Source organism: Papaver somniferum, unplaced genomic scaffold, assembly GCF_003573695.1.
Source record: "Papaver somniferum cultivar HN1 unplaced genomic scaffold, ASM357369v1 unplaced-scaffold_118, whole genome shotgun sequence".
NCBI lineage: Eukaryota > Viridiplantae > Streptophyta > Magnoliopsida > Ranunculales > Papaveraceae > Papaver > Papaver somniferum.
In genome coordinates, this window is record NW_020620825.1 from 1,107,478 (window position 1) to 1,179,566 (window position 72,089).

Sequence of the window (72,089 nt, forward strand, 5' to 3'; positions counted from 1 at the left end):
AGCAAATACATTATATGAAAGCAACTACATTATATTGAAATATACTACATTGTATCAAAGCATACTACATAGTCGTTAAATTATAAAACTCGTTAATTAACGTCTTTATTCAAGGGCCAGGTGGTGGAGCATCTAGGAGGCAGAAGGGGTTGAATCTGTAGACCTCTCTAAGAATTGGAAACAAGGTTCGAAAGCGAAAGGTCTACCATTAGATACTTGCCATATCGCTAGGGTTCTTTGGTCCACTTCATAAGTCGGTTCACTGTTCAATCAATTGCCGGAACTGAGTGATTTGCTGATTACTTATTTGAAAACGATGTAACAATATTGGAGCGTCACGCATAAATGGGTTCCCCGTTCTACGGCAAACGCTGCAAAAATTCTATCCCAAAAACAGACAACCGACATGGCTTGAGCACTATTGACATTTTCTCTTGTTTGAAAAACATAAACTCTTCAAATGGTTAAATCCTCTTCTGGAGTAAACTTAACACCATGAACTCTGGAGGTAGTTTTAGATGATTTTTGAGGGAGATTAGAGGCGTATAAGGTGTAAATTTGAAAATAAGAAGAGTTAAAATTATAGGGGAAAAATAACTCGTTGGATAGATAAATATTTAGCCATTCAACTATAACCGTTGGGCGGTCAAAAATGCGTCACACAGCTTTATTTGGAACGCCAACCGTTGAAGCGAAGACGCATGGTTGAAGTTCAGTCACGCCACTTTAGGTTAAGCGTGCGGCTCTTGGTCGATGGCAATGGACAAACCAAATAACTTTACCCATTTGTCTATCTATTTTTCAGGCAAATCTAAGATTTGGCATTTCCATGGAATAGCCCTTATCAAATCTTTTATTCAGTCGGCTTGGGGAAAAGGTATGTAGGACCTTTAGGTCAAAGCAACGGTTTAAACTTTCAATTGTGGTCTTAATGAGTCAATTCCTGTGTGATAAATCTAAATCCCCCTTCTTAATTTTTTTCTCTCTTCATCCAGCTGACGCTTCAACTAAGCTCTCTAGGATAAACTGTTTGCAGTATGAATGATGGTCTAACCCACCAGTCTGGCTAGTTTGTAAGGAACTCTAAACTGGCGCCAATCTTTCCGCTGGTGTAAGTCCAAAAAAGAAAAAAAAAAAGGATTTCTGACCACAGCAGATTATTTGCAAATGCGATTTTCCGCAGCGGACTAAATAGGCCCTAAGAAAAATGTTCGACATCAAACAAGCAAAACATAAACAAAGGAGAAAGAAGACGTCTGTAAGGACGATACTTGTGCTATTGATTTGAACTTGGTTCTTCTTTTTTCTTCATCATTTCAAGGTACATATATAGCATAATAAGGGTAGGTAAATGTGTCACACAATGGGACATCAAAATAGTCATCCATAGTGGAAAGGAAAAACCTGAAATTGCTGGATCAGGTGGACAAAAATACTACTTGATTCATAATGATCTCAACAGTACACAGATAGCTCACCTGAAAGGAATAAAACCGAAAACATATGCCAAGTGTAACAGAATAAAAAAGAAAAGCTGAGTTATCGATGAGTTAAAATTCCCCATCTCTTGTGGGGGATGAACCCTTCGAAGGAGTCCTCCCACTTTGTATGAGCAAATCGTAATTAATGGATGCCAATTGCGACAAATTCTGTTACAAGCAGAACCTCTTAATCAGCATCAAGTTGAAGATGCGTGAGACTTCCAGATGTACTTAGAATTCTTATTGAGAAAGTGAAGAAAAAACCATACCTTGAAAGAAAAATTCATCATGGAAAGATCTAAAGGAGGAGATTCAAAGTCGTTCAGTTCGCCACAATCACCGATCTGAGCAACATGACAATCCAATAAGATGCGGGGGAAATATAATACATGAGATGAAGTAAAATAAAACGTATTAAAATTTTCATTCAAGAATAATGTAGGAAAGCAACGCGAGCAGGAAGAATGTTGCATTTACAGGTTAGTTGTTTGATGTGTATGTATGTGGATACCTCATGTTCACAGTCTGAGCAAGAACCAGTTGAATCAGAGCCAGTATCACTACAGTGCTGATCTTCAGGTACTCCATGTGAAATTTCAGAATACCTTGATGTGAAATAGCTTGTATCATCTGCACTATCAGGGCTTGGCACAAACGCAGCCTACGACCAACAAAAGTGGTTAGTGAATGTAACCAAATTTGGAGGAAGGGCATATTATTAAGGAAGCCACATACATACGCGCAGATGCGAACAGTCTGAAAAATATATTTAACTAACTAGGGCTCCCACGTATATGCAATACGTGAAAAGCCCTGTCATGCCTACCTTTTGTAAGGCAAGGGTGTCCCAGTTGATTCCCTTGAAGAAGGAATGTGCTTTTACCTGTAAAAAAAGAAAAGAAAAAAGAAAAGAAATTCAGAGCATTCATAAATTCACAATTGTATTTTCTTGCTTAAATCTAGGCTGCTCAGCGTTCCAAAGTAAATTAACAGCAGCTATTTGTTGACAGCTAGTATGAGAGAGCTTGTTTGGGTAAGTACCTCTGATGCTCCGTTGGCCCCAAGGCGCTGATCCGGGTCATGAATAAGAAAGCTACACCATAAGTATACTCAAAGGTCAGACATCTACCAGCCTACTTTAAAATATCATAAACAAAATTCCGCAGTTTCCACATGCAATGAAATGCCCTCAGTCGACAAAAAATGTCCACCAACAAAAGAGTAAGAGACCAATTTGACTTTGCAAATTCTAATCCTAGCCTAAGCTGCGGTGTCAAAATCATGACAGAGAGTCCTATACTGGATCATTATTCAAAACTTTCAAGGACCATGCTGAGTATGAAATGCAAGACTTGTGTTAGAGTGGTTACACGAATTACAAGGAAGGATAAAAGGCACTATTAGGTCTGCAGTAATAACGGCCACCTACTTGCCAAAAATAAAAATATAAATAAAATAAGGACCACCAGTACATTAGCTGATCAGCCCAACATTTTAAAATTACCAGACCAAATTGTTGGGCATATTCAGTCGACATATATTAGAAAATTAAACTGAGATACTAGGCTTCATGAGTTTAGTCCCAACTCCCAAGCAGGATAGAACAGAAATAGAAAGTAGTGCAAACAAGTACCAACCTCTCAATCAAGTCTCGGGCTTCAAAAGTCATATCAGTAGGAACGGACGGCCATGGTATTTTTTGATTCAGAATGTTGGCGAAGATACTCTGAGCAAATAATAAAATAACGTAATAGTTAATGGAAAATGGCCCAGTGCCTAGTTCAATAAAACCTTTTTGTGGAAGATTAAGGAAAGGCTAGCATATTGACTGAAACCTAAACGAGGATTTAAAGGAAAACCATGTTACAAAACATATAAAGGACAATAGACCAAATAGATAGATAGCGTAACAGCTTTTGATGCTACACGTGATATTAATTGATAGTCCCTCCATCCCTAAATAGATGATCTAGTTTAAGTTTGCGCAATTCTTAAGGCAAAGAGGAGAGGGGAGTACTTTAACGTATTTTTTACAGTTATACCCTTATGTTTATGGATAATAACTAGTAAAACTTAGAAATGATTTATATCTTAAACTATACCACGGGGACAAAATATAAAATCAAATAGGTCATCTATTTAGGGACGGAGGGAGTATAAGATAAATAATCTTGTTTATATGATTGCCCATAACTATCTAATTAATCTTGAGCAATAGAGCAACATCTGCTAGATACATTGGTTACTGTTTCTAAAGACTTAGACATGAGCCATTAGTTTATCAAGTGAACAAACATAGCGTGATATTGGTTAAACATGCTTGTTTGCAGCCTGAGGAAGTGCCTACTTGGTGCACCAAATGCAGGATACTATTCCTTCAAAGTAACCCACATGCATGTAGCTAATATTGTACCTCAACATGCAATATCTGTCAAAAGCAGCATGTATACCGTAGGCAATAGAACATAGAGAGTAGAAATATCAATGTCAGCAAGCACCAATGAAACTTCAGGAATACCTGAGGACATTCAGCATTGAAAGGTGGTGTTCCTGTCATAAGCTCAAAAAGGATTACTCCCACCGACCACCAATCAGCTGCATAACCTGCAATAATGTCCATGGGGGTAACTTAATTATAGTGTACAAGAAATAGAGCCTTCATAAAGAAAAATTTACAAAACATTAGTAAATACAAAATATATAGGAAAGTGGATTTTGCCCTAACCATGCTGCGTTCCAAGAAGAATCTCAGGTGCCAAATAATCAGGTGTGCCAACAGCTGATCGTTTAGTTATCTCCTCTGTTTGTGCAGTATGCTCAAAAGAATTATGCAAGTCTTCAGTATCTATCGGGGAAGTTTCATCTGTCTCAGATCCAGACAAGTCAACAGTGCTATTTATAAGCCCAATTTTTGACAGTCCAAAATCTGTAAGCTGGTATGTGAAATTCATTGTTACAACCAATGACGAAAAGGTAGGATAAAGTAGCTCTGCAAGATGTCGGGCATTTCCTTAATGTCCAAGTGTCACACCGTACCTTTGTGTGTCCATCATGCGCGATTAATATGTTGTCTGGTTTTAAATCACGATGAACTATTCCCATGGAGTGAAGATATTCTAAAGCAAGTACCTAGAACAAGATATAACCTTCATAAGATATGGCAGACAAAAAAGAAGAAGATACTATTCAAAATGGGAAATGTTGCAAGCTCACCAATTCAGCAATATATGTTCGAGCTATATCTTCTTCCAAGCAACCCACTTTTCTAAGCAAGGAGTACAGGTCACCTCCATTCAAATATTCCATAACCAAATAGAGATTATCTCTGCATGTGAATGAATAAAAGAACCGTACCTACAGTAGCAATCATTCTAGATGAATATTTGTTTCAAGAATGATTTTTAAATACAACTGAATGTGCTTTACACCGAAAGACATAAAACAAATGGGAGGTCAACATGAACAGGATGAATAAAAGGAAAAACAAAAGGATAGACAGATAGATTGGCAATTCCATCTCATCCATTCCTTCTGCATTTGAGGAGTAAATGGACGATTCTATACCACAAGTACTAGCTTCAAAATAGTAATATTTTCAGCAATTAAATTGTGCATGAGAAATGGAACGAAACCTGAACATAATCATACCACAAATGGGTTCCTGACTGTGATTAATATGTTACGCTCTGCTAGTATACGCTCAATATCATTTTTCCTTATCATATCCAATTTTTTGAGCACCTGCATTAGGAATCAATTTGTTATCTCAAATGCAAGACATTTTTGCAAAAGCACCATCTTAAAGCTAAAAAGAGGTTATGCGACAAACAAAGACCTAGCCCAAAGCTACTGACACTGGAATGAGAAAGAAGAGAAAGCATAATTTCAGCTAATTATAATTACTACTATTAATTATACATATTCTATTACTAAATTACTAATAATTCGAGGAGAGAAACTCAAAAACTGAGTTGACATGTTACATATACCAGGTCTGGGAAGTCGATCTGTTGTTTGGTATCAATAGGGAGATGTCAAAACCTATCCGTGGCAATGTTACAGAGCTCAAGAGAAACAACAGAACCAACACCCTAAAATGAAAGAGTGCAGACCTTTATCGCAAATAGATCTCCTGTTGTTCGCTTGCGTGCAAGGAAGACTTTCCCATAGGCGCCCCTGCTAATAGGTTTGATCATTTCAAAGTCATCAATGCTAGTTCGCTCTTTATGTGTGCCATGTGAAGGAGTTGACATTGTACTACTTTGTGAAGTACTATCCCCCAAGCATCCACTGCCATTAAATTTGCTTACATCTGTAGGACTTCTGTCATCCATCACCTCACAAGCAAGAGCATATTTTTCCCTGTAGACGTTTTTACAGGATATAATGGTAAGAATGTGCGACTGCCTTAAAAAACAAACTTCGCAACAATCTAAAGGTACCTTAGGAGGTTCTCTATACGGCTTCCAAATGTATCTATTACCAGAGCTCTGACCTTGCTCTCCTGTAAAATATCCTGCAAGTCGTGCATACATTCAACTAGATAGTCAGGGGACCCTTCTTTCATAAGATCTGTGCTTGCTATGCAATTAGCAATGTCAACCAGCTCACTCATCTGCAGAAGTAAATTCAAGTTATTAGACAAGACAGTCCTCACTGGAATGCTATACTCGAAGTGTTAGGTAAAATAGCCACCTCACCTGGTGTAAATCTTCTGGCTCAGATGTGTTATTATACTCTAACCAGAACAACTCAAAATGGCTTGTTCTTGGTGTATTTGTTGACGAAGCCGAAGTCTGGCTCCCAGTAGAAGAGGTTGCACCACACTGACTGAGCTTCACAGCCAAATGGCTTTTCAAATTACTCAAACCGCCATGGTGTGAATCATCTATACAAGCTGTGTCCATCTCATGAATATCTTCGAACATACCTTCTACTCCTTTATGGTGCCACTCGGTTATCCTAGGGGACTGGACTTCAGACCCAGTCATAGAGTTTGCAGTTCGTGATTTTGAAGTATCTGGGCTTTCATAGGATACATTAAAACCAAGGGTGCAGGACTCTACAATCTGATCCAATATCTCTGTAAGTTTGGCTAGGCGCTCATCCACATCCAAGGAGTTTAAGTTACATTTCTCCGCATAAGCACATATATAAGAGTGAGATTCCAAGTGCGTCGTTGGAACAATTTCCTCACATATCCTACATATTACTGAATCAGATCCATCAATAATCCTATCTTTTCCATTAAGTGAATCACCACTGGATTTTTTAAGCAGCTTTTTAGGTAAACCTCCATCAACTTGGTGATACTGAACAATATCCTCCCTATAAGAGGAGAAATGCCTGGTTGTAGTAGAGCTACCAGTTTGCGAATGAAACTCTGTGATACAAGTTTCACCTAATCGGCTCTCAACCTGAGAACTACGGGACAATGGCTTCTCTGTTGAGAAAACGGAATCGTTACTCGGAGTTCTAATCTTTCTGTTAACTTGGTCGGGCTTGCATGGGAGAGAATATGCTGTACTCAATCCCTGTTTGGCATTATCCTTCTGAGGTCCCCATTTCATTTCAACAGCAGGAATGCTTTCTAGGCATTGCCTAAATTTAAAAAGAGAATTTTCATTAATCGGCTCAGCATTCTCAAATTGCAACAGCCTGGTGCAGCGAGTCAAGATAAAGAGCATATGAGTAAACAACTGTTTCAGCAAACCTCCTTGACACTGCTGCCTTTTCTCAGCCAGATCATGCACAATTCTCTCACACTTCGTACGGAACTCTGTGGAGGTCATTCCTATGCATTGTTGGGCTAGAATCAAAAGGTCCTCCGCCGCTTTTTGCCCATCCGGAGACGAGGATCCCTTCTTCGTAAGAATCTCTTCAACATTGCCTGCAAAATTAGTCAGCTCGGTATCCACCACAACTTTAGCGGCATCGAACCTTGAATGAAGCGAACCCAAAAGCTCCTATATATAAAAATACAAAAGCCTTAATGAGGATTAGAACAAAAAACATGCTCCAAATAATATTAGCTAATAACAGTTTAAGTTAACGACACTTCAGCAATGACTTAATGCATGGAGAGTCCACTACAGTCAAAACACCTGAATACAGTATATGGAGTTGAAAAACAAAACTGTACTTTTAAGTCATTGTAGCTGTGTGCACGTGGATGGACAGGTCTTATACCACCCTTTGGTCCTAATTCATGAGAAAAACTTTTTAAACCTATTGGGATTCTTGTGCCCAACTGCTCTGTTGATGATTCCTTTCCAGCTGGATGTTTAGCTACATCAGCACCTTCCTTATTGAGCATTTTAATTTCCGACTCTCCAACCTGTCAGATAGGAAATACACATTTGATTCAACTTTGAAACACGAAAAAACTAACGTAAGCTTTTCAATAGAAGTGGTTTAACTCATTAGACCAGTATTGTGAATAAAACATCACCTCAGTTTTGACTGAAATATTATTATTAGGTACTTGATAATAACCCTTAGAGAGATACGATGTGAACCATCGAGCGAAGTTCTTCCCTTTGTGATGACCTACAAAAATACATAGGAAAAGTCAGAATTGCTTTTGATTTGATATCACTGAATTTATTAACCTCCTTTTATGTATACCGACGTAATGTTTTCTGGGTCCTGGGCAATTTTTTTGCATATAAGGTTTCATCAACTGCAAGTTCATGAATACAAACATATTACCTATTCTTTCTACACCTTATGAGCATATAAGTTTCTGTTTTCACAAAAATGCAGCAATATATTACTGCCTACATGTGTGTAGGCACATATGTTTGTCTCATGCAACCGCCTGATTTCCCCTTGGGCAATCCTATGTGTACGTACATATGTTTGTCTCATCACTAAAAAAACATGTAAATTTTTACAACAGACAACCAACAAGAAATTATATTTACACACCTATGTGTAGCCTTCAATAACATTTATGAGGGGGAAGAGAAAGAGAGAGAGAGGAACCTAAATGCCAAATTGTTAGAATAATCTGAAGACTTCTGTAACATGGTTTACTAACAAAAGGGTGTACCGTCTATAAAACGTTGAACCCGATTCATTTATGATTATCATAATACCAAATTACCCATCCACAAGTAATCAATGAACTTCCTAAACCTAATCCATACTTCAAAAATATTAAACTCATCTAGGAGTAGATGCTTTTTTGGTAGAGTGGTAAAGCCCCTGATTCATCTACCGGTGCCCAAAACTCGTCAGCATAATTCCTAGTGACTGCTTAAAAAGCAAAACTCGTCTAGGCTCTCTGCATCATATATATTTCATAGACAAACAAATTTCATTCTTTAAACTCTTCTATTGGCCCTAAACACTGATTAAAATAAAAAAATTAGTTCAGAAAACAAACCTTCTTTATTTCCGTATTGACCAGTTTTATGCTTGGCAACAGCAACAGGTGGAGGAGGAGGGGGCGGAGGTCGAAAAAATCCAATTCCACTCGATCTAGGAGAACCACCTTCATTATTATTATGATTATTATTCATAAAATTTAATAATCGATCAGTAGATTTACGGGTAGTTTTGATTCGATTAAGTCCAGATGGAATTCCAGCTTCGCTAGATGATAATTTACTATTTCCATTACCATCCCCAATAGTAATATTATGATGTCGACCATATTCTGCCATTAAATTAAAACCTTATCTTTTCCAAATCTAAAACCCTAGATGGCTAAATTTATTGTTCTCTTTCCTTCTTTTCTATTGCAACAACAGCTCAAACGAATTTTATCCATTGAAAAACGTAAAACCTCAGAAAAACAAACAAGTTTCATAACTGACGATTATGAGATCAGAGAAGATATTTTGATGAAAATTTTGTTAGCGAAGGTAAAGGGATAATTATGTGAGAAAACAGAAGGAAGAAAATAGTAAGCGAAGAAAGGCGGGAAACGGAAATGAGGAGTTAAGGTGAAAAAAACCTGAACAAATAAGAAAATGGGGAAGTTGTTCTTAATTTGAATGGGAAGAGAAAGGTAGATTCCTGTTCAATAATTTATCTTTGATGTCACTTTACAAATCAAAACGACTAATAACTAACGTTGACGAAGCACGTGACATGGGTCGACTGATGCCTCATGTGCCGTACGTCCAATCCATCTCTCTTTTCCATTTTATGTTGTTTTCTCGTGACTCAGTAAATGGCTATGAGATTTAACTAGGATTTCATTTTAGATAATAACAAAATTGTGGCGGAATCCTGGCGATATCTCTTCACTTCGCTAAAGAGTGAATCATATCTTGTGCACCCTTAAGCTAAGAGATGGGGTATGGAAATTCAGTTTCTGTTTGAAAAGTTGCTTTTGGGAAACTTAGTTTCTGTTTAGTAATTGGTATTTGTTTCACCTAATTTTGTTACATTCCTCTTACACCCAATCGCAATCATCCAACACTTTCGACGGCTCTATTTTCTCCATCGTGGGATATCAATGGATATTTTCCCAAAAAATCTAGATTGTTCCTATATGTTAGGAAACTCTAATTTTCAATACCATCTTGTCCCAATCAATTGAATTTAATTGATTTCTTATCAAATTCACATATTTAAATTCGATTCAATATGATTTATAATTTTGTTCAACAAAAATAAATTAATCTTACTGCTGCATACATTTACGTGGTTGAGATAAATTTATTAGTGCTTAACAAAAGACATCTTTTTTTGTAAACGTATTCATGAAGTTTTCGTTGATCGGAAGGGGAATGCTTATGCAAGGGATGATGGTGCCTTAAGAAAAATGAAAGCAATCAAAAAAAGATGCTGAGAGAATTCGTGTCAGTTCTTAGCAATATATCGGCAAACTAAAAGCAGTGCTTCACACGAAGCTTTGATAAGTTTTACAAATATATTAAGTTTTTACGACTAATGATAATAGTAATTAACTTATTACTTTGTAAACACTGTTTCAGACACGATATGGTCGAGAGAAATTTCAAAATCAAACACGGCAACCATTCAAGTATGATGCTTGTTATGAAATGTCGAGAGAGAAAGTCTCTGGATTTGATTATCAACTCACTGTCGCACAAAATAATGTCATGTTTGACAACCATCATAACTTTTGTACCAGTCCAAAATGGGATAAAAGTACTACCTAACTGAGAGACTCATTGGAATTGCAAGTATCAAGTGAGATTCATAGGGACTAAAAGCCAAAAAGGAAGTTAGGTTGAAGAAGGATAGCAAGCAAGGTATGCCCAGGACAGGTGATGGGGGGAGTGCTTCAATTCAGATGGAAGAATCAAAGATCTATCAACATAGTGCAAATATTTAGAATATGTTAAAGAATCACAATCAATGAAGGAAGCAACGAAAGTGTAACAAGAATCCCAACTCGGCACGATTCATTTGTCTAACCAACAACAAAGTAATCAATAAAAGAAGGTACGACAATAATGTTTGGATCTTAGTAACTTAACCTCTTACGATCGAAAATCTTATCGATGAAAGCAAAAGGATATTTTGAAGAAGATAGATATAATCAGCATTGAAGATTCAAAATATAATGAAGTAGTCCAACTCTAATTGTTAAATTTTTAATTTCCAGTGTAGTTTTAAATTAAGATATTTTATTATTTCAACTCCGTATAATTGTTATCTCCATTAAAGTGTCGTTTTAAATTTTTTTTTGTGAACTTAATGTATTTGTTATTTGAAGTAATGAAAGGTTTTAATTTCGAGTAACCAACAACTATATTATTTTGAATTAATATCAGCAACTAGATTTTTTGAATTATCACCAATGCATACTTTTTATGCTATTAATTTTAAAAATTGAGCCGCTACAGTTTATCCATATAAAGATTATATATTCCTCATCAACGAAACACAAAACCAATCTTACTTATATATATTTCTTCCTTTTCAAAATCTAACCATGCATCCTTCGAGCCCACCATACACGCTTAAGGAAGATACTGATTTGATATGTGTCTTTACAGAGTTATGAGGACTCGTGAAACAACCTTAGTGGAAACCGGCAATCGTTTTTGGTCATATTTCTGGAGAATCTTCGTGTTGCATTTCAACGGTGACGATAATAGAAGGATTTATCTGAGTCTACGAGGACGAGCATACACCACCGGAAACAATTACCAGATATTTAAAGGGTGCCTAAATGTTAGAGCGTAGCTCGGTTGAACTCACCAAGCGTTGGTATGTCAAATTTGGTTTTCATATTTTAGTATCAAAACTAATCTAGAGTCACTTGATTAAATAATAGAGTCAACTTCGTTTATGTTAAACTAGAAAGTATAGGAATGTTAATCCATACAAGTATTACTCCGAAGACCTGAAGAATGTGAAGAAGTAATGAACTACGACGACGACATTATCCTTCCACTTGAGTCTAGTAATATTGACTTGAACTGTTTCATTCCTAACATATCTTTCAAGTAGCGCTATATTGAAAACATAACTGCAAAGTTGTATATACTTTACATATTTTTTATTATTCTAGTGATGTGACATGATCATAGTATTAAGGAATTAGACTACGAAGTATAACGCTTATCTTTTGAACTTCGTAGATATGACATCGACATAATCTTGTATATATTGTTATGATTATGTGAAGATTTCATCCTAGGAAACAACGTTTTACATTTGTTTAAAGGAAGTACATTCATTAACTTGTTTTGTGAATCAAAAGGGAAATCAATAGGATTATTGGTCCGGCTATTCATTGCAAATCTTTGGATGACCAATATGTGTGAGTTAGTAGAGCCGATCTTAACTCAAGTTATGTATCTTGGTATAACTAATCACAATGCCTAGACTTATGATTTGGTATGACTGGTTTTGATAATTTGTGTAACCGATCCTAAGTAATCACCATGTGATGGTATGATCGATCCTTGTAATTGGTGTGACCGATCCTAGTAATTGGTATGACCGATCATGAGTGTTGTGTGACCGATCCGTGTAATTGGTGTAACCGGTCCTGGTAAGTGGTGTGACCGATCACAATTAATACCATGTGTAGATGGAACCGATCCTTGTAACTAGTGTAACCTGTAACACACCGAATTTTGGGCCTGGGTCCCATGTCCGAAAACCCGAAGTGCTACTTCGATACCATAGACGAAGCCCGGCTACTAAGCCCAAGCTCATTAAATAATTTATCCGGGCTTAGTTAATTTATGTTCAGTTCAGAAATTCTGTTGCAGCGGATACATAAAAATTCTTTTCGGAACATCTAACCGTTAATGTGACGTGATTTTTAATTTACATGAACCCTAAAGAAATATACTTTATCAGAAAAATTAATTTCACCGTTAAAAGTTCCAGATTAAATCTAAAATAATTACGTTTTTAAGAAAGATTCATAAAACAGAAACTGACTCCAGGTCACTCAAATAATTTTACCGAGTCCAATGCGAATCCATAAATTATTATGATTATATATTCTGAATCCTAACTTATCGCCTTTCCAGTAATAAAATTTCTAGGATTTTTAGTTTATCTTAAATACATTTTGACCATAGTCAAACGAGTAGTTGACCAGTACTGCAGAAACGCACAACAGTGACGATTCGTTTTAGAAAAATCATATCAATTCACTCACAACTTCAAATTTTCTTTGGTCGATCATTATGAAAAGATAAAAGAACCATCTTTGAGTTTTCAGTAGACTCTAAAGGCTAAAACATGACAAAGAATATTTTAAAAAAATAGACAATTTCAGTAAAATTGAATCTGACAGAAAACGTCTGATCCTTGTACAGTGAAAACAATTGATTTAAAAATACTTCTGGAACTCAGAAAATTATGAAATTTTTATATGTACATATTGAGAGATTTTTACATGTAACATAAAAAAATGAGACAAAAAAGTATTATATAATAATTATGATAGACAGTCAAACTGACATGATCCAGAAATTTCCATTATTCAATCAAGGCTACGTATAAGAACAATATTAAATTAAGAAAAAAAAATGATAGCCAGGTATCCTATCTTTATTCCCTTTGCTTTGTGTATGTCCACTTCGTACTATTTCCATTCCCGTCAATTTTTAAATAAAATCAATAAGTTACCAAAATACCCTCTTAAGCAAAATGACCTTTTTACCCTCACAAGTAAAATGACACAAATACCCTTTGGCATTCAGACGGATTGTTACAACCTCACACGCTTCAAGAAATTTAGCCCCTAAATTCAAGTACGTTAGTAACAAAAAAAATTCAAGTTAAAAAGAAAAACACCCAACTGATTTTCTCGAAACACAATTAATGTTGTTTGCGCAACAACTAGCTCCGAGAGGATCTAATTGCTGCTCTGATACCAAACTGTAACACCCCGAATTTTGGGCCTGGGTCCCATGTCCGAAAACCCGAAGTGCTACTTCGATACCATAGACGAAGCCCGGCTACTAAGCCCAAGCTCATTAAATAATTTATCCGGGCTTAGTTAATTTATGTTCAGTTCAGAAATTCTGTTGCAGCGGATACATAAAAATTCTTTTCGGAACATCTAACCGTTAATGTGACGTGATTTTTAATTTATTTGTAATGACCCGTCCCTCCACCGATACTGTCCCCACTTAGCCACTGCGGTTATCCGGCAGTGTGGGGTTTTCAACGGGCATCGCTGCGGTAATCCAGCAGTAACTTCCCGGATGGTCACCCATCCCCGGATTGCTCCCGCCCGAGCACGCTTAACTGCAGAGTTTTCTGCCAACTCTGGAGCCAATTGTGCTGAAAAGGCCTCGGTGTTAGGGAAGGACAAATCATTACTTATATTCCATTCGGCCAACCACTGCCGAATATCGGGGTATTACAATACCACCACCTTAAATTGGAGCCGTCCTCGGCTCCAGAATATATTCGCAAGCTCAGATCTCTGACGTTCCCTACCCCTCATGAGAAGCACCTGGAACAACCCCGTCCAGCGTGCTTCCCACCCTCGGCAGGTGAACCGTCGTCGGCTCTGATACCATTTGTAATGACCCGTCCCTCCACCGATACTGTCCCCACTTAGCCACTGCGGTCATCCAGCAGTGTGGGATTTTCAACGGGCATCGCTGCGGTAATCCAGCAGTAACTTCCCGGATGGTCACCCATCCCCGGATTGCTCCCGCCCGAGCACGCTTAACTGCAGAGTTTTCTGCCAACTCTGGAGCCAATTGTGCTGAAAAGGCCTCGGTGTTAGGGAAGGACAAATCATTACTTATATTCCATTCGGCCAACCACTGCCGAATATCGGGGTATTAAAATACCACCACCTTAAATTGGAGCCGTCCTCGGCTCCAGAATATATTCGCAAGCTCAGATCTCCGACGTTCCCTACCCCTCATGAGAAGCACCTGGAACAACCCCGTCCAGCGTGCTTTCCCACCCTCGGCAGGTGAACCGTCGTCGGCTCTGATACCATTTGTAATGACCCGTCCCTCCACCGATACTGTCCCCACTTAGCCACTGCGGTCATCCAGCAGTGTGGGATTTTCAACGGGCATCGCTGCGGTAATCCAGCAGTAACTTCCCGGATGGTCACCCATCCCTGGATTGCTCCCGCCCGAGCACGCTTAACTGCAGAGTTTTCTGCCAACTCTGGAGCCAATTGTGCTGAAAAGGCCTCGGTGTTAGGGAAGGACAAATCATTACTTATATTCCATTCGGCCAACCACTGCCGAATATCGGGGTATTACATAACCGATCATAATGACTGGTGTCACCGATCACAAGTGTTTCCATATTTAGGTATAACCGATCCTAGTGATTGGTAGAACCGATTGAACCCGTGTATGTGATTTGGTATTTGATCAATCACATAGTAGTCTTGGAAAACAGGCGACCCAATTCAAAACTTGTTTGGAAGTGTGGTATAACCGATTACATGAATGCAAATCCGTGTAAATATGAAATAAGGATTTGCAGTGGAAAGATGTCAACATACTTTGAAAAGATATCCCTTAGTACTCAAGGTGATCCTGTGCCGAAATAAATTAAAAAGTCTTTTATTTAAGGTTTTTGGTTTTATGGGCTTTAATTACCAGCAATTAATGCATATCTCTAGAGAATGAACATTAGTAACGTGCATTTACTAATTGGAGATTTTATATTGAGAGATTTCGGAAATATTGGACAAGCATTTATCGGAATTAGGAAAACCGAATTTTTCCATTCATTGCATATCTTGAGAATATTTTCGGTTTTGGAAATTCCTTGGTGTCGAAACATCCTTGGTCTACAAATACCTAAGTTTGCATTTCTATCAAACTATCCTAAGAGTCAGGCAAACTTCGTTTCTTGTTGTTTCTAGTGGAGCCGTCTATTCGGAGAGGAAAGTTTCCTAATTAGGTGAAATCTCTTACTTTTACGACCACTCGTTCAAATAATTATGTGGGATCAAAAATCTCTACGAGTACCGTTGGTGGGAAACTAGATAATTTCAGTGTTATTAGTTTTCGATTGATTTGATTGACTAACGGTTGTTGAAACTTTGATTGCACCTAGTTTGTTTATGTTTGAGAATCTTCTCTTCTGATATAAGATTCACTCAAACTAGATCAGAGTATCGACGGGATATTTAGAATTGTTGTTAGATCTAAACACATCTTGTGATAATCCATTGTTAACAGACTCCGTTCTGTGCGTGATTGATCATAAGAGATTCAAGTGGTGTTGTGCAGGTTATTGAAGAGAAAATTTGAAGACGAAGAAGATTCCTTATTATTTTCGTATCTTATGAATTGTGTGCACAAACCTTGGTCGGATGGGATCCAACTAGAATCAGTTTATCTTTGTTAGATCTGATTGATTAGTTGCGAACGTTGATTTAGATTGATCTAAACCAACATTGAGTTCAAAGTAAATCACTCAAAGTAAATCCAATCAGTTTATATTTATCTTTGAGATTTATATTGATTGAGTGTGGATCTATACTTGACTATTTCGGTAGTTAAAGTTAGATTGATCTAACCAGACAAAGGAGTTTATTAGATTAAACATAAGAGCCTTTGTCAACGACTCATCTAAATCTTGTAGCAAGATTGATTAGAGAGGTTAGCAAACATATTCTTCTTTTGTTGTTTGGAATACGATCCAAAGGACTTGTTATTCACGTGTGTGACTCCAGAAGTCGAGGACGCAGGGATACCGAGGGAACTAAGTAGCTAGGGATAGTCTGCTTAGTCTCAACTGTACGAAGTTGGTATTAGATTTTGTATAGCGGCTTAATTCTGATAGTATTCAAAACTGGACTAGGTCCCGAGTTTTTTTTTGCATTTGCGGTTTCCTCGTTAACAAAATCTTTCTATGTCTTTTACTTTGATTTCCGCATTATAATTGTTTATTACAATAAAGTAAAATACACATATAAGTTAACTTCGCATTACTTGATAGTGATCCATAGAGTTTAGTTTTTACCAAAACTATTACAAGTAACACACTTTGTTATAATATTTTCTCGATCTTGTATCCATAGTAAATTACACAAGTTATCTTGTTGTTGTATTGTCTCGATCTAATATCCATAGACGATCACACAAAGTGTGAATACCGAAGTTGTTGTATTGTCTCGACTTTGTCCATAGACGATCACACTTGGTAAGAGGACTTATAAGTTGATAAATAAAATACTGTGGTGTATTTGGGTACCCTCGTCTTTTCAATTGGTATCAGAGCAGGAAAACATGAAAAAGATCTAACAATCTGTGATTGGTGCGATCCAACCTATAAGAAATGAATTCGAGTTCTCATGAATTGGTTTCGGTTAACGTACCGCCAAGATTTGACGGAACAAACTATCTGTGGTGGAAATCTGGTATGAGATATTTTATTCAATCACATGATTTTTATACTTGGCTATGACCACAGTATTAACGAATTAGACTATGAAGTATAATGCTTATCTTTTGAACTTCGTAGATATGACATCGATATAATCTTGTCTATATTGTCATGATTATGTGAATGGTTTATGGTAAAGATTTCACCATAGGAAACAATGTTTTACATTTGTTTAAAGGAAGTACATTCATGAAATTGTTTCGTGAATCGAAAGTGAAATCAATAGGATTATTGGTCCGGCTATTCATTGCAAATCTTTGGATGACCAATATGTGTGAGTTAGTAGAACCGCTCTTAACTCAGGTTATGTATCTTGGTATAACTAATCACAATGCCTAGATTTATGATTTGGCATGAATGGTTTTGATAATTGGTGTAACCGATCCTAAGTAATCACCATGTGATGGTATGATCGATCTGTGTAATTGGTGTGACCGATCCTAGTAATTGGTGTGAACGATCATAAGTGTTGTGTGACCGATCCTTGTAATTGGTGTAACCGGTCCTGGTAACTGGTGTGACCGATCACAAGTAATACCATGTGTCGATATAACCGATCCTTGTAACTGGTGTAACCGATCCTAGTGATTGGTGTGACCGACCACAAGTGTTTCAATATTTAGGTATAACCGATCCTAGTGATTAGTAGAAACGATTGATCCCATGTATGTGATTTTGTATTTGATCAATCACATAGTAGTCTTGGAAAACAGGCGAATTAATTTTAAAATTGTTTGGAAGTATGGTATAACCAATTCCAAGAATGCAAATCCATGTAAATATGAAATAAGGATTTGCAGTGAAAAGATGTCAACATATTTTGAACACGAAGAGTAACTATTATCATTTATTGCTCAAAGATATTCCTTAGTACTCAAGGTGATCTTGTGCCGAAATAAATTAAGAATCTTTTAATTAAGGTTTTTGGTTTTATATTCTTTAATTACCAGAAATTAATGCATATCTCTAGAGAATAAAATTAGTAATGTACATTTACTAATTGGAGATTTTCTATTGAGAAATTTCGGAAATATTGGACAAGCATTTATTGAAATTAGTCTCAACTATACGAAGTTGATATTAGATTTTGTATAGAGGACTAATTATGAGAGTATTCAAAACTGGACTAGGTCCCGGGGTTTTTCTGCATTTGTTGTTTCCTCGTTAACAAAATCTTGTTGTGTCTTCTACTTTGATTTCCGCATATAATTGTTTATAATAATAAAGTAAAATACACATATACGTTAACTCCGATTACTTGATAGTGATCCTATAAAGTTAAGTTATTACCGAACCTATTATCAAGTAACACACTTTGTTGTAGTATTGCCTCGATCTTGTATTCATATTCAATCACACAAGTTATCTTGTTGTTGTATTTTCTCGATCTCGTATCCATAGACAATCACACGAAGTGTGAACTGAGTTATTGTATTGTCTCGACTTTGTCCATAGACTATCGCATTCAGTAGAGGATTTATAGGTTGATAAATAAAAGATTGTGGTGTATTTGGGTACCCTCGTATTTTCACTAGATAATCACAATAATGACGGAGACGCAGTGATGAGTAAATTTATCCAACTAGTAGGGTATCCGTTCATCCATTTGGAAGCAAATGAAATGTTTGGAACTGAAATCCCTGCCGTGAGCACGTTTCAATATTTTCTATATTAAAGTGTTTAAGACTTTTATGTCGTGGTTTAATGTACTGTTGTTAGTTTTATTAACTAAAAATTGAAATTACAACTGCACATTGTACTTATGTGTTTTCAAAACTCTTTTTTTAATCAAAATTATCAATGGGTTATTTTTCAGCAACACCCTCATTAAGTAGTATAATGCCCTGCGCTAACATCATAGCATCCTGATATATTTCTCGGCGTGAATGGGTTGAATCTTTGCATCACCTTAATGATATTGAAATGAGGTTCATAACGGAAATATGATCCTTTCCATCTTCGCGATTCTTGGAGAGAAGTGACCATACAACTGCAACTACTGTATAATGAGATTGTGAGAAGTGACCATACAACTGCAACTACTGTACAATTAGACTGAAATAAGCAACAAAAATATCATAATTATAAACCATATGTCCATCAAATTAAAACACATTCACTGTCAAAGCCAGAGAAACTGAAAAGGAACTAAAACCCATTCAAACTTGTACATGTAGCATTGAACAGGTTTTAAAGTGTAATGACCATAATGAAAACTATCGTTCGTCTCCATCTCCTTCCTCATCTTCATATTCATCCTCATATTCATCTTTATCTTCATCATCTTCATATTCTTCTTTTACGTATGCATCTTCAAAAACATGTTCACCTGCATACTCCTAATCAGCTGGAATCTGACATAGTATTCTTCATAATAATCAAATGCACCATCTTCATTTTTCCAGGAAAAACTTCTTCATCTAAGTATGTATCATCATATTCTCCATTTGATGATGCTTGTACCGCGTATTTCATATCCGGACTATCAAAATTGTACGAATCTTAATGCTTGTGCTTGGCCTCCTCTTCGAGATAAACAAGATCAATTCTTAGTTGGAGGTGCATTTCAAAGTTTTTCAGACTTAACATAAAAACACTACGATCATCTATAGGCCCTGGAATCGGAACATGAACAATTGTACACAAATCTCTATCCCGATGTTCATGCTCAATAATCATCTTGCGTGAAATCAGACAACATTTATTATTAATTAGGTTTAAGTCAGATTGTTGCCAAATACTTACAGGGTGTACTAATCTTAGTACAAATTGAACACTAATTAAGAAAAAGAAGTAACTCTGATTCAAAGAACCAGCCTCAGGGTTTTATTTATCAAAAATGTTCATACTCTTACAGACGCACAAACGACCAATTAAATACACTATTGGATCTAGAACAACCAATACACGAGAGACATGTGGGAGAAGACGGCTAACCAACTAGATAACAGAATCTTCAGCTAGCTATTGAGAACTAACGGTTAACAATTGGTGATGAAGGCAACCAACATGATGGATAAGGGCCACTAGGTGATAAGTAAGGCAGCTAGAGTATGACATTACCTCCCCTTTTAAGACATCCTCGTCCTCAAGGATAAAAAATATGGAAAATGAGCTCTAATCACATAAACATCCTACTAAGTAGCATTTTCTGAAGAGGAATTGGTCCAATGTATAAGCAGCTGTTGAACTTCAGAACCATTTCTGGAGATGACCCTAAAATACAGTCGAGAGTGAGGAACTACTACCACCTGACCTTCATGGTCCACCACAGGGAAAGTTGGGTAAGGTATCACAAACTGTCCAATCTTCAACTTCAACTGAGATACATGGAACACAAGATGAATCCTAGCTGCAGGAGGAAGTTCAATCTTGTAAGCCACTTGACCAATCCTCTGTAAAACCTTGAAGGGACCATAATACTTTGCAGACAGTTTAAAAATTTTCCTCAAGGAAACTGATACTTGTCTGTAAGGTTGAAGTTTTAGATACAACAAATCCCCAATGTTAAACTGTCTATCAACCCTCTTCTTTTCAGCATAGAGCTTCATTCTCTCCTGGGCCTTTGCTAAGTTCTCCTTAAGTATCTCTAAGATGGCATCCCTCTGCTTCAAATATGTCTCCACAGCAGCAACTGAAGTAGTGATAGTGGATAGGAAACCCAGATGAGGAGGATTATACCCATATAAGTATTTGAAAGGTGACATTTGTAAGCTGGTATGGTAACTTGTATTATACCACCATTCATCTAAGGGAAGCCAGTAGTGCCACTTCTTTGGTTGCTGGATAGTCATGCATCTGAGGTAAGTTTCTAAGCAAGAATTCACTCTTTCTGTTCGGCCATCAGTCTGAGGGTGATAAGCAGTGTTCATATTGAGGCTGGTACCCAATGTTGTGAACAATTCTTGCCAAAAATTGCTGGTGAATACTTTATCCCTGTCAGAGACAATTGAAACTGGCAACCCATGGAGCTTGAAGATGTTATTCAGAAATACCGTAGCAACAGAGGCAGTAGTATAAGGGTGAGAGAGAGCCATGAAGTGACTGTATTTTGTCAGCCTATACACCACCACCAAGATAACATCCTTCCTCTCACTTGAGGGCAATCCTTCAATAAAATCCATTGAGATGTGTTTCCAGGCTTGCTCAGGTATTGGCAATGGTTGTAACAATCCTGCAGGAAAAGAACGAGAGTGTTTGTTTCTCTGACAAACATCACAACTGCTAACAAAGCTAAGAACAACTTTCTTCATGCTAGGACAATAGAAGTAAGTCTTAGCTCTAATGTAATTTTCCTGAACTCCATAATGCCTTCCAACAGCTGAAGAATGGATAGAGGTCAATATGGTGTGTCTCATATCATTGGATGTGCCCACATAGAGTCTGTTCTTGTACCCGAGGAGGCCTTCTCGATAAGAATTTTTTTGGAATGCATTGGAATCAACCAGTAATTGAGGAATTAAGTGATGTGCTTTAGGGTCACCAGTGTAGCTAAGCACTAATTATTGAGCCCATTTGGGAGAAGTAGTAGATAACAAATTGCAGGTAGCAGTGTCATGGGATTTTCTAGAAAGAGCATCATCTACTTTATTCTCAACTCCACTCTTATATTGGACCTGATAGTCAAACCCTAACAACTTCATCAACCATTTTTGTTGAAGTGTGGTAGTGATCTTTTGGTCCAGGAAATACTTTATGCTCTGGTGATCCGTCTGAATAAGGAATTTGTTACCTTGTAAATAGTACCTCTATTTCTTCACTGCTTGAACAATAGCTAGTAATTAGTTTTCATAAGTAGAAAGGGATAATGCCTTAGGACCAAGTGGTTTACTGAAGAAACAGATGGCTTTGCCTTCTTGCATCAACACAGCACCAATACCAACTCCATTGGCATCAGTTTCTAGCACAAATTGCTTGGAGAAATCTGGTAAAGCTAAAACAGGGGCACTAACCATGAAAGCTTTGAGATTATTGAAGGCTTGAGTGGTTGATGGAGACCATGAGAAAGAATTCTTCTTGAGCAATTCTGTGAGAGGTTTGCTGATTAACCCATAATTCTTTATAAACTTCCTGTATTACCCTGTGAGGCCCAAGAAACTTCTCAATTCCCTCAATGAGGTTGGGGCCAAGAAGTCATGCTTGCCACTTTAGCTGGATCAGCAGCCACTCCTTCTGCAGATATAATATGTCCTAGATATTCCAGTTTACTCTGAGCAAAACAACATTTAGAGAACCTAGCATATAACTTATGTTTTCTGAGTAACTGTAAGGTGATCTCCAAATGTTGAAGATGAGTAGATAAATCAGGGATGTAAACCAAAATATCATTAAAAAATACCAAAATGAATTTTCTAAGATATGGTTGAAAGATCTCATTCATCAAATCTTGGAAAGTGGCAGGGGCATTAGTGAGCCAAAGGGCATAACCTTGAATTCATAGTGCCCATGATGGGTTCCAAAAGCTTTTTTTAAAATATCAGAAGGGTGAACAAGAATTTGGTGATACCCTGATCCCATATCTATTTTGGTGAATACCCCATAACCAAATAGTTTATCCAACAACTCATCAATAATTGGAATAGGAAATTTATCTTTAATAGTGATGTCATTCAAATTCCTATAATCCACACAAAACCTCCAGGAATTGTCCTTCTTCTTTACTAAGAGAATGGGAGAAGAAAATGGACTATGACTGGGCTGAATAATACCATGATCAAGCTTTTATTTCACTAATTTTTTTACCTCGGATTTTTGAATGTAGGGACATTTATAGGCTCTCTGATTGGGAGGTACTGAGTTCGGCTGTAAGGGAATGGTGTGGTCCAAGTTCCTTGTAGGTGGTAAATCAGTAGGTTCCTGAAAGACATCCTCATAAGAATATAATAATTGGGATATGGAAGGAGGAACTGGTTGGGAGGTAGTGGAAGGAGTGATAGAAAACAGATGGCCTAATAAGCCATGGGTATTCTTCTTGAAGAATTCTTTAACAACTTGAATACTCATCATCATGAGAGAAGAAGAATTTTTGGCACTAGTTAAAGTAATTGTCTCACCTTGGTGTTGGAAAGAGATGATGATCTTGGCAAAGTTGAACATGACATTACCTAATCTTCTTAGCCAGTCTGCCCCCAAAATAATGTCACATCCTCCCAAGAAAAGTAGCCTCAAATCCCCACTGAATTGGTAATCCTGCATTGACCATTGTATTTGAGGACACACTCCAGAGATGACAGTCCTTTCTCCATTGGCAACAATTACCAACAAATGTGCATTAGGTTGAATTTCATAATGCAACTTGGTGGATAAAGCAGAGTCAATGAAGCTATGTGTACTACCAGAATCAATTAGTATAGAAATTTTATGCTTCTTAAGAAGACCTAGAATTCTAATTGTGTCACCAGAGATAGTACCAGTAAGAGCATGTAGGGAAATTTCCATGCCGGAGTCTACTGGAGTCTCTCCTTCTTCCTCAAAAACTTCTTCTTCTACAGTAACATCCTCCTCCACAGGAGCTTCAACACTAAGCATAAATAGTTGTTGTCTCTTACACCAATGACCAGGTTTATAAAGTTCATCACAGTTGTAACACAGTCCCTTAGCTCTCCTAGCCTGCATTTGTTCTTGAGTTAATCTTTTAATGGGTGGTAGAGAGGAAAAGTTGGTGGGTGTGTTGGGAGTATGAGTAGTAAGAGATGGTTTATAGGTGGATGGTGGAGACTTAGGTGTACTGGGAATGTTGATGATTGGTTTTGGAGGAAAATTAGAGTGAGAGAAAACTTTGTTGGTAGAAAACGAGTTGGTGATGGGTTTTGAGAATGGTTTAGTGGTTTTGTGTAGCAAATAGTACTTCTGCTCCTCTATACGAGCTAATGAAAAGGACTCCATGAGAGATTGAGGGTGAAATATCAAGACAGAACCAAGAATTTCCTCCTTCAATCCACTAATGAAACTCAATATAAAATAATCCTCTGTAAGATATTGGTTCTTGCTTAGCATAAGAGCCTCAAGAGCTTCAAATTATTCAAAATATTCTTCTACAGAATTAATTTGCATCAGTTTGTTGAAAGCACCAACACAATTATCATTAAAAGGTTTTTCAAAACGAGTACAGATACCAACACATAAGTCATTCCAATTGACAGACAATTTACCAATCTGAAAATTTAAGAACCACTGATCAGCTCGACCATCAAGATGAAGAGAAGCTATACTCACTCGTTGTCCATCCTCAATTTTATGGATCTGAAAGTAACACTCACATTTTTGAATCCATCCTCGAGGATTTTCACCATCAAAGTGAGGAAAATCCATCTTAGGCAGACGATACGAATTTTGATTGTCTCGGTGAGAATTTAAAGATCCAAAAGAAATTTCACCAGAATGACCATGAGATCCAGAAGCTCTATTAGATTCACCACCATTGGGAGATACTGGAATCTGATGTTTAACCAAAATCAATAGTTCAGATAACTGAGAATTTACCTGAGACATCAGCAAATCATTAGCTTCGAATTTATCCTTGATATGAGCTAAATTTTCCTCTAGACGTTGGTTGATGTAGTTTTTTCAAGTGGTAAATAAAGTTCGTTCAACTCGGACTTGTGTAGACTCGATTCTAGACTTAAATATTAATCCTAATAAATATATACAAAAAGATGATATCAATATCGGAGAAACTGGGACTTAGGATTCCACCAAACCTCATATCATGTGGTTCAAAAATCAATTCTTAGACAATTATAGCTCTTGTTTATTGACTCTAATTTTTTGCCAGGGTAGATTTTAAAAAGATTAACTGTAAATCACTAGCATGATGCATCAAAAGCACTTAGACCAAGCATACATCATCATACGACTTCACAACTAATTAAGAAAATCATAAAACGATTAAATTAGTGCAAAAAGTCATAAAAAGAATTAAGTATAATTACCACACGCATGAAATATATCTTCCTCCGTCATCCCAGTGTTGGGTTTAGCTCCTCATATTTTTCACGTTCCCAAAATAAGTGTTTATAGCTCAAAAGTGTGAAAAACAAGAGAAAACTAATAAAGCAGACAGTTTGCAACGCTAGAAAGGCGTCACAAACAAACTGTTACAATGGGTTTTGAACTGTTACAGAGAAAAGATGACAAGCTTGTGATATATGAGATCTGTTGAACAGCGATACTTCTGTTGTGTTGTTTGAATAAGACTGCCTCTGCGACTGTCCTCCTCTGTCCAATGTTCTTCAGCTTATCTTCTTCACCAGCAGCAGGTGAATATTCCTGCAACTTCACCTGTGCTTCTCTGCTCCGATTTTATCGACCCCAAACTCTCGACACCCCTTCTTGGAACTCGTATCTCTCTATTTATACAAAACAGAGTTAATTAATATTCACGAAATATTTTGTTTCCTTCCTTGAAAGTTACGGTATTCTCTTCTTATTTTTCTTTATTTCCTATGCGACTCCTGAGATTCCTTGTATACTCAAACTTCCCTCTGATTGAGCCAAATCTTGCAGAAAAGATATTCTTCTCTTAACTCCCACGCAACTTCCATATTTGCCTTAAAACTTCCCGGAACGACTCCTCTCTATGTTTCGTGAAATCTTTTTTTTTTCTCACGATTCTTTCAAACATACCATGTCTGTCTTAACAGGTTAATCCTTAATGGATTCCGAGCAAAACTCTCACAAAATCCCGACTAAAGCTCTGCTCTAAAAACCCGAGAAAACTAGTATTCCTTCGTGTGTTGAGAATCAGTTATCCATCCCATTTTGCTCCGTTAAATTACTTAGGCCATCCCTGTTTACGCCTTTAGAGTCCAGCCCAATTAAATCTGGTGATTGAATCTGTCCAGAGATAACCCAAAAATCGAAGCCAAATTCTGTTAGTAACTGAAATATTTTCCCGCCAAATTCGATTTGAGTTGGTGAAGAAACGGTGTCCCCTTATCCAGCGCTGGACTCCATTTAGCCACTGGGTGTAAATAGCACATCTGGGGTGCAAATAACAGTGGAGTGTCCCTTAACAGTTGTGTTCCCCTTATCCAAATTGGGGTTCCTTTAGTGATTTTCTCCCACAAGCGCAAATACCACTTTTCGAGCCAATTTCACCGCAAATGCTTATTCCTTCAAAAACACCTATAAAGACATAAAAAAACCATAATAAATACAAAATTGAGCATTAAAAATACATATAATTGAGATCATATCAGACACAAAAATGTGTCTATCAAATACCACCAAACTTATTATTTGCTCGTCCTCGAGTAAATCAAAAATAAAATCCTAACTCACTGTCGCAGGCATCGTCGGTTGCATTTAGCGTATGCAATAAGCCTTTAAACCCCTAGGTGGCCCTAGTGGCCGAGTTATAGTCTCGGGAGGGCTTACAAGAGATATACCCACAAAAACTTTACTCCATACCTTAGCCATTTACGCAGAACCTTGGAAGGCACTAAAGAATCTCCTTGGTTGGCATACTTATTGACTACAGGAGGAAGTACCCTGATGCGAAATTCCAATTGTTGTACACGAGTTTGCACTCAAGCATACTAAAATTCATATATAAGTGACAGAGCTCTATTCAGATAGTCGCACTATGGACATCAATATCCGGAGTCAAAACTAATCACATGGATAGATCAAGAAGATGGATATAGAAAAACATAGATGGTTTTGATGTTTACTAGGTGAACGGTGTTTCTCATATCTGTCTGAAGGCCTCCGCTAAAATGAACCTATCCTAATGGACTGAGATACTAGTCTGCCTAATATCAACACACTGGCATATACAAGGGTACCAGTGGTCGATAATCCTAACTCTAGGTCAACACAATTGGCATTTACAAGGGTTCCAGTGGTCGATTTATTGAATTTATTCCAGTTTGTCTGGTCTCAGTTTCTCTTTTTTTTTTTTTTTTTTTTTTAAATATAAAATCCCAACAACAGTGCCACTCCCCCACACATAAATATTACATTGTCCTCAATGTAATTGAGTCATCCAACGTAGAAATTAAGGTGGGAAATTCTAAAATAAAATATGCAAAAACTAAACAAATAAAAATAAAAGATAGAGTGAAGGGAACAAATCTGATGGGTTGACTCCCATGAAGCAAAAGGTATTTGTCTCCCTTTTTACCAGTAGCACATTCTCAAACGAGGTGAGGTTAGTACCTCAAAGTAAGCTGGCAATCATATATGTACAGCCTGAAAAGTTGAGGATCAACCCAACTAATCTGGTCAGTCGAAAACATGAACCTGCAGCAAGAATGAGTAATACCCAGAGAACAAAAACTGAATTCAATCTTATTCGAACCTGCCCAACCATATGTGGTAATGTAAAATAAATCAGATTCACAGATAATTAGTAATGATTGCTTAAAGAATTGAACAGCTGTTGTACTCCCTAAATCAGGTTCTAAGTCCGAAGAAATAACTTGCTTGGCAGATATTGGTTCAAATTTACTCGTTGAACATGGGCTCAATTGATAATATCACGACTCGCAGACCCAATATCATCTAGAATAGTTTCATTATGTGAAAAATAAGAACTAGATAGGTCTGACAATGGTTTATGGGTTAAGGTCGGAGCTTTCTCGACTGATGAAACTAGTCGAGACTCGGGATGAACTAGAGGTTCTGGTTTGGGCTTCCATTTATTAGTGTCTAGCAGTGGTGTGGAGTCTAGTAAGGCGTTGACTTCACAAATAACACTATCATCATCAAAATCATACCCAAAATGAGATAAGCAAACCTCTAATGGATCTTCCAACTGGCTCTTGCAAAAGACTTGCAAGTGCATACTTTCTTTTCGCCCACAGCACTTCAGGCTAAGGTACCTAAAAAAAATTAAATAAAATGCGTAAAAATAACCAAAAGAAATCTAAAAGAAACAAAAAATAAAATTATGTACAAAAAGATATCAATCAGAGAGTATTTTGCAACCACTCTCCGGCAACGGCGCCAAAAATTGATGTAGTTTTTTCAAGTGATAAATAAAGTTCGTTCAACTCGGACTTGTGTAGACTCGATTATAGACTTAAATATTAACCCTAATAAATATGTACAAAAAGATGATATCAATATCGGAGAAACTGGGACTTAGGATTCCACCAAACCTCATATCATGTGGTTCAAAAATCAATTCTTAGACAATTATATCTCTTGTTTATTGACTGTAATTCTTTGCCAGGGTAGATTTTAAAAATATTAACTGTAAACCACTAGCATGATGCATCAAAATCACTTAGACCAAGCATACATCATCATACGACTTCATAACTAATTAAGAAAAATCATAAAACGATTAAATTAATGCAAAAAGTCATAAAAATAATTAAATATAATTACCACACGCATGAAATATGGCTTCCTCCGTCATCCCAGTGTTGGGGTTTAGCTCCTCATATTATTCACGTTCTCAAAATAGGTGTTTATAGCTCAAAAGTGTGAAAAACAAGAGAAAACTAATAAAGCAGACAATTTGCAATGCTAGAAAGGCGTTACAAACAGACTGTTACAATGGGTTTTGAACTGTTACAGAGAAAAGATGACAAGCTTGTGATATATGAGATCTGTTGAACATCAATACTTTTGTTGTGTTGTTTGAATAAGACTGCCTCTGCGACTGTCCTCCTCTGTCCAATGTTCTTCAGCTTCTCTTCTTCACCAGCAGCAGGTGAATATTCCTGCAACTTCACTTGTGCTTCTCTGCTCCGGTTCTATCGACCCCAAACTCTCGACACCCCTTCCTGGAACTCGTATCTCTCTATTTATACACAACAGAGTTAATTAATATTCACGAAATCTTTTGTTTCCTTCCTTGAAAGTTACGGTATTCTCTTCTTATTTTTCTTTATTTCCTATGCGACTGCGGAGATTCCTTGTATACTCAAACTTCCCTCTGATTTAGCCAAATCTTGCAGAAATGATATTCTTCTCTTAACTCCCACGCAACTTCCATATTTGCCTTAAAACTTCCCGGAATGAATCCTCTCTATGTTTCGTGAAATCTTTTTTTTTTCCTACGATTCTTTCAAATATACCATGCCTGTCTTGATTTAACAGGTTAATCCTTAATGGATTCCGAGCAAACTCTCACAAAATCCCGACTAAAACTCTGATCTAAAAACCCGAGAAAACTTGTATTCCTTCGTGTGTTGAGAATCGGTTATCCATCCCATTTTGCTCCGTTAAATTACTTAGGCCAGCCCTGTTTACGCCTTTAGAGTCCATCCTAATTAAATCTGGTGATTGAATCTGTCCAGAGATAACCCAAAAATCGAAGCCAAAATCTGTTTGTAACTGAAATATTTTCCCGCCAAATTCGATTTGAGTTGCTGAAGAAAGGGTGTCCCCTTATCCAGCGCTGGACTCCATTTAGCCACTGGGTGTAAATAGCACATCTGGGTTGCAAATAACAGTGGAGTGCCCCTTAACAGTTGTGTGCCCCTTATCCAAATTGGGGTGCCTTTAGTGATTTTCTCCCACAAGCGCAAATACCACTTTTCGAGCCAATTTCACCGCAAATGCTTATTCCTTCAAAAACACCTACAAAGACATAAAAAACCATAATAAGTACAAAATTGAGCATTAAAAATACATATAATTGAGATCATATTAGACACAAAAATGTGTCTATCATTGGTCGAGCTTCGCCAACTTGTCTTCAATGGAAGAAAATTTCTCAGTAGTTGTTTCAGATAATTCACGCACAGTCGGAACGCCCATTGTAGATCAGAATAGCTCTGATGCCAATTGTACCAATCTTAGTACAAATTGAACACCGATTAAGAAGAAGAAGTAACTCTGATTCAAAGAACCAGCCTCAGGGTTTTATTTATCAAAAATGTTCATACTCTTACAGATGCACAAACGACCAATTAAATATACTATTGGATCTAGAACAACCAATACACGAGAGACAGGTGGGAGAAGACGGCTAACCAACTAGATAACAGAATCTTCAGCTAGCCGTTGAGAACTAACGGTTAACAACTGGTGATGAAGGCACCCAACAGAATGGATAAGGGCCACCAGGTGATAAGTAAGGCAGCTAGAGTATGACACATGGTGATCTGATAATTCTAAATTTCTTCTGAAGCATTCCAGAAGCATGTTGGACATCCTTTCTTTTAGAAATTTGATACTTGTTAAATTTTAGCATATCTGGAACATCTGATGTATGACTGAAAGCTTGTATAATTGAAGTCAACTTTGGATAAATACCAAGAACCAAAACCCGTTTCCAGTAGCAAGTACTGGGTTGGGTAGGAGACAATGCTAACTCCCGAAAATAGGACATAGTTTTTACGCCGGCCTGCCCAAGCCTCGCACAACCCTAGGCAAAAAGAAAACGTGAAGTTCTGAGGGCGGGAGACCTCGCACATACTTTGGATAAGTACCATCAGCTATAAAATAATCCATCATGTATTGGTGACCGTTGATGACATAATTTCATGGAGATGCTACACCCTTAAGCATGTTGTCAAAAAGGGAAGAGTGTGCCAACATATTCAAATCGTTTTTTGACCTAGATATTATAAAGAAAACATGCTCAAACCATCAATCATATGATTCCACCGCCTCTAATACAATAGAATTATGTTTTTCTTTACCCTAATAAGTTTCTTGCCAAGTTATCGAACAATTATTCTGTGCTCACTGCATATAATCAATACTACCTAGCACTTCAAGAAACCCTTGTTTGACATTCTCACCTGGAAACCTCTGAACATCTTCAGAAGTAGGTTGGCGCAAGTATCTTTTTCCAAAAGTCATGCAAATTATGTGGCAAAATCTTTTTAGATAATTGTATGTTATTGTGGCGCCCATACGAGTGTAGTCATCGACACTATCAACTCTTTTTCCCAAACATTTCATCACGACAACTAATTTCATACGAGGAGAATTAATACCACATAACACTTGTTGCATCCAGACGTTGATACCATTTCATCCACTTCAAGTAATTTTCTTAACATTTTCTCGAATAAATATTCCTTTATGCCCAGACGTTGTTTGAATTATCTTGAAGTATAACCAGTTCCAGGTATGAAATAATCATTCATCGTTTTCTCATCATGCCACACTCAATCTCGGGTAAGTGTACTATGTGTCTGCACTTCCTTAGGCAGCAGCTGACGAATAATACGCGAACTTTTTTCCAAACACAATTATGTAAACATTAGCAGAGCTTTTGATCCTCTTCATAACTTGAAGTACCCAGATGGGTTACGGATGTAAGTCTCACATACGCATGCATTATATTGTACCTTTGCAAACAACAATTATAATTTCAATTTATCCATACCATACATGGAATATAAGTCAATCAACATTAAACATCAACAAAATAGTAGTTTATAAATATTTCATTCAACATAAATCAAGAGATACGTCACAGAACAAGAAATAATCATAGTCTTTCAACTACATCTATGTCATAATGTTGCATGTGACTTGTGCACAATATACCTAATCAACTTAATATCAAAAATTTCATGATAATCAAAATAAAATTTAACTTTGATGATTTTGTGGATGGAATTCGAAATTGAAAAATACAGTAGAACCACATATAAGTATTGAACAAACCCTTTTAATTTCAAATAATGAATCAAGCTAAATCATCATCAAAATCAAAAAGGGGTAAGAAAAGTATGTGAGGGTTGAAAGAGAAAGAAAAGAGTGAGTAAAAAAGAAGAAGTACCAAACCCGCGCTTCTCCTGGGAGTTTATACTCAAGAAATGAAAAGTCAAGGTCAACAATCTGACCCATTTTTGCACTATACTCATATAAGCAATGCCCTTCACTCATAGTGATATGCACCTTCATGCTCATTTGGCTTAGCCAAAATTAAGTTATAGTGAAGCGAAATGCTCAAACATAGTGCTTGGCCTAACAGATTACAAACTAGAAAAGAGTAGCAATCATAACAACCCAAATTACTTGCAGTTTCCCTAATATCTTTAGCGATGGAATCAACTACTTGATTGTCTTCACACTCAACAAAAAGAAATTGAAGAAATGAAACTCTAACATAAGATATTCGATTTCCTTGATAATATTTATGTTCTCTCTACGAGTCATGGTAAAACCTTCTTATTGATTGAATAACTAACTTTTCTTCTGCATCCACTTGAATTTTCTAGAGTTGCATTGACTTGGCCTAGCTTAGTGTCTCCCGAGTTGTCATACATTTTCATTATTCAGATCTTGAGATCCTACTGCATACATTTCTTTGATGCCTCCCCAATATCCTTAATGATCACGCAACACAAGACTAGTACCGTTTTGGTTAGTATCTGAATCAAAAGAAAAATTAAATGAACACTCCTGCTTAAGGAGGTTTTCAGTCAGATCCAGCGGATCTGTTGTTCCTGTTAACATATTATTATTATGATCACTGGAATTTTATCAATAAAATAAGAAACATTGTTCACAAAGTTATGTGGGTTAAAATCTTTTCATTGAAATAAAAATTCACATATCTCTTTCCAAATAATCCAAGCACCTATCATTAGTGAATGAGACCATCTTTCATCCGTTGTCGCATTATTATCATCAAACCAAGAGGTCACCCATTCAGACACATTATTGAAGTTATTTTTACTGCATTAACATTGATGTTAATTATTCTCCAAACAAATCTAACATGTCTTCACTTAGAAAATAAGTGTTCTATAGTTTCATTGCTTTTGTGACAAGAGCCGCATTGAGTTTCAATACCATTGTTGAAAATTGCAAGCCTACATCTTATTGTAAAAGTTTCTCTTATACATTTCCAATTAGAAAAAATTTATCCTACGAGCAACATTGCTTCCTCCAAAGATTTTTCCAAATCTTTGTTTGCATATTTCTGCCATTTACTTGGATGATACTTTTAGTATTGGTTAACATGTTGAAAGTGCTATTCTAGAGAATATACCATCTTTGGCAGGCATCCAGACCATGATATCATCTTTAGTAATGTCCATGAAAATATTTTGGATTCGGATGACAGTGACATTATCAAACTGTTGATAATAGTTTAATATTCAAACCGTTAGAATTTGATTGAAGTAATCAGCAACAAACTAAAAAGAGTTGTATTTAGGATAGTTTGAATTTTGTTGGATGCTGACTTGAAATCTATCTATTCAACCAAATCTTGGTTGTTCCCAATTATTTACCTCAATATTATGTTCAACAATTTCCAGACTTTTAGTAATACCATTTCATAAATGTGAAGCATTAGCTGCAGAATACATTTGATAAAGAGGATCACCGTTACTGAAGTATTTTGATATGAGAACTTGAGCCCACAACTGACTAGAATCAGACAAGATTCTTCAAGCTATCTTAGCTAGCATCGCCAAGTTGAGTTTTTCTGAATCTCTAAACGCAAGTCCACCTAAAGACTGAGGCTTACATAATTTATGCCAACCAAGAAGATTAACAACTCTGTTAGAAGTATAACCCCAAAAAAACTTCCTTCATGTTGAGGTAAGTTTATCTATAAGTTGTTTAGGTATTTAAGATTTCCCATTTGATACACAGGGACATAATTCAACACATACTTGATCATAATTGCTCTACCTGCTGGAGTGAGAGCTTTAAAAGAACAACTTGATAATTTTTATCAAAATTCTCTTTAATTGAACTATCTTGTAATGTACAAAATAATAGGAGATCAAAGGTATTTTTTTTATAAAAGAAATTATAGTATGAACTCTAAGTTTATGAGTTAGAGTTTCAGCAACTCCAATCTTAGTTTTCTTACTAAAATAAGCAGATGGCTTACCAGAATTGATTGCTTGAACAGACTGGAAACTAGACTCAATCAGACGATAAAGTAGCTAGATTGTTGGCAGATAAAAGAGTTGGTTGAATGAAAATCAAGCAGGCATCTGCGAAGAACATATGGTTAATGGTTGGATCAGTGGCAGCTACTTTAATACCTTTGATGGATTTATCTTCTTGAGCAGCAGAGAGAGTCCTCTTGAAAGAAATTCCATATAACTAAGATAAATAAATAAGGAGACAAGGGATCACCTTGTATTATGCCTCTTACTTGATGAAATTCATCACACTGTAAACCATTGAGCATAATTGAGAGCGTAGTAATACTAATGCATTGGAAAATTAGTTCATGCAATTCATCACAGAAACCAATACACTTTAGAACTTTGATAAGAAAACTCAAATCCAATACGTCAAAAGACTTTGACATATTTAACTTTAAAGCAAACCGACCTATTTGAAAGTCTTAAAAAAACGATCCAAGCAGCAAACTTGCAGTAGTAGGTTAAAAATTAAGACAAATGTTTTTAACTTTAACCAGAATGATTAGGACTAAGAAACAACATCAATTAGTAAAGTTCGCTAAAAAAATTGCATCACCAGTAGAAATATCAAGAATCTATTAAATTTGAATAGCATAAAAACATATAAATTTTATTAGAATTAGGCACCATGGATTGTGTAATATTCCATGTGGATCTGTATCTGTAAGCGTTATCCCTTTGGATTAGATTTGTATCATGCACATACATACTTATTCAAAGAAGAAAACTCTTGCAAACATTGCACGAGTTTCTGCGCCTGTTTGATCATTATTATTTTGGTTATGTTGTTCTAACTTTCAAGATTGTTGTGACAAAATAAATCAATTCAGAGTTCTCAAGCAACAACATCACGATAATGATGCTGCAAGAATTTATCTCTCACATAGTAGTTTTATTTCCTAACCTTGACAGCTAAGATAATACATCTTTTTTAGTATCCATTTGATGAATATAATTTGATATTTGATGATTTAAAAATTTAAAATTATTCAGTGGTTCTCCTTTTAAAGGATCATGCAATCCCTATATATTCACCTCAAAGGGAACATAAGATAGAAGAATAAACTATCTTAAGAATACTGAAAAAAATTTACTAATCACTAAACTATCTTAAGTAGTTAACTGGAAAATTAATATTTTATTATTAATAATATCACTAATGTAAACAATGAAGTATAGGGGTTTTATTTTGCATATTAATTACGCACAAAGGTATTTGCGTAATATAACTTATGTAATGAATGAAATATATGAGCTTTATTTTCTTTATTAATTATTCAGAAAAGTGTAGGTGTAAATTTATTATATGAAAATCGAAACGATGAAAGACGATGTTTCAAAACTGATTTTTGTTGAAGGGAGAGCAAAAATGGATTTGAGGAGTGCAAGAATCGTAGTCAACTCGGTTATTAATACCGATTCAACATATTTTTCTAACTCGGACCAAAATACATTTACCCGACACACAATTCATTCTCACGCTTACAATCCATTTACATTTGTTAACCTAACTAGGGGCTTAAATCCTAAATACCAGTCCACCATCGGTCAACCACCATCATCATCTCTGTAAGAGTCATGTAACATTACTTAATCAATCAATCATAACTTGAACACGAAAAACAATATTACAATTCTCAACTAGTTATAATGACACATTAACCCATCACACAACTATCTCTCCCAACATCAGTTCGATAAGAACCCCAAAAATATGCAGTAAAGAAAACATCCTCAAAATCATGAATTTTCGAATACCCAGGTAATTCCGCCGTTATCTCTTCTATTTTGTTGCAATTTTTGTAGACCAAAAATCCCCCATTCTCTTCTTCAAATAATCTGCAATCACATGTTCTTTTGGCTTTTCCACGGGTATCATTTTGGTTCTCTTCCATCATATCTCCAAATTCTTAGGCTCAAGTGTCACTTACCCAGCCCAGAGTTCTGGAATTGAATACTTTTCGTTTTCTTTTCTTTCTCCATATCACCGATACATTGATAGTCATTGTTGTTTAGCGGACGTGTTGATGATGTGGTGGTGGAGGTTTGTAAGGAAAGGGTGTCATTTTGGTTGGTTAGTGGGTGCAATTAGTAGGGGGTAATAAAGTCAATAACGAAAATATGTCGAATCAGTTCTAATCAGCAAGTTGACTACGATTCTTACACTCCTTAAATTCGTTTTTGCTCTCCCTCTAACAGAAATCCTCAAAATTATACTAAAAATTTGCATTTAATGAGCATCACTAATAGGATCATATCATAGCAATGGTAGTTAGTACTGGTACATTATGTTGGAGATTTTCCGGAAAAACCCTAAAAGGGCCCAACCTTGTACTGGAGCAAAACAAAAGCATGTTGGCTTAACAGTCACCATGGAAACATGTTACCTTTCAAACTAGACGTCTGTGGAAAAGCAACAGACACTATGAAGAGACATTACATTTTTTAGATGTCTGTTGGAGATCAACAGAATCCATGAAAGGGTATCATCTTTCTATAAAACCCTTTGTTTTGCTTCCAGTATCATATCAAGTTTTCTAAGTTTTCCTTCCATTAGATCTAAGCATCATCAGATTTATATATATAGAGTGATTCTGGTTTGTACAGGAAATCACATCTTGTATCAAACAAACTCCATTGTATCCTGAGAGTGTGTATTTCAGAAAAGTCTTGTGATTTGTTGGGGGAAAACATGCTTAAAAGATAGCGTTTTCGTGCCTTGGAGTGTTAATCTATAACCCAATTCTCAACAGTTTTAAGTATGTCTACCATTCAATATTTATCACTCACTAGGAATGTTCAATCCCTGCAAGTCATGAATCAATACCTCAATCGCCTTGAACGCTTCGATGGATGCAACTTTACTCGATAGCAAGAAACTGTGTTGTTCTTCCTCACTACAATCAATCTGAGCCATATCATCGGTGATGATCTTGAAGCAATTACAGAAGACAAGGAAGGTGATAACGAGGCTCGCAAGAAGGAATTGAGGCAAAAACGCAAAACTGAAGATTTTCTCTATCGAGGACATATTCTGAATGCGCTTTCAGATGTTATTTATAGTGCTCATCGTACCATTGAAGGTGCAAAAGCTTTGTGGGATGCTCTGGACAAAAAGTATTACCTAAAAGAGGCAAGTAACCAATAATTCTTAATTATCAATTATATAGACTTTAAAATGAATGATTCATCTTGCATTGTTACCCAAGCACATGAGATTGACCTCCTACTCAGTAAACTCAAAGATGCTACAATTGTACTTCCTGAAGCATTTCAAGTTGGTGTTATAATTGCGAAATTACCACCAAGTTGGAATGGCTACAAGAAGAAATTGAAGCATGAAGAAAAAACCTACACTATGGAATCTCTTATTCGTCACTTACAGGTTGAGGAAGAATCTCGTAAGAGGGATAAGAAAGATGACCAGGAAATTGAAAAGGCTAACATGGTTCAAGGACAATCATCCAAGAACAAAAAGAAAAGGAAGTCTAATTTCAAAGAAAATAAGACTGAAATTTCTAAGAAGCCTAAGGGTGATTGCTTTTACTGTAAAAACCCTGGTCATTATGCTCGTGATTGTAGGATTCATATTAAAGACGAGAAAGACAAGAAGAATCAAGTTAATATTGTTGCTATTGAATCTGAAAATCCATCAAAGTAGACTTAGAGGAGGAGGTGTATATGCAACAACTTTAAGGTTTTGTTTTACCGGAACAAGAGAAGAAAGTTTGTAAACTTGTCAAATCTCTTTACGAATTAAAACAAGCACCTATGCAATGGCAAATTTTTTTTAACAAAGTGATGTTATCTAATGGGTTCAAAGTGAATGGAGCAGATAAATGTATCTACTCTACATACAAGAATGGGATGTGTATTCTCATTTGCTTATATGTAGATGATATGTTAATTTTTGGACCCAATATAGAATGTGTGACTGAAACAAAGAAGTTTCTTGAATCTAATTTTGATATGAAGGATTTGGGTGAAGCAAATATGATCTTAGGAATAAATATAATGAGAAAATAGGGGTAAATTTCATTGACACAATCTCACTATATTGAAGGCATCTTAAGAAAATACAATTACTTAGATTGTAATATTGCTAACACACCTGTAGATCCTAGTGTTAAATTGATGAAAAATACTGGTAGAGGATATGACCAGTTAAAATATGCTAGTGTAATTGGGAGTCTTATGTATGTTATGCATTGCACAAGACCTGACATAGCATATTCAATAGGATTATTATGTCGTTTCACTAGTAATCCTGGTAGAGAACATTGGAATGCAGTTTCAATTGTTCTTAGATACTTAAAGGGGACAATGAATTGTGGTTTGTGTTACCAAGGGGAATTCACTGTACTTGAAGGTTATAGTGATGCAAGTCGGAACAACATTGAATCTAATTCAAAATCCAACACAGGTTGGATATTCACATTGGGTGGTGCTGCCATAACATGGAAATCTAAGAAACAAACTTGCATTTCCGATTCAACCATGTTGGTAGAATTTATTGCTCTTGCAGAGGCATCTAAAGAGGCGGAATGGTTAAGAGATCTATTAATATATATTCCAATATGGAAGAAACCTACCCCTGCTATTAGGATTTATTGTGAAAATAAATCAACTTTGTTTAAGGTGGCACAAAAGACTTACAATAGTAAGCAAAGGCATCTTAGCCTAAGACATCAATTTCTTAGAGGATTACTCAAGAGAGGAGTAATCACAGTTGATTATGTAGAATCAAAGAGAAACTTAGCAGATCCGTTGAAGAAAGGATTTCCAAGAGAGAGGATTGCGAATACATCTCAAGGAATGGGATTAAGGTCTATGTAGATTCATACTACAACGGGAACCCTACTTAAGTTTTGAAAATATAAACTAAGTTCAAAGGGTACTAACAATTTGGTGTGTGACATTAGAGACACACTAAAATATTTCATAGATCCCATTTCAAAAATATTTAGTGTATAATTTTTGCATGTTTGAGGTTGGATTAATTTATTAATCCTCAATGAGTTTGTGTGTGAAGAAGTGACTCGCAGAATCGGTTATTGTAGAACTCACCTATATGAGTAAGAAAGTGAGGCCACTTTCTATGAGATTAGACCGTCTCTAAAGTATTCATGAAATCGGGATATTACGCAAGGCCATTAATGCATAGGAACAAGGAATTGCACTTTTCCTATGGGAATTGATATGTGTAATTACTCCGGTTCAGTCATATAGGGTTCTTGGTTCAAGACATCCGTTCACCATAACGTCTTGATTGAACTTTGAGTGGTTTACACTAAGTGAAAGTTCAAAGCGAGAAGCTACTTTCATTTATGTATTAATTTCTACGATAATGCTTAGTCTAATCGATTGTGTGTTTAATCGTTTGCATGAACTAAGGTGGCTTGATCCTCTAGTGATGCATCCTGTTTTGTTTTTCAATGTTTTTTCGCTTTCATAGTTTTTTTAGAAAACGGTGGGGAATGTTGGAGATTTTCCGGAAAAACCCTAAAAGGGCCTAACCTTGTACTGGAGCAAAACAAAAGCATGTTGGCTTAACTGTCACCATGGAAATATGTTACTTTTCAAACTAGACGTTTGTGGAAAAGCAACAGACACCATGAAAAGACATTACCTTTCTTAGATGTCTGTTGGAGATCAACAGACTCCATGAAAGGGTATCATCTTTCTATAAAACCCTTTGTTTTGCTGCCAGCATCATATCAAGTTTTCTAAGTTTTCCTTCCATTTGGTCTAAGCATCATCAAATTTATACACAGAGTGATTCTGGTTTGTACAGGAAATCACATCATGTAGCAAACAAACTCCATTGTATCCTGAGAGTGTGTATTTCAGAAAACCCTTGTGATTTGTTGGGGGAAAACATACTTAAAAGATAGCGTTTTCGTGCCTTGGAGTGTTAATCTAGAACCCAATTCTCAACACATTATAGAAAAATCGTTATATCTTTTAACGAAAAAAAATACTAAAACAATTATCGTTTAAAAAAAAAACGAAAATTCTGGTCTAACTAAGGGTTATGTTTCAGTAAAAGTACAGTAAAAACTCCATATATTAATAGCCTTGGGACTTCACTAAATTATTAATATATGGAATTTATTAATATAGGGAGGTATACCGATTTTTTTTTTTGCTAATTCAAAGTATGTAAATGATATTGGATAACGTGTATACATATTTGCAGTCTCAATACACAAATACATATATCTATGTATGAACTTATAAGATCTTTAAGAATTTTTCGATACTTTTCTATCAAATTCAATGTATGTAAAAGATATTTTGAAACGAATTGAAGAGCATGTTTTCGGAACATGAAAGATATCCGTTCTTAATGTAAATGTAAATGAAGTTTTATTAACCGAAGAATAAATCATCGACGGAATTAGATAACAAGTGGAGGGATAATTATAGTACGGAGATACTAAAAGCTTCACGACAAAAAGCTTTAAACATGCTCAAAAAGTTGGAAATGTTTTTGTTTCAAAAAGAAGGTGTCAATAGGAATAAGATCTTACACGTCCTCAAGTTAAAAGATGCGATAACAATTCAACAAGTTATATCCTTGTCTAAAACAACTATAGATAAGTATTTTGTTCTACCTTATATTTTGATGTAACAAGATATATAAGTTTCCAATATAATGTCAATTATATTAATATATAGTAGAAACTCTATAAACTAAGAACGCGCAATTGGTGGATACTTGAACTAATTGGTGGATATAAATTACTTCCCCCAACCAATAGTGTCTGCTAAAGGTTGTTTTTTGGGGCGGAAATACTAAAATACCCTTTGGTTAATTAAAAACATTGTGAAAAGACTATACTACTCTTCCCACAAAATAAAAAACCTAAAATCAAAATAAAAAAGCGAAATCTGTTATCCCTGTTTGTGGGTGAAAACTGTTTCTGCCGGTTTTGGTAAATTTGTGTGTGGGTGAGAAATAAGTCTAGACCCTAAACAATGTACTGCCCGAGAGTACTTTTGATTCGAGAGATCAATCTGTACAATCCTGGCCTAAACCAATAAATGGCCGTTCTAGGCTTGCTTCGGTCACAAAGTGAAGGAGAAGGGTTGGTCTTAGGGAGGGAAGCGAAGAAAGTGTTGAGACCAGAATAGTTGATTCTGAAGGTGTGGTTGTTTACGACTTGTATCAGAAAGTAGAACTAGCTAGAAAAAATGGAAAGCTAGTAGGTGATTTCTTGATACTGTGTTGTTCCCTGACCAAAACTTGTTGTTTTGTGGAAATATGTGAAACCTATTTATACAAGTCGTAATAAAACGTACCCTGGTCTCGTAGGAAGTGGAAACGATTGAATAGTGGAAGAATAGAGTAACGTGTAACGTCAGAATTTATGCTTCCATGATGAAGGAAACGTCTACACCATTACTTCTTGCCATTACTTCTTGCCATTACTAACCTCCCTTCTTCATGACACTTTCTTGTAACGGGCGTATTGCACGCCGCACGCTGTAAACCGCCATACCAATACCTTGATGAGTATCCCCAAGTTTGTGACATGTTTGATGTCTCGAGTGTTTTCGCGGAAAACATGTAGCACTTTGCTACGTGTGGCAAGTTAAAAATCAAGAGGCTTGCTGCAGGAAAATAACATGTGATGCTATTAGGCTTGTCTTGGCTGGTCGCCTGAAACTTTCCACAAGCCTGCCGGCTCGGTGGCGAACTTTGATGGTTGAGATTGCATCTCATGATGAAGGGTAGCCGTTGATTATTGCTACCTTCTGTTGGCGCCCGGTAATGGCGCAATGGCACCTTTGGTGTATGCCAGTGGCATTGCAGCACGGATGGCATGGATCCTGCATGTCAGTGGCACGGTGGTGCAAGTAGCACCTGGCGTAGCCATGGCCACTAGATTTAGGCGGCTGGTTGGCTAAAAGTTGCCACAATTCTGTCGGTTCGGTGGCAAACTTGGATGGCTGAGATGCATCTCATGAGGAAGGGTAGCCATTGATTATGGCTACCTTCTGTTGGCGCCTGGTAATGGCGCAATGGCACCTTTGGTGCATGCCAATGACATTGCAGCATGGCTGGCATGGCTCTTGCATGTCAGTGGCACGGTGGTGCAAGTGGCGCCTGGCGTAGCCATGGCCACTGGATTTAGGCGGCTGGTCGCCTAAAAGTCGCCACAAGTCTGTCGGTTCGGTGGAAAACTTGGATGGCTGAGATTGTAATTCAGTAGAGAGAGTGGTCGTTGATTATGGCCACATTCTGTTGGCACCTGTTAGTTGCATAATGGCATAGCGCGGCATAGTGGCATGCGCCTACGGCATGGTGGCATAGCCGCGTCTGTGGCGTGACGACATGTCCAAAGCTAGGATTTGGCGTCGTGGCTAAAGTTAGGGCTTGACGACATGGCAAAGGCTAAGATTTGGCACCGTGGCCAAAGTTAGGGCTTGGAGGCATGGCCAACGCTAGGATTTGGCTTCGTGGCCAAAGTTAGGGCTTGGAGGCATGGCCAAGGCTAGGATTTGGCGTTGTAGCCAAAGTTAGGCCTTGGCAGCATGGCCAAGGCTAAGATTTGGCGATGTGGCCAAAGTTAGCACTTGGCGGCATGACCAAGGCTAGGATTTGGCGTCGTGGCCAAAGTTACGGGTTGGCGGCATGTCTAGGGCTAGGATTTAGCACCGTATCCAAAGTTAGGGCTTGGTGGCATGGCCAAGGCTAGGATTTGGCGCCGTGGCCAAAATTACGGGTTGGCGGCATGGCCAAGGCTAGGATTTGGAGCAGTGTCCAAAGTTAGGGCTTGGCGGCATGGCCAAGGCTAAAATGGATCGTGGCATATTGTGGACTATGACCAAAAATTAGGGTTTCGGCTAATGCTACTGAAGCAAAAGTCTTGTTTCGATCATGAAATCCTAATTGGAGTCAGTTATGGCATTGGCCACGAACCGAAAGTGGATTAGCACGTAGTGGTGTCATTTGTGGCACATTGGCATGTTACTGTGGCAGAGTGGCATGTTGGCATGCCGATTAATATGTTGTTGTGGCAGGGCGCATTTGAGTTGCCAGTTAGTATGATGGCGCGACAAGGTGCGTTTGTCCTTTAATGTATGGTGGCGAGTTTAGAGCGTCTTGATTGGTCAAAAAAGGAGTCGGCCAAACATAAAGCTCGACCACACCTCTAATGCTCGTGGGGGATTTTAAAGTGACCTGATTGGTCGGTAGAAAGGAGAAGGGACGGCCAAGCATGGGGGTAGCTACACTTCTGGTGTGAGCGTGGCGGCTTTAGAGCAACCTGATTGGTCGAGGGAGATGGGGCCCGTTTAGGATGGGGCGTGGCTAGTGGCGCTGATTAGCCTAAGGCATGACCACGCCTCCCTTTGATGCTGCTCCTATCCTGCGGATCCTTGTTTTATAATTCTAGGCAAGGTTTTTCTCCTGCTAATCCATGGCGGATTAATTACCTAGTTTGCCTAGGCTTGATTTTGACAAGCAAGATCTGATATACTGCGCAAGGCGCAAAGCCCTAACTTTTGCAAATTAGTCAGGATAATTGATTGAATTATGTGTGTTGACACAGAGTTATTTTAAGTTCATTGCCGGAGAGCAGTATGCTTTCTGATTTAATACCTTATGCAAAGACCTTATCCCTGATTCTTGGAAATTCGTGCTATCTGCTGCGAGTGAACACAAATTATCATACCATATCAACATTAAGGGTTCAACCGGTGAACATAGCACTGAAAGCATTCAAAGAAACTTATATTAATTGAATGTAGGCAAGGTTCCAAAATTTACAGAATGCCTGGGATTTTTGCTACATGCACCATTCTGGGTAAATTTCATAAGAAAATATGGAGTTGGTAAATGTGTCAGTGGAGAGGTTGACACTCATGGTTCTGTTTCCTTCCAGAGTGACGTCACATCAGATGCAAGGTTTTATAATTTTAACCCTAAGCTAAAAACCACCATCAACATTAAGTCCCCTGCTTAGCTCGGAACATTGGCATTGTTGCGGGGTAAGCATGAGATGGTGACAAACAAGGATAAAATCGAAATGGCAAGACATGAAGTGACTGTCAGGAAGATTTGGCTAACCTTTGTCAGGAGGCATGAAGAATCTGTGATCCTTGCATTGGCGGCTTTACATAAATTCTACTTGGCCATGGGGCGTTGGCATCAGCGCTGCAACTTTGGCTATTGATCGACAGAGATGGCACTGAAAGTTGGTCCGCGGAACGGGCGTTGGCTGGCTAGGAAAGGTAGATGGCGTTGTTGGCTTTGAACGATGGATGGCGCTGCTTGCTTGGATACATCCATGGAATGGCGCTGCTGGCTAGACCCGCAGAGAAGCGTTGTTGGCTAGGTCTGTGGAGAGGCGATGTTGGCTAGATCCGTGAAGCGGTGGACGGTACTTGGTTGGCTAGATCACGGAGAAGCAGAGATGGCACGGCTGACTCTTGATTCGTAGAGCGGTGGATGGCGCTGCTTTGAACGGCTAAGATGACACTTCCTTGGATGTGGAACGAGTGATGATGGAGCCATAGAGTGTTGGCTCTGGCTTGTTTGGTACGCGGACTTTGGCACGGGCGTAGTGTTGGTAGCTTGGACGCGGAATGGCAGAGGTGGCCACTGGCTTGGACGCGGGCTGTTGCACTATCTTGTCTGTGGACTGTTGGCGCCATGGAGCGTTGCCTCCGTGGGCCCAGCTGCCTTCTTCAGCGCATAACCCAAAAAGGAAATCTCCTTCTACTCAAACTCCAAAAGTACTTTGCATATAAAAGGTGTCGCCTATCTTTTATTTTTTGTAACACTGGCTTTGTTTCCACGTCTCCGCGTTAGCAGCAAAGCAGGCAAGCTCACTCCAGGTACGTGTTCCAACTTTTCTTCCCTTCTTTTTTTTGTTTGCTCTCATGTTGGTGTAAACCCTGGTCAGAAGCATATCTACCATGAACTCGTAGAAATACTTCCATACGAATGATTCCTATCTGCTAGTAGCATTGTGGCATGTAATAGCGTTAGCCACAACATTAATAACAACGAAGCTAAATATTATGAAAAGGAGCACGCATGGGAGAGTGGCCGCCATTGGCTCATTCCTCCATAAAACCTAGCTTTAGGTTTTTTTTGTTTGGCCGTGAGCATCATTCCAGCGGCAAGACACGGTCTTGGCCAAAAACATGTTTCCCCGCGGCAAGACATTGCGTTGAGTAAGCGTCGGTCCCCATGCCCTTTGGCTGTGAGTGCCATAACATGTGACCAAAGAAAAATTTTCCTGTAGAAAACTTGTGGTTGGTTTTTGATCATTGTATCCAATTTTTCTGACAAAATCCTCACACATGGTTTTTATTTAGAGTAGTAACCCTTTTCCTGTTTTTGCTCCGTTGTAGTTATTCCAAAAGTGAAAAGTAGCGTAAGAGGTTCTTGTTAAGATGTCACCTGGAAACAGTTCTGCCGTCGTGCCGAGAAATGCTAACGATTCCAATGACAAGCCGAATACGAATGATGAATTCTTCACAGAACCTTGCACAGCTGTAAGGATGGATCCCAGTCATGTGGCAACTTTTCTGACTGGCTTAGAGAACGAATGAGAGGTTCAGTCGATTTCACCATTGCGTGTGATACGGTTTTTCCTCCAGAGGAAAGGATGGATGAGATTCTTGATAATTCGTGACCACGTCAAGGCTAATCTGGTTACGGCGCAAATCATGAATGCTGTCATGGCGTCTGCTGCACTTAAGATTAGGAAAGACATTGCAGGTCTGATCACTTTCATCTCTAGGTGGTGTATGGAGACTCATACTGCCATATGTAGATGGGGTGAGATGACTATTACTTTGGAGAGCGTATCCGTCCTATTGAATCTTCTAATAATTGGGAATCTTGATGTCGCCTTGTCCGGGGAGGAAGAGAAAATGCGCGCTACTCTGGTTAGGAAGTCGGAAGAATATGTTCGGAAGGATGATGAGGAAAAGTGCTTTTATACTTGGTGGGTGTCTGAATGGTTACCCCAAGGAGACGGAGCCGTCTTTGGTGCTGGACGATACGCTCCATGTCGCTGCATTTTTAGCCTTGTGGTTATCCAGAGATATTTTTGATGATGGCTCTGACAGGAAAGAAATAAGGCAGAATCTCATCAACTTTGCTATCAAATTTGCGAAAGGCGTGACTCTTCCCATAGGCAGCTTGTTCCTTGGCTCCTTGTACACCCATCTGGATTGCTTAGCAGCAGAAATATATGCTTCTAATGGGTACATGAAGGTGGACTCGTATGTCCATGTCGCCTTTCTCGAAGCATGGTTGTGGGAGCATTTTAAGCAATATGCTCCTAATCCAATAACTTCACTTACTGACACATATGGCGGCTCTAGGATACTTCGTTGGTCTAAGAAGCGTCCAAGACCTAGCTCATAACTCGTCGATTTTCTCGACAACGTGAATGCAATAAACTTCCGTCCCTAGGCTCCGGTCCATGCGTCCATAGTTCAGCCAAACACTTTTGCTTCCGTCCCGGACATAACATTGCATTCTGATGGAGTGTATATGACCGTTGGAGAAGTCATATTCATGCGAAGCTGCATACCTGGATACGTACCATCCTTTTTCAAGGAAATTTTGGAAGCGGTCCCACATAATATTGACAGGGCCGCTCGTCATATGGGCTTTGATCATGGGGTTCTATTCTGCCGTCCATCAACGCCTCCAGAAAACTGTTGCCAGTTATATCAGTGCCCTGGCAGAGCATAAGAGCCTTCCTTTTCTGCTTTCAGGGAGAAAATCGGTGGAAACCCCTAAATATAATGCTTTATGGCGGGGAGAGTTCATTTCCATCCAGCAATTCGTGCAGAATGTTGTGACAGATCCACGCGACAAGCCCTCCTCTAAAGTTTTGGCGAAGCATGGGTTGTCGAGATTTCCTTCTCCGTGTAAGCGGAGATCTTCTAACTCAAGTGAAGACAGTCTCCAGAAAAATGAGCGAAGGTCTAAAAGTCATGCAGGCGGTTTTCAATCGGCTTCGACAGCCCCAGTGACCTTCAGTTCTTCCAACATGCAAGTACGTATGATTCTCTTCCTGAATTGCGTGAACATTCTGGATTATTGCCACTGAAAATCTTTTCTTCTTTTTACTCAGGGTCTCGACAGTTCAAACACCTTCTCCAAGATTTCACGTGGTCAGGAAATGGCTTCTGAAGAAAATTCTGGTAATACTGAGCCTTCAGCCAATGAGGAGGAAAGTGAAGAAGAAGAATATTCGGAATCCAGTGATGACGGGGAAAGCACTTCAGAGCGCATCAAGGGGTCTTCTTCTAGTTCTAGCGGGCCGACAGATGAATCAGTGAATTTTCACCGTTTTTTCTTTTGGAATTATTTTATTTATATGGAGCAAATATTCAATTGGTGATATCACAAGAAGAAGCCGCTTATGAAAATAACCCTGAGATGGAGATTCATGGCAACGAAGATATAACTGTGTCTTCAATCATGGAAACCGTACCCGCTGGTAATCTGCAGATGGAGATTGATCGACGTGAAGATGCTGCTGTGTCCCTAATAGCGGAAAATGTTGTTGTGACGACGGGCATGATTGTTCCTAAAGAATCTTTGCTAGTTGCACATCCAGCAACAGGTGTTGTTTTTGATCCTCCGTTTGAGGCTCCTTTTGAGGGTCACGTGTTGATTGGAGGATTCAGTGTGCCAATAAAATACGCGGAGCTGTATACTAAAATATGGGAACGGTATGGACATATCGCAACAACTAAAAGTATCACCAGCCGATTTGCGTTGGTTAAGCGTGTAGAAGAAGCCTTATCCTCAATTCATGACATGTGCAACGTGACTGGCCACACTATTTCGGGAGATGTAATTTCGAGCTGGAAGTTTCACCGGGATGTGTGTGTGTAGACTATGAGTTTAACGTCTCCTGGTTCTGTGATGGTTTTTCCGAGATCCAAAAGTTGCAGGTTGAAGCGATCGAAGGTCCCTCCACGGAATTAATCAATCAACAAGAAGCAGAAATCGAAAGATTGTCTCAGGAGTTGAAGCTGAAACAGGCGGCTCTTCAAAGCGCGAAGGATGCTTTCTCCAAGAATAACAAGCCATTGTTGGATGATTTCCCTTGAACATCTTCTGTCTTCTGAACTTCCTTTTCTTATGTTTTTTTTAGAAAGGCAAAAGAAACGCCTAGTTTATGGTTTGGTTTTCTGGTTTTTGGATTGATAGATGATTGTTTCTTATAAGAGTTTTTGGATTATTTTGGAATAATGGCCTTTTTGATCAATTGATACGTCAAAATATGAATTGAGAATGTAAGTAGCAAAATCATTCGGGAAAATTGTGAAACCGTGAATTTTACATGAGAAAGGGAAAAATATGGGATGATATGAAATCTCGAGGTGATTGGGTTATCGGCTTCCATTGTAAATGTGAAAACTCAAATAATAGATCGTGTAAACATTGTCTGACAAAACTTACTCGCTTTAGGGTCTTTCACCAAAACTGAATCTTCAGGGAGTAAATCCGAGTCTTTGTGTGATGCCCTCGTTGCTGCGAGAAGTCCTCAGTCATTCTTCATTGTCTGTGGAACGTCTTTATGTCGATCCGCGATAAGGTGGAGAATCTCTAGTCCCTGGACGTAATTCTCCTGAATCCTTCTTTCCTTGGACAATGCGCTTCAAAGCATTGCATTCACTGGTAGGATGATGGAACTGAGAGTTGAATTTGTAACCGAGAGATTAATCTCCCACTGTGGTCGCCAATTGTTTGTGGGTGAAAACTGTTTCTGCCGGTTTTGGTAAATTTGTGTGTGGGTGAGAAACGAGTCTAGACCCTAAAAAATGTACTGCACAAGAGTACTTTTGATTCGAGAGATCAATCTGTACAATCCTGGCCTAAAATAAGAAATGGCCATTCCAGGCTTGCTTCGGTCACAAAGTGAAGGAGAAGGGTTGGTCTTAGGGAGGGAAGAGAAGAAAGTGTTGAGACCAGAATAGTTGATTCTGAAGGTGTGGTTGTTTACGACTTGTATCAGAAAGTAGAGCTGGGTAGCAGAATGGAAAGCTAGCAGGTGATTTCTGGATACTGTGTTGTTCCCTGACCAAAACTTGTTGTTTGATGGAAATAGGTGAAACCTATTTATACAAGTCGTAATAAAACGTACCCTGGTCTCGTAGGAAGTGGAAACGATTGAGTAGTGGAAGAGTGGAGTAACGTGTAACGTCAGAATTTATGCTTCCATGATGAAGGAAACGTTTACACCATTACTTCTTGCCATTATTAACCGCTCTTCTTCATGACACTTTCTTGTAACGGGCGTATTGCACGCCGCACGTTGTAAACCGCCTGACCAATACCCTGATGAGTATCCCCCAGTTTGTGACATGTTTGATGTCTCAAGTGTTTTCGTGGAAAACATGTAGCACTTTGCTACGTGTGTCAAGTTAAAATCAAGAGGCTTGACGCAGGAAAATAGCATGCGATGCTATTAGGCTTGTCTTGGCTGGTCGCCTGAAACTTGCCACAAGCCTGTCGGCTCGGTGGCGAACTTTGAGGGCTGAGATTGCATCTCATGATGAAGGGTAGCCGTTGATTATGGCTACCTTCTGTTGGCGACTGGTAATGGCGCAAATGCACCTTTGGTGCATGCCAGCGGCATTGCAGCATGGATGGCATGACTCGTGCATGTCAGTGGCATGGTGGTGCAAGTAGATCCTGGCGTAGCCATGGACACTGGATTTAGGAGGCTAGTCGCCTAAAAGTTGTCACAATTCTCTCGTTTCGGAGGCAAACTTGGATGGCTGAGATCGCATATCATGATGAAGGGTAGCCGTTGATTATGGCTACCTTCTGTTGGCGACTGATAATACAAGCATTGCAGCGTGGCTGGCATGGCTCCTGCATGTCAGTGGCACGGTGGTGAAAGTGGCGCCCGACGTGGCCATGGCCACTGGATTTAGGCGACTGGTCGTCTAAAAGTTGCAACAAGTCTGTCGGTTCGGTGGTAAACTTGGATGGCTGAGATTGTAATTCATGAGAGAGAGAGGTCGTTGATTATGGCCACATTCTGTTGGCACCTGTTAGTGGCATAATGACATAGCCGCGTCTACGGCGTTGTGGCATGGCCACGACTGTGGCGTGGCGGCATGGTCAAAGCTAGGATTTGGCGCCGTGTCCAAAGTTAGGGCTTGGCGGCATGGCCAAGGCTAGGATTTGGCTCCGTGGCCAAAGTTAGGGCTTGGCGGCATGGCCAAGGCTAGGATTTGGCTCAGTGTCCAAAGTTAGGGCTTGGAGGCATGGCCAAGGATAGGATTTGGCGTCATGGCCTAGGCTAGGGTTTATTCCCATGGCTAGGCTAGGATTTTCTGCCATGGCCAAAGTTATGGGTTGGCGGCATGGACATGCTAGGATTTGGCGTCGTGGCCAAAGTTAGGGCTTGGCGGCATGGCCAAGGCTAGGATTTGGCGGCATGGCCAAGGTTACGGGTTGGCGGCATGGCCAAGTCTAGGATTTGGCGTCGTGGCCAAAGTTAAGGTTTGGCTGCATGACCAAGGCTAAAATGGCTCGTGGCATATTGTGGACTATGACCAAAAATTAGGGTTTCGGGTAACGCTACTGAAGCAAAAGTCTTGTTTCGATCATGAAATCCTAATTGGAGTCAGTTATGGCATTGGGCACGAACATAAAGTGGATTAGCACGTAGTGGCGTCATTTTTGGCACATGGCATGTTGCTGCGGCAGAGTGGCATGTTGGCATGCCGATTAATACGTTGCTGTGGCAGGGCGCGTTTGGCTTGCCAGTTAGTATGGTGGCGCGTCAATGTGCGTTTGGCCTTTAATGTATGGTGGCGAGTTTAGAGCGACTTGATTGGTCAAGAAAAGGGGTCGGCCATACATAAGGCGGGGACACACCTCTAGTGCTCATGGCGCATTTTAAAGTGACCCGATTGGTCGGTTGAGAGGAGAGGGTACGTCCAAGCATGGGCGTGGCTACACTTATGTTATGAGCGTGGAGGCTTTAGAGCAACCTGATTGGTCGAGGGAGATAGGGTCGGTTTAGGATGGGGCGTGGCCAACGACGCTGATTGGCCTATGGAATGGCCACGCATCTCCCTTTGTTGCTGCTCTTATCCTGCGACTCCTTGTTTTCTGATTGTGGGAAAGATTTTACTCCTGCTAATCCATGACGGATTAATTGCCTAGTTTTCCTAGGCTTGATTTCGACAAGCAAGGTCTGATATATTGTGTAAGGCACAAAACCCTAACTTTTGAAAATTAGTCAAGATAATTGATTGAATTCTATGCGTTGACACAGAGTTATTTTAAGTTCATTGCCAGAGAGCAGTATGCTTTCTGATTTAATACCTTATGCAAAGACCTTATCCTTGATACTTGGAAATTCGTGCTACTCTGTTGCGAGTGAACACAAATTGTCATGCCATATCAACATTAATGGTTCAGCCGGGGAACATAGCACAGAAAGCATTCAAAGAAACTTATATTAATTGAATTTAGGCAAGGTGCCAAATTTACAGAATGTCTGGGATTGTTGCTACATGCACCATTCTGGGTAAATTTCATAAGAAAATATTGAGTTTCTCAATAAATGTGTCAGTGGAGAGGTTGACACTCATGGATCCGTTTCCTTGCAGAGTGACGTCACATCATATGCAAGTTTTTACAATTTTAACCCTAAGCTAAAAACCACCATCAACAATCCCATATTTCTTTCATTTGTTCCGGCACACTCATAGGTTAGGGTTTCAAAAAAAAAATTTTGCTTCATCGTCTTCATTGTTAACACCATCGTTCTTCATCGTTGATTCAAAAGTATCTTCGTCGATTACCCGAATATATCTATAACCATGCCTCCACGAAATAAACCCAATCCGAATCCGCAATCAAAATCAATTTCTCAACAAAAACAAGAAGAAAGAATCAATCGGATCGCTTTTCAAGAAGAAGAAGAGAACTCGGACAATCAAACTCTCGAATAAGAAATGACTTTTATGCGAAGGTAAGTGATTCTAAACTGTTCTATAAGTGTTTCCATCGATTTAAGGCATAGGGTTTAGGTTGGAATCGCGAACCCTAACTCAAACAGTTGAGTTACAGTCAATGTCGGCATTGAAATTAATATGAATACAATGCCGGTACTGAATTATGGCATTGAAAATAGTATGAATACAATGCTGGTACCTAATTACGACATTGATTTTAGTATGAATGCTATGCCGATATGGAGTTCTGAATCACCTGAAACTGAATGTTCTGTCCCGGCATTGATTTTAGGTTGAATACCATGCTGGTAGTTTGTTACGACATTGATATAAATTTATTCGATTATGCCGGCAGTCCACTTTTAATATACTGGAAAACCCTAGGAATTTGTTATCAGTACTGGCATTGATTTTAGGTTGAATACCATGTCGGTACTTGATTACGGCATGGATTTGAATTCTTACGTCTGTGCCGGAAGTTCTCTTTTGGTATCCAAGAACTGCTTAGGAATTACCTAACACTACCGGCATTGTCCATAATTATTCGGCAATGCCGGCATCGTGTCCCGACATAGTGCCTATGTTAAATTTTTATTACGTTTTTTGGTCTCGACATTGTACATTTCGTGAATCAATGCCGGTACTGATATGAAAATGAATTTTCTTTGCCGGCATCAAATATGAAAGTGAATTGTCTTATATTTATTTCGTGTTTCTTTTGATATAGGGCTAAAGACAAGGAAGCTAAGAAAACAAAAGCTAAGGAGGTTGGCATTAAGAAAAGAAATAAGAACGATCTTGGTACTCCTCAGTCTTTGCATCCTCGAGGGAGAGAATAAGGTCGCAACAAGCGTTTGGGGGCATCTACAAGAGGGGAAAAATGGGAGATTGGTGGGGACCGTAGAAAACTCGTAATCCGTGAACCTACTGGAACAATTGAGTATGATGAGCAAGATGAAGAAGAAAGTGAGGAGAAAGATAATGAGGTTGATCCAAGTCAATTAACAACTCAAAGCGAAGTTTTAGAGGAAGATAGTGGGCCAAGTAAAAAACTGACACGAGGCAAAGGAAAAGTAAAAGTTAAAGGTTCGCACCTTCCTCATACTGATGACATGATACCTGACCTTGATCGTGGTGGAATTTTGGGGTGAAGCTCTGGAACCAAAAATGCTATTTGGCTACAAGGACACGTGGGATTGTTGTTGATGGTGGTTTTTAGCTTAGGGTTAAAATCGTAAAACCTTGCATCTGACGTCACTCTACAAGGAAACGGTGCCGTGAGTGCTAACCTCTCCACCGACATATTTATTGAGCCATTCAATATATTTACATGAAATTTATCCATACTGGTGAATGTAGCAACCATCCCAAACACTCTGTAAATTTTCTTCACCTCGCCAATACAAGACTCGCTGAGTACTTTCTTGTGCTATGTTCCCCGGAAGAACCCTTAATATCGGTATGGCATGACGGATTTGTGTTCACTCGCAGCGGAGTAGCATGAACCTCCAAGTACCAAAATTAAGGCCATTGCACAAAATGCTCAGACGGAAAGCACACTGCATTCTGTAAATAAGGATTTTTGTGGCAGCATACAAAATCCAGCCAATTATTGTGATAACTCATAAAAAACTCATAAACCCGACTAACTTGCAAAAATTAGGATTTCGCGCCCCGCGCAGCACACTAGACCCCTTGGTCGAAACTATGCTTAGCCAAACTAGGCAATTAAATCCGCCACAGAGCACTGGAAGTGTGTCCACGCCCTAGCTTGCCGGCCCCAATTCACATCGACCAATCAGGTCGCTTCAAATCCACCACAGTGCACTAGAAGTGTGGCCACGCCCTAGCTTGCCGGCCCCACTTCCCACCGACCAATCAGGTCTCTCTAAAGCCGCCACACTCTCGCCAGAAGAGTAGCCACACTCATGCTTGGCCGGCCCTCTTTTAATCAACCAATCAGGTTGCATTAAACCCACCACGCACACTAAAAGGGTAGCCACGCCCATGCTTGGACGGCCCCCTACTTTCATTGACCAATTAGGTTGTTCCAAACCTGCCGCAGCCTTAAAAGAGGTTTCCATACTAAGTTGGCTTCCCAAAACACGCCAACACACCAAACGGCATACCAAACAATCCAAACACACATGTCAGGCACACATGCCGCACGCGCATGCCAAACACGCCAAACATGGCCACTCACCACACGCGATATGCCATATATGCTACTTAGGGTTTCGACAAGCCAAACCCTAATTTAGGCAGGATCTCCACACCAACGTGCCAAAACTTCAGTGTCCATGGCTACGCGCGCAACCGTGCCAAATGCATGCACGAGCCATACCATCCATGCTGCAATGCCACTAGCGCGTGTTAAAGGCACCACTACTAACTAAAGGTAGCCATGATCGACGGCTACATTTCCTCCTGAGATGCAATCTCAACCATCCGAGTTCGCCACCAAACTAACATACTTGTGGCAACTTTTAAGCGGCCATGCCGCCAAACCCTAAACTTTGGCCACGACACCAAATCCTAGTTTGGCCACGGCGCCTAATTTCGGCCACGGTGCCAAACCCTAAACCTTGGCCATGGCGCCAAGTGTCACACCTGAAAATGTCACTGATAAATTTTTCTTTCAAGTATAACCCGGCAATACAATGGTTCAATGATCTCTTATCACCCACTTGTATTTCAGCCTTATAAGTTTGCACCTTTGCAAACAACCAACTCTACCAAGAGTATGCAAAGGAAGACTTACTTATATTTTCTCTACCAAGCAATGTAGCCCATACTACAAAAGAGGTTCCTGCCATGTTAGTGCCACACAGAAATAAGGGGAGCAACTTCGAATCAACCAGATACCAAGGCACAATGTATAAGCCTGATAGACACATTTTTGTGTCTGAATTGTCCTCAGTGTCTCTATTGCTAGTGCTTGATTTTGTACTTATTATGGTGTTTTTATGTTTGTGTAGGTGTTTTTGGAGAAATACACTTGTGTGGAAAAAGTTGCTCAAAAAGTGTTGTTTGACCCTTGGAGGAAATTTGCTATACGGACCCCAGATTTGGCTAAGAGACACCCAAGGTTATGTGTAACCCAAATTCATCCTCAGCACCCAAATTTGTCCTCAGTACCCATCTGCTATTAACACCCCAGAAAAGGATAGGGGCACTTTATCTTCAACATTTCAAAAATAAAAATGGCGGGAAAACATTTCCATTCACAGGCAGATTTTTCGATCGGATTTTGGAGGAGTTTTTGTGCGATTCAATCGCTGAAACTTCATGGGTAGATGTAATTTGTTAGAACAAAGCTGTTATGGGTGTTTGTTTCGATCAAATTTGGCTAGATAACCCAAGATATGAAATCAAAGCATCACAGGTTGGTTTTCCATTCCGAGTCCTGATTGAGTGACCAAGAGATTTTCGCGTGGCTGCTGCATGTTGGAACACTTCTGGACAATGACAGGATGCGTTGAGAGTAATTTGGCATGGGGAAACAGCGTGAGAAGCTAAATCAGGGAAGAAAATATTCCCAGAATATTTTTCATCAAGGACGAGTTAAGAGAGAATTATCTTGAGTTATAGCGAGATTTCTTGGTGCTACTGGATATATAAAGGGTTGTGTTGTTGCAGAAAAAAAAAGGACGGAGAGTTTGGGGTCGAGAGGAGAGCTCAGGAGGCGTGAATCAAGAGTTTTCAGAACTCTGTTTCTGATGCTGCACCAAGAACACGAAGAACAAAAGACCACCAGAGGCATTCGTTCATGCTACAGTGACAACGACAGCCATACGAGGGTCGCAGAGATACAACAACAGTAGTTCTTTTTTTATCGTTCTTTGTAACAGTGTTTTGCAACATTTATAAACGTTGCAAACACCCGATTTTCATTATTTTCTCCATTTCATCTTTGTAAACAAATTTTGAGCATGAATCAATATTTTGAGCAAGTTTACACAATGATGAGCCAAACCCATCCTCTGGGGCGATGGAGGAAGCTATTTCGCCAATGAAATGTGGTAATCTTTATTTTATTTAATTTATGCAATTATTATATGATTATTTGCCTTGATAAATAAATAGATAAAATGGTTTTTGTTAAACAACTGTTATTTCAATTGATGGAGCATGCTAGCCTAGGGTTTTGATGTCCCATACTTTCGATTTACAATTGTTATTTCTAAAAAAATCAACTTTTGCAATATTAAGAATCAATTTGAATGAAGGATTTGCATAATTATAATTAGAGAATATAAATCACTTTGATATTGGTAATTAGTGGAATCGATAGCCCCAGTCTTCTCCATATTTTTCATATCACTTTTATTTAAGTTTCCTATATTTTTTTATTTAAAATTAAGTCTAAAATCTGCTTTCACAAGTCTTGAAAGAATCTTATTACTACAACAAATTTGAAAACACATCAAAGCCAACAACTCACTTTATTAGCTTAAGGGGAAGATTACAAAATCAGTCCAACCAATGGACTTACAAGCTTGTTCTCTAAGCCTACAACAAACTCACTCTCTATTGCAAAATGGTTCCTCAACACTTGAACTATTGAACAACCTATCTACAAGGGGTTCTCTTGCTATTTATAATGCCAATAACCAGGACCAATCCGTATGCAACTCTGGTGCACGCCCCATGAACAACCATCTATCCATGGGCAGTTCTCTAACTGCCACAACTTACTTTTTAACTGCTAACCTTTGTGCTGACACTCTGAAAATGCTCCACACATGTCTTGGACGGTTAGGACATGCCAAACTCGGTTACAAATCCTCTTTGTAACCGTCTCTAACTTGCTCACACTCTTTGGAATGCTTGTGATGCACCCACACTCGCATCTGGCACTTAAGCTCAAGTCCCGCAACATCGCAACGTGCAACTCTGGCTATTCCAATGTCTGGCATGCTCGTGCAACTCATCTTGCACTCTTTCCAAGACTTCAACAATGATTACGCTTCACTCACTCTTGGCCTCTGCCAAGCATTTGACAATAGTATTGCAACATGCTACTTGCATGTCTGCCAAGTATATGCCACTTGCATATCTGCCAAGTACATGCCACTTGCATACTTAGATTATTTGGATGCCAACATCCAAATACCATGCAACTTGAGTCTTGACTTGCTTACTTCAGCTTCATGCGTCATATGCATCACTTGCATCTCGTCTGGCAAGCAATAATCACCAATGGCGTGTTTGGCATCACCATTGATGCACCTGCACATTCCAAGCCTTGGCCAAAGCTTAGGACCATGCCAAAGTCATTCCATGACTTTGCATCTCATCCTTTATTCCTTCCTTGAGCTTGGATAACTCTGAATAAGGAAATGCAACACTATCGCATAATGTTGCATGTGCCAAGTAACCTTCTTTGTCTCAGCCATTTTGGTGCTACATTGTCGGATTGTGCAGCTCCATATGCCAGGTTACAAATTCCGTAACGCAACATAATTGTGCGCCACTATGCAGACCGGTTATAGACCTTCCCCAGCCAATCTGTTCAACGTCCTCGTTGAATGCAACATCAATTCAGCCTCTATTGAACTTTCCTTGGCCTTGTACGCATCTGAGCCACTCTCAGAAATCAGCAACTTTTTTTGGGCTTCAACCTTGCCAAAAAATTTCTTCCTAGTACTTTACGCTTCCACTTAGATTTTTTGCCTTGCATTGAGCCTATGAATTCCAACATCATTGTTGCATCGTCGACTATGCTTCAATCTCTACTTCATTCACATCTCAACACCTAAATGCTACTTGCAATATGTTGCCATATACCTTGCATCAGCACACAATTTTTTTTCAAGCCATTTTGTACCTAAGTGTACATGCCAAATAGCTAACATATCACCCTGATATGCATAACTTAGCTTACTTGCCTTCAACTTCGACTGACATTGCACTCTTGCAATTCAATAGACCTTACTATAAGTTAAGTATTCTTCAATCACCTTGCAACACCCAGTGAAAACTCGACTGAAATTCATGACATTAGCCATGACTTAGGATACCCGTGACGTCACACCGTCTCTCTGGACCAGGTTCCTCTTCACGTGCCTTTGAAACTAACAAGGCCTCACTTGTTCTTTCAAACTGCTACGCTTTAATGTAGCGGAAAATAACATCATGCTCTTCCTAACTATGAGTTACTCTTAACCCATATGCTGGATGGACTTACATCTTCATTCTTGCTGCGTTACTCCATGCTATCGTTGCCAAATACAGTCGCACTTCTATGTAACTTTCCAAACAACAAACTTGCCTATGCAACCAACTTTAATTCTTGCTTGGCATTGCTTTCAGCGTTTCTTATTGCATACTTTGTAAGTATACTTATAGTGCTTCCCCAATGAACTAGCTTTACATTAAGCAAAAAGAGACAAGGTTTTTGCTTAAACACCACCTCCATTCATTACACTAGCCTTACATAAGAAACATAGGGAATCATTCCCATTTACACCATTGGCCAACCCACGGCCTTACTGAAAGCAAATACATCACCAAAGCAACTACACCAACTAAAGTGTGCTATCTTCAAAGGCCATAAGATCAGTAACACCCAACTTAAACTTCAAACAGAAACAACAAACAGATAACTTGCCAAAGTTTCCATACTTCAGCAACCTTGCAGGTTCAGGCACTTGCAAACAGCAATGCAATGCCCCTGCCTCATACATGCGCTATTCACGGCGAACAGATGCTAAGATCCATGGGATATCCAAATTCCGCATGAATCTCAGCTAAGCTTCTTCGAACAAGCGGAAAGGTGCAAACTCACTTGCCTTCCCCATGTCGCACTTCATATCAACCGGACTAACTTTCCTTACACCTTTCACGAAACAAGGTTCTCTTAGATTTGTATGAAAATCCCGCCAAGGTGAGGCATCACTGTTGCCTTTGCTTCTTTGAAAAAGTTGTTACCAAGGATCATCTCAAAGTCATTGAGATGCATCACCATTATACTGATTTGGCCACGCCATTCTCCAACTTCAACATTTGCCACATCCATCCCCTTGATTGGCTTAGCTATATCATTCATTGTCTTCATGCAGTGATCAACCTGATATACTTCCAAGCCCAAGTGCTCTGCCATAGACAATCTCATAACAGTGTGCGAAGCACCTGTATCTGCCATGCCCCAGAGACGATGATTGTGAATGCCAACTTTCACATAAACCAGGCCATCGGCATTCAGCCCATGTTGTACTGCTGCTTTTTATGTTACTATGTTGCATAGTTGAGTAGGATTAACATGCTCCACTTGATCATTTTCTTCTTTGTCGCCACTGCCCTCAGTGACTATTGCGGACAACTTTTATCTCTTAGGAAAATCACGTGTAAGGTGAGGACCCTTGCATAGGAAACATCCACCTGTTTTGTTCTTCACGACCTGGATATCATCCCTTTGATAGCTCTTTTCTTTAGCCTCAGAATTTTTCCTACTTACATCATCCTTCTTCTTCTGGCCTTACTTATCCTTGCCCTTCCTATTAGCATCAGCTGAGGTATTCACTGATCTAAAATCAGCAAGGCTGTCCACGATTGCAATGGATGAAGGTATTTATTTGGAACCTTGCCTTCGCACTTCAGCCTGTGCCCATTGTTGCAAACCAGAAGTAAAATTAAACAACTTGTCTTCCCCGACATGTTGTGAATGTCTAGCATCAGAGACGAAAACTCTTTGACGTATTGCCGTGGTGTACCGGTATGCCGAAGCTTATGCAAGTTCTCTCTGGCTAGCCAAGCAGCATTGCTTGGTAAGAATTGACCCTTCAGTTCTTATTTCATGACATCCCATGTCACGATTCTCGAACGACCAGCAGTAAGGTCATCGTCAGTTCTAGTTCTCCACCATAACTTTGCATCACCTTCCAGGTACATGCTAACGAGAGTAACCTTTTGTTATTACGGGGTTCTGGCGGCCTTGAAGTATTGGTCCATGTCCCACATGAAATTCTCCAATGCCTTCGCATATCTTGCGCCAGAAAACGCCTTAGGTTCTGGGACTTTAATCTTCGTAAAGTCACTGCCACTACCACTCGAAGTAGCTTGATCCGAACCAATTACACTCACCGTTCGCTTCAAGACACTTAACTCATCAGTTAGTTCTTTCAAGGCACCTGTGAACATGGTCTTAACAGCATCGATTTGGCCTTCCAAATCATCATGCTTCTCATTTTTTTCTTGGTTTGACTTCAACATATCAGCAACATACCCATCAAGAGCATGTGTGAGATCCATAACCGTTGCTTTATAATTGGCATCATTAGGATGGCGCACCTCTCCACCAATCCTGTCTTCCAAGTTAGTAATCCTATTAGTCAAGGTATCTGTCGAACTCTTCTTACCAGCCATTATCTCTAGCAATTTCAACAACTAAACTCAAGCAAAACAAAGAAAATCTTCCAACACAAAGCTAAAACAGAGCAATATGTGCTATGATACTTGTACTGTCACACCGGAAAATGTCCCTGACAAATTTTTCGCGCAAGTATAACCCGACAATACAATGGTTCAATGATCTCTTATCAGTCACTTGTATTTCAGCCTTATAAGTTTGGACCTTTGCGAACAACCAACTCTACCAAGAGTATGCAACAGAAGACTTACTTAGATTTTATCTACCAAGCAATGTAGCCCATACTACAAAGAGGTTCCTGCCATGTTAATGCCACACAGAAATAAGGGGAGCAACTTCGAATCAACCAGATACCAAGGCATAACGTATAATCCAACAACTCACTTTATTATCTTAAGGGGAAGATTACAAAATCATTCCAACCAATGGACTTACAAGCTTGTTCTCTAAGCCTACAGCAAACTCACCCTCTACTGTAAAATGGTTCCTCAACACTTGAAATATTGAACAACCTGTCTACAAGGGGTTCTCTGGATATTTATACTGCCAAGAACCAGGGAAAATCTGTATGCAACTTTGTTGCACGCCCCATGAACAACCATCTGTCCATGGTCAGTTCCTAACGACCACAACTTACTTGTTAATTGCTAACTTTTGTCCCGGCACTCTGAAAACGCGCCACACATGTCTTGGACGGTTAGGACATGCCAAATTCGGTTACAAAGCCTCTTTGTAACCGTCTCTAACTTGCTCACACGATTTGGCATGCTTGTGATGCACCCACACTCGCATCTGGCAAGCTCAATTCTCGCGACATCGCAATGTACAACTCTGGCTATGCCAATTTTTGGCATGCTCGTGCAACTCAGCTTGCACTCTTGCCAAGCCTTCAACAATGATTACGCTTCACTCACTCTTGGACTCTGCCAAGCATTTGGCAATGGTAATGCAACATGCCACTTGCATGTATGCCAAGTACATGCCACTTGCATATCTGCTAAGTACATGCCACTTGCATACTTAGCTTATTTGGATGTCAACATCCAAATACCATGCCACTTGAGTATTGACTTGCTTAGTTCAGCTTCATGCCTCATATGCATCACTTGCATCTCGTTTGGCGAGCAGCAATCACCAATGGCGTGTTCGGCATCGCCATTGATGCACCTGCACAGTACAAGCCTTGGCCAAAGCTTAGGACCATGCCAAAGTCATTCCATGAATTTGCATCTCATCCTTTATTCCTTCCTTGAGCTTGGCTAACTCTGAATAAGGATATGCAACACTATCGCATAATGTTGCATGTGACAAGTAACCTTCCTTATCTCGGCCATCTTGGCACTACATTGTCGGATTGTGCAGCTCCATCTGCCAGGTTACAAATTCCGTAACGCAACATAATTGTGCGCCACTATGCAGGCCGGTCATAGACTTCTCCCACCCAATCTGTTCAACGTACTCGTTGAACGCAACATCAGTTCAGCCTCCACTGAACTTTCTTTGGCTTTGTACGCATCTGAGCCACTCTCAGAAATCAAGAACTTTGTTTGGGCTTCAACCTTTCCAAAACTTTTCTGCCTAGTACTTTATGCCGCCACTTAGATTGTTTGCCTTGCCATTGAGCCTATGAATTCCAGCATCATTGTCGCATCGTCGACTATGCTTCAATCCCCACTTCATTCCATCTCAATACCCAAATTCTACTTGCAATCTGTTTCCATACACCTTGCACCATCACAAAAAAAAATTTTCAAGCCATTTTGTGCCTAAGTGTACACGCCAAATAGCTAACATATCACCCTGATATGAATAACTTATCTTACTTGCCTTCAATTCTGACCGACATTGCACTCTTGCAATTCAACAGACCTTACTATAAGTTAAGTATTCTTCAATCAACTTGCAACACCCCAATGCAAACTCGAGTGAAATGCATGACATTAGCCATGACTTAGGATACCCGTGACATCACACCGTCTCTTTGGACCAGGTTCCTCTTCATGCGCCTTTGAAACTAACAAGGCCTCACTTGTTCTTTCAAACTGCTACCCTTTAATATAGCGGGAAAAAAAATCATGGTCTTCCTAACTATGAGTTACTCTTAACCCATATGCTGGATGGACTTACATCTTCATTCTTGCTGCATTACTCCATGCTATCGTTGCCATATACAATCGCACTTCTACATAACTTTCCCAATATCAAACTTGCCTATGCCACCAACTTCAATTCTTGCTTGGAATTGCTTTCAGCGTTTCTTATTGCATACTTTGGATAAGTATACTTGTAGTGCTTCCCCAATGAACTAGCTTTACATTAAGCAAAAATAGACAAGGTTTTTGCTTAAACACCACCTTCATTCATTACACTATCCTTACATAAGAAATATAAGGACTCATTCCCATTTACACCATTGGCCAACTCACGGCCTTACTGAAAGAAAATAAATTACCAAAGCAACATAATTGTGCGCCACTATGCAGGTCGGTCATACCAAGCCCTAACCTTGGCCACGACGCCAATCCCTAACCTTGTCCATGCCGCTAAGACCTAGCCTGGGCCATGCCGCCAAGACTTAACTTTAGTCACTGAGCCAAATCTTAAACTTTGGCCATGCTACAACACCGCGGCCACTGGCATGCCACCATGTCACATATACTAGCATGTCGCTAGGCCACCGCCACTGACATACCACCATGCCACAACTACTAGCATGTCGCTATGCCACGACTACTGGCATGACACCATGCCACATCTACTGGCATGCCACCATGCCACAGCTACTGGCATGCCACCATGCCACGACTACTAGCATATCGCTATTCCAGGGTCACTGGCATGCCACCATGCCACAGCTACTAGCATGCCGCTATGCCACTGCTACTAGCATGTCACTATGCCAAGGGCACTGGCATGCCACCACGCCACAACTACTAGCATGCCGTTATGCCATGCTCTACCAGGAGCTACTATTCCAATGACGCCACTTCGCTATACAACAAGATGCGGCTATAATCAATGGTCACTCTTCCTCATGAGATGTAATCTCAACCATCTAAATTCTCCACCAAGCCGTTCAGCTCGTGAAAAGTTTTAGGCGACTAGCCAGAACGAGCCTAGCATCACATATGCTATTTACCTACGGCAAGCCTCTCAAATTTAAACTTGCCACACGTAGCAAAGTGCTACATGTTTTCCACAAAAACACTCGAGACATCAAAACATGTCACAAACTGGGGGATACTCATCAGGGTATTGGTCTGGCGGTTTACAGCGTGCGGCGTGCAATACGCTCGTTACATAAAGTGTCATAAAGTGGAGAGGTTAGTAATGGCAATAAGTAATGGTGTAAACGTATCCTTCATTATGGAAACATAAATTCTAGGCGTTACCCGTTACTCCCTTCTTCCACCACTCGATCGTTTCCACTTCTTACGAGACCAGGGTACGTTTTGTTGCGACTTGTATAAATAGGTCTCACCTATCTTCCACCAAACAACAAGTTTTGGTCGGCAACAACACAGTATCTAGAAATCACTTGGTAGCTTTTCATTCTGCTCGCCAGTTCTACTTTCAGATACAAGTCGCGAAACACCCACACTTCCGGAATCAACTATTCTGGTCTCAACACTTTCTTCGCTTTCCTCCCTAAGACCAACCCTTCTCCTTCACTTATGACCGAAGCAAGCCTGGAACGGCCATTTTTTGGTTTAGGCCAGGATCGTACAGATTGATCTCTCGAATCAAAAGTACTCTCGTGCAGTACATTGTTTTGGGTTTAGATTTTTTTCTTATCCACACACCCAAAATTACCAAAATCAGCAGAAACAGTTTTCACCCACAAACAATTGGCGACCACAGTGGGAGATTAATCTCTCGGAGTTCACATAGACCCTCTTCCGTCAGGAGATATATGATTTCTCGGTACTTTGTTCAAAAAATCGTGCAGTCTATGATAAAACATTTATGTGGGATTCTGTATTTCTCCAAGGCGCAACGTCAAGACATATTTGCAGACCTCAACCGCACTACATCAGGAAAGCAGTTGTTTCCAGCCAGGGAATCCGTTCCCAAAACCCAACCCCTCTTGGAAAGCACGATTGATAGATGGAACTGGGGACTCCTAACCACTGTTCACTTGAAGGATGTCGAGTTTGACAGCACGTTGATTGACGTGGCCTCCGACTTCAACATTGTAACTGTCAAGGCTCTGAGAGTTGCGAGGAAAAATCAAACAGAAGAAGCGTATTCTTTCCCATGAGGAGGAAAACACTACTTGCCGACCAGCACTATTTGTGACGTCTTCCCATATGTCATATCATATCAAGTCGTTTTTCGAAGTCAAGGGTTAATAACGCCCTCACTGGAGTTTTCTCCAGGAGTCTCTTCGACGTTTCTATCCAGGAGCCGCTTCAACGTTCTCCAGCAGCGGCTCCACTTCAACGTTCTCTCCAGAAGTCGCTCCGCTTTAACATTCGCTCCAGCAGCTGCTCTGCTTCAGCATTCTCTCCATAAGCAGCTCTAGGATCCGAAGCTGAAGCTTCAACGTTTTTCTCCCTAAGCTTCAACGTCCTCTTCAAGAGCCGAAGCCGCTTCAACGCCTCCAACCTGCCAAGGCGTAGCCGCCACTTCTTCCTTCCAAAGATGGTGTCGTATCCTCCAAACTCTTTCCTTCCAAGGTTCGTGACCGTAGCCACCACACTCCTCCCTGTCAAGGATCGTGATAACAGGCATCCAAGGATCGCAGTTGTGGCCACTTTTTGATCCATCTCGCCAAACCTCGTGGTCGTGGACATTTTACTCGCTTACGCATCCAGCCGATCCCTTTGCTTCCATGGACTCCCATGCAATTACAGCCAACCTATTTTGGTTCCCACGATGAAGTAGTCTCTTCTGATCACATCTGCTGCCAAGAACTGTTGCTTCTCAGCCAGAGCTTTACCACAGCAACAACCACTATAAAGTTTCACGTGGAAGAAGTAATAGAGTCACCAGTATGGATGCAAGATGATGTCTTTATCGTGGTCAACTCACCGACCATACAAGATATAAACATGTAAACCACACTTAGGGACTGGGGATCTATACGGGATCCCTTCAATGTCAAGGCTCATAAGACACGATCAACCAAAAAGTCATAGCCACGACAAGGTCATCCACCCTTCAAAGGTGTAGCACAAGAATATCATCACCTATATGTCTAGAAGGCGCCTGTAACACTTTACGAGGCCGCGGCAGATCCCAAGCCTACTCAGAGAAAACAGCTTCAGTAACCAAAGAGAAGAGCGAATGGGGACTGCTCTTCACGGTCCATCCCCGACAACAATCAAGCATTCATGAGATAACTCCAGAGACGCGGATGAAACATTTTTATTGAAGAGACAGAGGGATCCACGATTAACGACATAACTCTCTCACTTCTACCTCTTCGTTATCCAGAATGTTTCGTCCATGTGATGTTCCAAGCATCCCAACATCACATCCAGAAGAGTATGATAAGATTGTATCAAATCCCGTAGGCGTGGATTCAAGGCGATGCAATTAAAGTAGGCTACACTTGGGGACTGAAGTATCCTTCATCTTTAGAAGCTTAAACGCAGTCACCACCTTACCAGTGAATGCAGCAGAAACACATCTTCCATGAGAAAATAGGCTCAGGATAATTACACATGGGGACTAATAGAATGGGATGCCTTCACTTCCCTCAACCAGGTTATTCCTGATTTCAACATCGTCACTGTCGAAGTTTTACGAGCCACAAGAATTTATCAATATGAAGTTGTACACGTGCATCAAAGACTCCAAAAGCACGCCACAGAGATACATTCACATATCTGACCACGCCATCGGATCTAACAGAAGTATAACTGGGACTACTCACCGCATCACATTCCATACAGTAGTCCAAGATTCAGAAGATGGTTCAAAGGATGTCGTTTGGAACTAAGTACTTGAAGACTTGATCGCATCACATCGGCAACGGAACGTCTCTCGACTCATCTATTTCACCCAATGGCTCCAGAAGATTTCGACCATACAAGCATCCACAGCATATCATCATCGTAATCATAAAGTCTAGGTACCAAATAACCTAAAGTCAAAGATGAACCAACAACGCAACCACTATCTCCAAGATTATCCCTGACATTATTTCATCCATCCATCCCAAGAGTGCAATGGAGTTTGGTAAATTTTTAAATCCACTGGAGAGGTCAGATACTCATTCTTCTGGAGTCAGAACCTTATTACACATTCTGGAGAAGATAGATGGTACTGTTGGGTGGATACATGTGAGAGAACCTACTTTGAGTTCTCCTGGCTCGCCTTGCTACTGATGATAACTATTGGATATTTCTTTGTTGCTATTAATGCTCACTCTACCACCGCTAACAAATGACAAAGAGGAGCCAGATACTGCAGATGAAAGCACGAAATCGGACGAACAACAAAAACAGAAGAGGGTCGATACCCCTTTTCATACGAACGCAATTTCTAGAGTTTGAACAGAATAAGGATTCCATATTTCTCCATGAACGGGAACATATGACTGGGAGCACCACACTCATGCTCTATAGCCGAACAAGTAGTGTGCCAATACCTCCACTCCATGACCGAACCAGAAGCGCGCCACAACGAGGAACACCAGTCACTCAACCTGCAACGCTCTATGACTCCAGTACTCCGTGGTCAAGCCAACTCTCCATGGATCCAGCACTCTATGGTTAAGTTAGCGCCAACGCTCCAGCATTCCATGATCTAGCCAGCAGCATCACGGCCAATCCACGACAAGACAACGCCAATGGCTCTACGCCCTAGCCAGCACCAACAGCTTGCATCCTCTCAGCGCTAGCTTCTCTGCTCGATAGCCGATGCACCTGCATCCTTCTCAGCACCAACTTTTCCTCTCCTGACAAGTGTCATCCGCAGCCCAAGCCAACTCCAACCGCGTCCTAACCAATGCCCTAGCCAGCAGTGCCATGAACTATTCCTCAACCAATATCCAAATATGTCGTACTAGTGCCAACATCCCATGGCCACGACGAATTTATGCAAAAGCCGCCAACACAAGAATCACAGATTCCTCATGCCTTCCACCAAAGGTTAGTTGAATTTCCTTGGCAATCTCTTCACGTCTTGTTCTTTCGATTTTTCTCTCATCCGTCACCATCTCATGCTTACCCCGCAACAATGCCACTGTTACGTGCTAAGCAGGGGACTTAATGTTGATGGTGGTTTTTATATTATGGTTAAAATCGTAAAACTTTGCATCTGACGTCACTCTACAAGGAAACGGTGACGTGAGTGCTAACCTCTCCATCGGCATATTTATTGAGTCATTAAATATATTTGTATGAAATTTATCCAGACTGGCGAATATAACAACCATCCCAAACACTCTGTAAATTTTCGTCACCTCGCAAATACAAGATTCACTGAGTACTTTCATGTGCTATGTTCCCCGGCAGAACCCTTAATATCGGTATGGCATGAAGGATTTGTGTTCACTCGCATCGGAGTAGCATGAACCTCCAAGTACCAAAATTAAGGCCATTGCACAAAATGCTCAGACGGAAAGCACACTGCATTCTGTAAATAAAGATTTTTGTGGCAACATACAAAATCCAGCCAATTATTGTGATAACTCATAAAAAACTCATAAACCCGAGTAACTTGCAAAATTAGGGTTTCGCGTTCTGCGCAGCACACTAGACCCCTTGGTCGAAACTATGCTTCGCCAAACTAGGCAATTAAATCCTCCGCAGCGCACTAGAAGTGTGGCCTCGCCCTAGCTTGCCGGCCCCACTTCCCATCGACCAGTCAGGTCGCTTCAAATCCGCCACAGCGCACTGGAAATATGGCCACGCCCTAGCTTGTTGGCCCCACTTCCCATAGACCAATCAGGTCTCTCTAAAGCCGCCACACTCTCGCCAGAAGAGTAGCCGCGCTCATGCTTGGACGGCCCTCTTTTAATCAACCAATCAGGTCGCATTAAACCCGCCACGCGCACTAAAAGGTTAGCCACACCCATGCTTGGCCGTCCCCCTACTTTCATTGACCAATTAGGTTGCTCCAAAACTGTCGCAGCCTTAAAAGAGGTTGCCATACTAAGTTGGCTTCCCAAAACACGCCAACATACCAAACGGCATACCAAACGTGCCAAACGCGCATGCCAAACGCACATGCCAGGCACACATGCCGCACGCGCATGCCAAACACGCCAAAAACGACCACTCACCACATGCGATATGCCATATATGCTACTTAGGATTTCGACAAGACAAACCCTAATTTAGGCAGGATCTCCATACCAACGTGCCAAAACTTCAATGGCCATGGCTACGTGCGCAACCGTGCCAAAGGCAGGCACGAGCCATGCCAGCCATGCCGCAATGCCACTAGCGCGTGTTAAAGGCACCACTACCAACTAAAGGTAGGCATGATCGACGACTACCTTTCCTCCTGAGATGCAATCTCATCCATCCGAGTTTTCCACCAAACTAACAGACTTGTGGCAACTTTTAAGCGGCCATGCCGCCAAACCCTAAACTTTGGCCACGACACCAAATCCCAGTTTGGCCACGGCGCCTAGTTTCGGCCACGGTGCCAAACCCTAAACCTTGGCCACGGCACCAAGCCCTAACCTTGGCCACGACACCAAGCCCTAACCTTGGCCACAGCGCCAAGCCTTAACCTTGGCCATGCCGTCAATCCTTAACTTTAGTAACGGAGCCAAATCTTACACTTTGGCCATGCTACAACACCACAGCCACTGGCATGCCACCATGCCACATCTACTAGCATGTCGCTAAGCCACGTCCACTAGCATACCACCATGCCACAGCTACTAGCATGTCGCTATGCCACGGCCACTGGCATGCCACCATGCCACGACCACTATCATATCGCGATGTCACGGTCACTGGCATGCCACCATGCCACAGCTACTGGCATGCCACCATGCCACAACTACTATCATGTCGCTAGGCCACGACCACTGGCATACCATTATGCCACAGCTACTAGCATGTCGCTATGCCACGGCCACTGGCATGACACCATGCCACAGCTACTAGCATGCCACCATGCCACAGCTACTAGCATGTCGCTATGCCACGGCCACTTGCATGCCACCATGCCACAGCTACTAGCATGCCACCATAGCTACTAGCATGCCGCAATGCCACGGCTACTAGCATGTCACTATGCCACGTCCGCTGGCATGCCACCATGCGACAACTACTAGCATGCCGCTATGCCGCGGCTATGCCACTGGCATGCCACTAGCATGTCGTTATGCCATGGCTCCACCAGGCGCTATTATGCCAATGACGCCACTTCTCTATACAACAATATGCGGCCATAATCAATGACCACTCTTTCTCATGAGATGTGCCATCGAAATTCGCCACCGATCCGTGCAGCTCGTGACAAGTTTTAGGCGACTAGCCAAAACGATCCTAGCATCACATATGCTATTTACCTATGGCAAGCCTCTCAATTTTAAACTTGCCACACGTAGCAAAGTGCTATATGTTTTCCATGAAAACACTCGAGACATCAAAACATGTCACAAACTAGGGGATACTCATCAGGGTATTGGTCTGGCGGTTTACAGCGTGCGGCGTGCAATACTCTCGTTTCAGAAAGTGTCATAAAGCAGGGCGATTAGTAATGGCAAGAAGTAATGGTGTAATCGTATCCTTCATTATGGAAACATAAATTCCAGGCATTACCCGTTACTCCCTTCTTCCACCACTCGATCGTTTCCACTTCTTACGAGACCAGGGTATGTTTTGTTGCGACTTGTATAAATAGGTCTCACCTATTTTCCACCAAACAACAAGTTTTGGTCGGCAACAACACAGTATCTAGAGATCACCTGGTAGCTTTTCATTCTGCTCGCCAGTTCTACTTTCAGATACAAGTCACGAAACACCCACACTTCCGGAATCAACTACTATGGTCTCAACACTTTCTTCGCTTCCCTCCATAAGACCAACCCTTCTTCTTCACTTTGTGACCGAAGAAAGCCTGGAACGTCCATTTCTTGGTTTAGGCCAGGATTGTACAGATGGATCTCTCGAATCAAAAGTACTCCCGTGCAGTACATTGTTTTGGGTTTAGATTTTTTCTCATCCACACTCCCAAAATTACAAAAATCAGCAGAAACAATTTTCACCCCACAAACACTTGTACTATATATCAAACCTATGTAAGAATTTTTATCTTGTGCATATGTATTGTTGTGTATTTATGTAAAATCTCTTAATCGTATTATCTCATAATTGTATGATCATAAGAAGGTTGTGCGTGTTTGCCGAAACCAAGCCGCGTCTCATTGGGATTTGTCTACGGAATATGAAAAGGACCACAAATTAGTAAGGGAGTCTGGTATATATTTTTTGGTTAAAAATTATGTGAAGTGTGACTCTGTGACAGTCAATTTCTTCGTCAAAAGGTATCTAGGTGAAACTGATACCATGCACTTCCCATTTGGGGGGATGACCTTGATCTCTGATGATGCTCAAAACATTCTAGGCTTGAGTGTTACCGGAAAATCAGTTGCAGAAGGAGATAAGTGTCCGGACCTAGAATGTTCGAAGTTGCACGCTCTCACTAACAAGCTGTTTGGGTGGGACTACAAAACTTCTTTGGAAAGATTCTATGTATCTAAGAATAGTAGGACAAAGACCATCAAGATGAAGTTGCTTAAGGAGACCTTTGAAAACACAAAGGCAAGATGTTTGAAGGATGGATGGGACCCCGCACAAATTCGTTATTCAACCGATGCGTACCTGTTATTCATCTTGGACACTAAGGTATTCCCTGACGCTAGTGGCAACAAGGTTAGTGCAAACCACCTTCAATACTTGGATCAGTTGGAAGAGGTCTATAACTATTCTTGGGGCACCGTGGTAATGGCACATTTGATGGCGGAGATGAGAAGGACCTATAAGGCTATTACAAACCAATTTGTCGGGAATTTCACTTTACTTCATGTAATTTTATTTTTAAACCTATGTTCTTATGTATATTGTTCACATGTACCCTTATTCTGAACTTATAAACAAAATTTACTGCTTCTTATATGTATCATTCCACATTGGTATAGGTGTAGGCTTATGAACACTTCCCAACATTGTTCACGGACTACCCCTTCTTGAAGATCAAGTCACGACGAATTGCTTCTTGGAGATGTTTTTTGGTGAAACAGATACCATGCATTTCCCTTTTGGCGAGATGACCATTATCCCTGAAGATGTCCAAATAATACTAGGTCTAGAGGTTCTTTGGAAAGCCGTTAAGGAAGGAGATAACTATGAGGACCTAGAATGGGCCAAGATCTATGAGCTGCCTCAACAAAAAAAATTGGATGGGACCAGGAAACGACTATGGAAAATATGTACATGACATAGCGTACCTGGACAAAGACAATCAAATTCGTCAATCTTATACGATTGTTTGGGCATACGAAGGACAAGGAATTGAATCTGGAACAAATTCAGCAAACTGCCGATGCTTATCTGTTGTTCACCTTGGGCACCGTAATATTCCCTGACGCTAGTGGTAACAGGGTGTATATGAACAACCTACAATACTTGGATCCCTTGGATA

The 72,089-nt window shown here is 39.8% G+C and overlaps 2 protein-coding genes across 2 annotated transcripts; both read right to left on the bottom strand.

The window, feature by feature from the left end:
* Positions 1-1,279: 1,279 nt before the first annotated feature.
* On the bottom strand, positions 1,280-9,484 carry LOC113330402 (probable serine/threonine protein kinase IRE4). The gene is made up of 17 exons (XM_026577220.1): positions 8,872-9,484; positions 7,933-8,030; positions 7,624-7,818; positions 6,182-7,447; positions 5,924-6,096; positions 5,594-5,843; positions 5,130-5,222; positions 4,695-4,835; positions 4,518-4,610; positions 4,207-4,414; positions 4,000-4,085; positions 3,119-3,207; positions 2,523-2,574; positions 2,308-2,364; positions 1,993-2,142; positions 1,751-1,825; positions 1,280-1,649 (listed from the first exon to the last, which is right to left on the bottom strand). The coding sequence occupies exons 1-17, from the start codon at positions 9,149-9,151 to the stop codon at positions 1,551-1,553; spliced, it is 3,405 nt and encodes a 1,134-aa protein (XP_026433005.1). The 5' UTR covers positions 9,152-9,484; the 3' UTR covers positions 1,280-1,550.
* Positions 9,485-21,817: 12,333 nt separating this feature from the next.
* Positions 21,818-37,046, bottom strand: LOC113330698. Its single transcript, XM_026577528.1, has 7 exons — positions 36,957-37,046; positions 24,425-24,752; positions 23,058-24,325; positions 22,743-23,012; positions 22,455-22,524; positions 22,127-22,341; positions 21,818-22,027 (listed from the first exon to the last, which is right to left on the bottom strand). Exons 1-7 carry the CDS (start codon positions 37,044-37,046, stop codon positions 21,818-21,820), a joined length of 2,451 nt encoding a protein of 816 aa, XP_026433313.1.
* Positions 37,047-72,089: the final 35,043 nt, after the last annotated feature.

What these genes read in the sequence shown, in the direction of transcription:
- LOC113330402 (XM_026577220.1), bottom strand. Translation starts at nt 9,151, where the DNA reads ATGGCAGAATATGGTCGACATCATAATATTACTATTGGGGATGGTAAT. An exon ending in AGCCAGAAGATTTACACCAG is followed by an intron (nt 6,097 to 6,181) that starts GTGAGGTGGCTA and finishes TTACTTCTGCAG; the next exon opens with ATGAGTGAGCTGGTTGACAT. An exon ending in GCCCGAGACTTGATTGAGAG is followed by an intron (nt 2,575 to 3,118) that starts GTTGGTACTTGT and finishes CTTATGGTGTAG; the next exon opens with CTTTCTTATTCATGACCCGG.
- LOC113330698 (XM_026577528.1), bottom strand. Translation starts at nt 37,046, where the DNA reads ATGGCTCAGATTGATTGTAGTGAGGAAGAACAACACAGTTTCTTGCTA. An exon ending in TGATCCAGCTAAAGTGGCAA is followed by an intron (nt 22,342 to 22,454) that starts GCATGACTTCTT and finishes AACCTCTCACAG; the next exon opens with AATTGCTCAAGAAGAATTCT. An exon ending in GTAAACCACTTGGTCCTAAG is followed by an intron (nt 22,028 to 22,126) that starts GCATTATCCCTT and finishes TTCCTTATTCAG; the next exon opens with ACGGATCACCAGAGCATAAA.